The 65,088-nt window shown below is 39.1% G+C and overlaps 2 protein-coding genes across 3 annotated transcripts; one reads left to right on the top strand and one right to left on the bottom strand.

The window, feature by feature from the left end:
• Positions 1–6,317: 6,317 nt before the first annotated feature.
• BPGM (bisphosphoglycerate mutase) lies at positions 6,318–23,216 on the bottom strand. Of its 2 annotated transcripts, none has more exons than XM_026715285.2 (3): positions 23,070–23,216; positions 18,886–19,532; positions 6,318–7,031 (listed from the first exon to the last, which is right to left on the bottom strand). In XM_026715285.2, the coding sequence occupies exons 2-3, from the start codon at positions 19,484–19,486 to the stop codon at positions 6,850–6,852; spliced, it is 783 nt and encodes a 260-aa protein (XP_026571070.1). In that variant the 5' UTR covers positions 19,487–19,532; positions 23,070–23,216; the 3' UTR covers positions 6,318–6,849. The 2 variants fall into 2 exon arrangements, with proteins under 2 accessions (XP_026571070.1, XP_087791244.1); XM_087935118.1 differs by lacking the exon at positions 23,070–23,216 and adding an exon at positions 22,643–22,953.
• A 12,730-nt stretch (positions 23,217–35,946) lies between these two features.
• On the top strand, positions 35,947–55,932 carry LOC113445954 (aldo-keto reductase family 1 member B1-like). Its single transcript, XM_026715397.2, has 10 exons — positions 35,947–36,330; positions 41,234–41,401; positions 42,231–42,347; positions 44,488–44,565; positions 45,604–45,726; positions 47,489–47,595; positions 49,406–49,487; positions 49,947–50,030; positions 53,319–53,401; positions 55,422–55,932. The coding sequence occupies exons 1-10, from the start codon at positions 36,265–36,267 to the stop codon at positions 55,462–55,464; spliced, it is 951 nt and encodes a 316-aa protein (XP_026571182.2). The 5' UTR covers positions 35,947–36,264; the 3' UTR covers positions 55,465–55,932.
• Positions 55,933–65,088: the final 9,156 nt, after the last annotated feature.

The raw sequence follows: 65,088 nt of genomic DNA, 5'->3' as shown, positions 1-65,088 counted from the left end.
TCTGCACCTCTATAACTGTCTGGTTTGGTTCTGCAACCCAACAGGACAGACACATACTTCAGAGGGTAATTAAAACTGCAGAAAAAACAATTGCTTTCAACCTGCCTTCCATTAAGGACCTGTATAATGCTGGAGTCAAAAAGAGGGCTGTGAAAAAATTTAAGGATCCCTCACATCCTGGACCTAAACTGTTTCAACTCCTTCCCTCAAAATGACGCTATAGAACACTGTACACCAGAACAACCAGACACAAGAATAGTTTTTTTCCTGAACACCGTCACTCTGCTAAACAAATAATTCCCTCAACATTGTCAAACTATTTACTAAGCCTGCATTACTATTACTATTCATCTTCTCATCCTTCCTTTTACCCATCTCCTCCCATTTATGACTGTGTGAATGTAACTTTGTTGCTTGTATCCTTTTGATTTTTTTATTGACTGTTTACTAGTGTAATTTGATGTGATTTGATTGCTTATAATTGTTTCCTAGTATGATTTGATTGCTTATTTGTACCTTTTGACTACTATTAAGTGTTGTACCTATGATTCTTGATGAATGTATTTTTTTTCTTTTTATGAACACTGAGAGATTTTGCACCAAAACAAATTCCTTGTGTGTCCAATCACACTTGGCCAATAAAGAATTCTATTCTATTCTATTCTATTCTATTCTATTCTATTCTATTCTATTCTATTAACAAAATATACCTGCCAGTTGCCTCAAAGCCTCCATATCTTTGATATGTAAATGTAACAGAAAATGTAAACAATGAATAAAAACTATGGAATGACCTGGCAAAATATGCACTGCAGACCACAATTTTTCTCAATGCAACTAATTTAACATATATAGACCTACACTGAGTAGTAGAAATTGGCTTTGTTACATATTTTATTTGAAAAGTCACTTTGAAATGAGATGAGTGGCAAATAAATTTAATAAAATGTATATATGATTTGATTTGAGTGCCACCTATCTTGTTCATGTATCAAAACATACTGTAAGTCTGTTGTAAACAATTGTTACAGAATTCAGTCTGGAGAACTAAGTAAAATACAGGCCCAATGATAAGAAACAGGATATCACCATCAGGAATGGTAGTCACTGAGCATTTGGTCCTTCATCTCATCATTTTTGGAAACCATAAAACTCGGTCACCATTGCCACATTTGAGTACTGTGAATTTTATAACTGGACCACCAACTATGTAGAGGCATCTGAGATATCCCAATATTTGATCTGTGTCTCCCCTCTGCTCTCAAAAACAATGTCAGTGACCTTACCAAGTGTTTTGCTTACTGTCAACTTCAGAAACATGATCATAGCTTGTATCTCCTTTTTTTTTTCACATTTCCATAAAGTGCCAACAGGATATCTCTTTCCTCTCTCCAACCCATTATCTCTCCCAGACAAATGGAAATTTACTACAATGCCAGCTGCACAAACAGAAGGCATGATAGATTGCAGAAAGCCACAAACAGACATCTGGAACAAAATTATATTACACCCCTAGGGGATCCCTGTGGCATCCAGGCACTCTGTGCTAAGTAGATTTGGCAAGAATTGCTCCCTTGTGCTGGGTGCTCCATCCCTGGGTATTTTTAAGAAAAGTTTGAATATCTGTTTGTCTGGGATGGTATAAGAACTGCCTTGGACAGCGGGTTGAACTAGAAAACTGTCAAAGTCCCTTCCAGACAGTGGTGGGATTCAAAACTTTTACTTACCGGTTCTGTAGGTGTGGCTTGGTGGATGCGGAGTGACTTGGCGTGGCTTGGTGTGGTGTGGTGTGGCTTAGTGGGCGTGGCTTGGTGGGTGTGACAGGAAGGATACTGCAAAATCCCCATTCCCTCCCCACCCCATTAACCTGCTTTCCAGCTCCATTCTCCTGTGCAGGACAAGAAAAGAAGACCCAGCTGAGACTTGGGAGGGAGAGAATAGATTTGGGACCCGCCAGTCAGAGGTGGGATTTTCCAGTTCTCCGAACTACTCAAAATTTCCACTACCGGTTCTCCAGAAGTGGTCATATCACTTCTGCTTCTAGACCTATGATTCTCTGATCTAGCCTATTTCTATTTTTCAAACAAGTAAAAATAATAGCTTGGTACCCAAGCAAAGTAGCAACTTATAAATGCAAACCAAGGAGCAAGAGCAACAGAAAAAGCCTTAGGATCTTCTGCAGAATCAGTATGTATTACTGAGTTGCTTTTCTTCTGTATGTCTGCATCATTAAATTTTTGTTTTATTTATTAAGATTTTATACCACCTTTATTATTTGTAGGTAACTCAAGGAGGTAAACATACTGTACATAATATTCCTTCTTTCTATTTTCCCCACAACTTCACAGTAAGTTAGGCCAAGAGAGAAGGACTGTCCCTAAATCACCCAAATAGTTTTTATGTGTAAGGCAGGACTAGAACTTAATGTCTCCTCCATCAAACTTGAGAATTGTTTTTATGTGTACATATATTGGGGAATCCATTATTTTTTTTTACAAAGGGATGCTCAGTAAAGAATTAACTCATTCTTTTATTATTCAAACCCTATACTTTTTTGTAGGGTGACAACTGGATGGTGCGTATATTCTCATCCATTTATGTACGGATATGTGTAAGTGTATACATATGTGTACATAAATGGACAAGCTGAGCTTGTCGATCAGAAAGGTCGGCAGTTCAGCGGTTCAAATCTCTAGCACTGCGTAATGGAGTGAGCTCCTATTACTTGTCCCAGCTTCTGCCAACCTAGCAGTTCGAAAGCACGTAAAAAATGCAAGTAGAAAAATAGGGGACACTTTGGTGGGAAGGTAACAGGGTTCCATGCGCCTTCGGCATTTAATCATGCCAGCCACATGACCACAGAGATGTCTTCGGACATCGTTGGCTCTTCGGCTGTATAACGCAGATGAGCACTACACCCTAGAGCTGGAAATAACTAGCACGTATGTGCGAGGGGAACTTTTACCTTTAATGTATACAACATATGTGTAAGTTTATCTCATATACAACTTAAAGTTCTATTTTCATCCTTAAAATGCTTCCCAATATTAGCCGATTGGAGAAAGCAGATATACTTTCTTCTGTATATTCATATCAAGATCTTGATGGGCACAAATCATTATTCATCAATAAATATCTAAGTCATTGGAGACCTGAGTTGCCTCTTGCAAATAAAATCTTAGTGCTCTGGCTCCCTCTGCTGTTCATCTAGATCAATGTTTCTCAATCTTGTCAGTTTGAAGATGGTGGTTTTCAGTTCTCAAAATTTCCCAACCAGCCTCATTGATTGGGGAATTCTGGGAGCTGAAGGCCACACATCAAGTTACCAAGGTTCGGAAACACAAGTGCTTATAACATCTGTCATATGTTCATAAAGTTCCTAAAACAACTGATTGGATCTCTTGCAAAAGAGGTTTTTTACTTATTTGTGTATTTCACCCCTTAATTCAGAACAGAGAAAGTTACCAGAACATTTTTTTTTTGTACCCAGCCGAATTCCAACATTTCACTGTAGCCAGCTTGAAATCTTCTTCCATCACCTCTAGAGATGGGTATTCAGCAGGTTCTGATCAGTTCTGGAGAACCAGTAGCAGAAATTGTAGTTCAGAGAACCGGCAAATACCACTCTGACTGGCCCTGCCCCCATCTATTCTCCGCCTCCTGAGTCCTAGCTGATTGGCTGGGTCTTCTTTGGTTGCCCTGCACAGGAGAATGGAGCTGGAAAGCAGGTTAGTGGGGTTGGGGAGGGAATGGAGATTTTACAGTATCCTTCCCCTGCCACGCCCACCAAGCCACACCCACAGAACCAGAAGTTTGAATCCCACCACTGATCACCGCACTTGTTCAACTGCCTTAATGCTGCTGAACAGGAAAATAGCAAGAGACCTAACTGGTTTGCTGAAGGATGCCAATTATTGAAATAATGCAATTGACTGGATCGGTTGCTGGCTCCATAAAGGGGACATCAACATCACAGATATTGACATATGAGTTGTATGCTGCATTCTAGTTGTGCCAAACAAGAGATTTGCTATAATAGGCCACTGAATTACTTTATATAAGACGCTGTTGGGCACATTCTCTAATGGCAAAAAGTAGACAATGAAGGATGATATTAATAGCACTTAAGACTTATATACCGCTTTGTAGTGCTTTACAGCCCTCTCAAAGCGATTTACAGAGAATCAGCCTATTGCCCCCAGCATTTTGGGTCCTCATTTTACCCACTTCGGTACGATGGAAGGCTGAGTCAACCTTGAACCTGGTGGGATTCGATCTGCCAAATTGCAGTAGGAGTAGCTTGCAGTATTGCACTCTAACTACTGTGCCAGTGAGGCTCTCTGTATGCTGTAACTCAATTTATTAGAGATCACTGTATATTCATATATACTGTAGATCATATACACATGCAAGGATATCCCTGGTTAGTGTAACGTGAGTCAGGTGGTCACTCTTTATCCAAAGATTTGAAAGGTTTACACTGAATTGGCATATTTCTGTTATTTATACAATTTGTTTTTGTAATTCCAACCCATGATTTGAGCCAGTTTCCAATGTCTGGGCCATGGCCTTGAGCCATTCGGAACTGGGCTATGGAAATGGTGGACGAGCCCACTGCTTGCGCAAATTGAGCCTATGCTCAATTACTGCACGTACATGTCTACCCTTCACATGGATTCATTCCCTCTCCCCCTCCCCCCTGCCAGTCTACAAAGGAGGAAAGGTTTAGGAACTCTGATTTAAACAGAGTTGGAAGGGACCTTGTAGATCATCTAGTCCCCCACCAAAGCAGGAGACCCTAGACTATTTCTGATGGATGGCAATCCAGTCTCTTCTCAAAAGCCTCCAGTGTTGAAGCTCCCACAACTTCTGAAGACAACTTCTGTTCCATGGGTTGATTGTTCTCGCTGTCAGAAAATTTCTTATTTCTAGGTTGAATCTCTCCTTGATCACCTGGCCTTCTGGTGCTTTGGAAAATAGCTTGACCCACTCCTCTCTGTGGCAGCCCCTCAAATATTAGAATACTGCTCTCATGTCACCCCTGGTTCTTCTCTTCACTTGATTAGCCATGCCCAATTCCTGCAATCGTTCTTCATATGTTTTAGTCTTTTACCAAACAGCCAGTAATGACTCAGTTCTCCTTAATTATTCAGCTGTAAGGGAGAATTCAGACAACACATTAAATTGAACATGTTACATTGCGGCTTAGTGTAATGTGTGAAGCCTGCCAGTCACTTTCCTCCAGCTTCCCTTTTTATTTGTGCTTTTCTCCTGAGTTTTGGTCTTTATTCACATTTGAATTCACATTTGGGGGGGTGGTATTAAAACCCTTCAATACATAATGTGCACTCAAAAGTAAGATTGCTCTAGCTTTTTCCCTCTCTTGACTATAGAGGCAACATCTGATTGCATTTTATTTAGAGCAGAACATAAGGAAGGAATAGGAGGACGGGGTGGGATTCTACCAGTTCGCACCTATTCGCTAGAACTGATTGTTGACATTCTAAGCAGTTTGGAGAACCGGTTGTTAGAAGAAATTACTGGCCTAATCCTGTAAGGAAGGCAGGAAGGAAACATTCTGGGGTTGCTTCCAGAAACTGCCTCTCAGTTAACTATTACTACATTCCTGGCAGGACTAGACTTCCTATCTCAGGAACTTCTCTGGAGTTTTTTCCCCTCCTTTGCTGATACTTTGCTTGTGTGGAGTGACCATTCAAAGTTACAATGGCACTGAAAAAAGTGACTTATGACCATTTTTCACACTTACGACTGTTGCAGCATCCCCACAGTCATGAGAGGCCAGGCGAGGAGATGGTGCCTCGATGTGAATGATATTGTGTTGGCCGCACCCAGCCAATAACATGACCAAGCCATGCCCACCAACAAAGCCACACCCACAGAACTGGTTGTTAAAAAAATTGAATCCCACTCCTGTAGAAGATATGGCTGGACCAAGGATGGAATTGGGGGGCGGGAGTTGTACCATCTTAGCATGCTTGAAATAAATTTGTAAGTGATGCTGGTATTATATTTAAACTTAAATTTACAAATGATCTCTAAAGCGTAAGCATAAGGATGCTGCAAGAATGACTTGTGCTGATCAGTCATGTCATATGTTTTAGTGTCATTAAACAGTCACTAAACAAATTGTAAGTGAATGACTTACCTCTACAAATTTCTTTTAAATGAAAAGAGAATCTTAAAGTAGAATGTCAACATTTCTCAGGCTTTCTAGAACATCATTTCTTCCTGGCCTTTTCCTTTACATGGTCCTCTCCAACATGGAAAAAAGGCTATTAAGATTCAGGCAAAGCAGATAAGAATAAGGGCTTTATTCAAAATTAATTGAACATAAGTTAAACAATAAAAGTGGGCCCCGACAAATAACTCAACCAATGCAAGAAGCTGTCCAATGATAAAAAGATAAAAGTCCACATTAAGACTGTGAGTGAACATCTTTGGGAAGGTTTACTGTTTGTGATCTTCAGTCCTTAATAATCCTCCTATGGGCCAATCTGACATTCCCTGTTTTATCTCCTTTTATCACAATAGTATTTGCAGAAATCTGGTTCTTGATACAGGGTTCCTCTCAGATGAAAAGTTGAGGATAATATACATAGATGCATTTTATTCTTCTAATTAAAGCCTAATCAGTTCACCTGACATTGGGACTCTCATACCAGGATCTGAAATCGAATCCCCAGAGATAAACTGCTAAAATCTAACAGCTCTTGTCTAACACTTGGTGAGAACCGAAAGCCAAGCAAGTAGGCATAAAACAATTCACAAGGTGCCATATTTTGCTGCACGTCATTAGAGCTACGGGCAAAAGCGTTTGTAAGGTGGCCTTTATTTCTCAGCCATAGGTTTGGCCTTCCCTTGATCTTCCACTTTCTTGATGGCAGCTTGTATGGCTTCTTGGTCACCCAGAAATTGGTGCTGGCCAAGCGGTTGCAGATTTTCATCGAGTTCCAGAAGGACGGGTACGCCAGTGGGAAGAGTCACATTGACTATAGCCTCATCAGAGATGCCTGCAGGGAAGAAGGAACAAATTTACTCTCACTACCTTAGGCCGGTTGTAGGTAAGCTTTTAATACTATCATGAAATATAATATCAGGAAGGTCTTGGATTTGCTAAAAAAAATTGCACTTTTCATTTTCAAATGTTTTTAAATCAAGGGGTCTTCAAACTTGGCAAGTTTAAGACTTGTGGACTTCAACTCCCAGAATTCCTGAGCTAACATGACTGGAGGAAGAATTCTGGGAGTTGAAATCCACATGTCTTAAAACTGTCAAGCTTGAAGACTCCTGTTTTAAATTAAACCATATGAATGTCGATGGAGATCTTCAGTCATCCAGGTCGTGGTTGTCCCAAAGGTGCTTTTTGCCAAAGGCAACTGGATTTTGTTTTTCCTGTAAGATGTTCTGTTTCTCATCCAAGAAGCTTCTTCAGTTCTGACAAGTTCTGAAGCTTCTTGCGTGAGATGTGAAATGTCGTCAGGGAAAAACAAAGTCCAGCTCAGCTGCCTTTGGAAAAAGCACCTTCGGGTAAACCACAGGGGAGTGTTCGGAAATTTTCTTTAAAAAGAAACAAGAACAATCCTGACTGATTGGCAAACACTTGTAAACAAATGAGACTGGGATCAAACATCAAGCTTAGTCGAAAATCAGGGTTTATAAATTACAAATCACTGAGTTCAATGCAACATTCTGAACCAAAAAAGACACACCTCATTATAGATTTACACTGAGTTGAACCAGGGTGTCAGTTCTCTAGTAGTGAGGACAAGTATCACATACCTTTCGGAGGATCCACGCAATATACATAAGGATCCATGCAATATATATAATGCCTGATCTCCAACTCCGTATAACTGACATTTTGACATATGAAGAAACTAAAAACAAACTGAACAAAACCACCATGGATAATCTCTTGACGCAACCAATGTGTTTTCTTTTTGGACATAAGATTCATGTTGGACCACCAGGGTTCCAGTTTTCAAGAGATGCATCCAGATATTTCCAAGAAGTCCACAAAGCAATGACTTTAGAGCGTTGTTGAGGCTACCTGGAGGTTTATCTGTGTCGTCAGTGTCACCTGAATAATGCACATGCGTGTGGAGCCTTTTTTCTTCTTCAGGGGTCCATGATTCTCTTTGACTTTGGCTGCCCTCTTGTAGATATTCCACTACCCAAACTAAGTAACATCATCAGTGCTAGAAGTGGAAGTATGCCTGCAGGCAAATTTTTCCCATTTGCATGCTTTCTGAAATGTTTGATGTTCCACTCTCATTTGCACTACTCAGGTGACCCTGACAACACAGATAAACCTCCAGGTAGCCTCAACGACTCTCTAAAAGAATGTCTACAAGGAGTGTAAATCCTTCTATTCCCCACCACCCACTCAGAGCTGAAGAAGCTTCTTGGATGGGAAGTGAAATGTCTTCAAAGAAAAAACAGAAAGTCCAATTATCTCTTGAAAAAGCATGTTTGGGACAACCATGACCTGGATGACTGAGAATCTCTACAGATATCTTGCCATGGTATTCCCAAATATAGATGCACGTCTCCATAAACACACCAAAGCAACCTGCTTTTGTAACTAATGTTCTACCTAAATTAAACCACCTTCCCTTAAAAGAAAATCAACCATGCTTTTATGCTGTTGAGTTTTCTGAATTATGGAGGCACAACACTCTCCGTGGCCCTTCTCCAATCCTAGACAATGCATCTGGTCTGGCACCCCTGTAGTTCTTCTTGTCCTTAATGCTTGCCTCTTTTTCTTGAAAGAAGGCGGTTTCTCTGCCCAAACATTTCAGGACAGAATCAATGAAGCAGTATCACCACTTTCAACAAGGGTAAGAGTCAGAAGAGTCAGAACTTTGTGAAAAGAGGAAAAAGGAGGAGAGGGGTAATTGTGTTAATCCTGCTTTATCAACAAAAGCTACATACACATTACGGCTGAAAGTTACAAACTTTGCCCCAAATGCTACCAGTTGTTTAATAGACCCAGAACAGCTGAGAAAATCCGTCTTTATTTAACATGCTAAACAGGACAAACAGCAGGAAAACCAGCTGGAAGCTAAGTAGATTGGGAAACTTCTGAGGTGTATGGCTTGGAAAATGAGTTTGCATCAGGAGAGGAGACTGTGGTCAAATTTATTAATTTCTTCAAACTAGTCTGACTTAAGAGCAAAGTCCAGTGAAACAGGAGGGTTGATTGGAGGTTGAAGTAGGAACTGAATACAGGTAGTCCTTGACTTACAATACTTCACTTAGTGACTGTTTAAAGTTACAACAGCACTGAAAAAAGTGACTTGTGGCCCTTTTTCACACTTATGACCGTTGCCACATTCCCCACAGTCACATGATCAAAATTGAGCCGCTTGGCAACCGATTCATATTTATGACAGTTGCAATCTCTCCAGGGAGTCACGCCCCTCTGACAATCAAAATCAATGGGGAAGCCAGATTCACTTAACAACCTTGTGACTAATTTAATAACGGCAGTGGTTCACTTAACTGTGGCAGGAAAGGTCGTAAAATGGGGCAAATCTCACTTAAATGTCCCACTTAGCAACATAAATTTTGGGCTCAATTGTGGTCATAGGTTGAAGACTACCTGTAATAACAAAATAGACCAACCTTTTTTTTGATCCAAGACCACAATGTGCTTAAGCAACCAACTTACCCTATAAAATTGACAATGTTTTTGATGGAGTTATTTTTTTTAAGAGACTTAGTTGGTCTCATCACCAAGCATCCCAAAACTGTGAGAAATAAAATAACCAAATGAATCCAAAATGCAGCTAAAATTGTGTGTCTCTGTATGCAAGTAACAACCTTAATTAAGAGCTCCCTGATCCCAACTGTTTGGAAAGAGCCAATGACAAATCAACTTTCAAACCGGTGCAAAGAAAACAATATGGAAGCATCTCTAAAGTCATCAGGAGTCGAGGTCAATGTGTGCACCTTTTTGTCTTGTGATTTCATCTTAGTTTAGCCAACTCTCATCATGTCACACACCAAAGCTGCATGTGCCAAATGTATATTTATGTTATCACTTGCATGACAAGAAATGCATTTCCTTCCTGTTTCTAAAAGTGACTTTATTATAACTATGAAAAAAATAATGCTCAATACAGCAGTTTTCCAGAAACCAGGATTCCTACTTTCTACTGCTAGGTATTCTGGGAAATGTAGTTTGCACATTGAATTGAATTCTTTATTGTTATTGTACGTATACACACAATATATATACAATATTCACCTAACACCCAGAGACCAGACTCAACATGCACACACACATGACAATTCCCAAACACCTTCCCACCCGCCAAAATTCCCCACCTCCTAAAAACACACAAGCATCCACACAACAGACCAAGAAATACTGTCCAACAGCTCACTGATAGTGGTCCTTAAGTTCATTATTAAGTGTAATTATAGCTCTGGGATAAAAACTATTCAGAAAACGTGTGGTCCAAGCTTTAATTGTTCTGTACCTTCTGCCAGAAGGCAACAGTTCATAAAGATTGTAAGCAGGATGGGAAGAGTCTCTGAGAATGTTGTGCAATTTCCTCAAACAGCAAGATGAGAAGATGTCATCCAGGGCTGGTAGCAGGAGCCCAATGATATTCTGGGCAGTTTTAATGATTCTCTGTAGAGCTTTTTCTCCGCTACAGAGCTGCTCCCATTTAGAGGGCCCTCAGAATGGGAAAGACAGTGTGCATTATAAACCACTGAACAAGAAGTGTTCAAATAGAAAATTACATAATAAGTGGCCACTGGTCAATTAGGAAAAGTAGGAGAGTTGCTGTTGTGAAAAGCAAACTAAAAGGGCATTACAAATTATTCCTGTTGCAATAAGATGCCAAGTACAGCTCCTTAATGATTCCTATTTATATCTTCATTTAGAAGAGGGAGCTACAGCTATATCCTTATCTTTTTAAAATAACACTCCAATACACAAATACAATCTGGAAAAAAAAATCATAGGAGGCTTACATAGGAAATGTTCTCCAATTTGATATGCATCCAGATGTGTCCTTATTACAGCCATATCAAGCCCACCCAGCTTATTCACCAGATATTTGTTGTGTTATAGGCCAACATTTCTGGGAAATATTCATTTGCACAAATGTTTCTTTCGGATCTGTTTAAGAAATAGTGGGAGATTCAAAAGATGAAACGGACTGGAAGATTCTAATTTCCATGAGTGATCACCAGGGATGAAAATCACTGCTTGGTTAGTTCAATATATTAGTGAACTGTTGGTGCAAAACATAAATGTCAACTATACTCAAGTGTCCAATTACTTCAAATACTTGTAACATTAACTAGCTGACCTTCCTACATCCATCTACATTACAAAAAAGGTATTGGGACTTTGGAAAAAGTGCAGACTAAAAGAGCAACTAAGATGAATAAAGGCCTGGAGACTAAAACATATGAAGAACGGTTGCAGGATTTGGGTTTGGCTAGTCTAGAGAAAAGAATGGGGGGCACGATAGCAGTATTCCAGTATTTATCCAGTATCCAATATTTTCCAGTATTTAATAGACTGCCACAAAGAGGAGGGCATAAATTTATTTTCCAAAGCACAGGAGGGCAGGACAAGAAACAATGGATGGAAACTAATCAAGGAGAGAAGCAACCTGGAATTGAGGAGAAACTTTCTAATCGTGAAGACAATTAACCAGTGGAAGAACTTGTCATCAGGAATTGTGGGTGCTCCAACACTGGAGGTTTTTAAGAAGAGACTGGACAGTCACTTGTCTGAAATGGTATACGGTCTCCTGCTTAAGCAGGGGATTGGACTGAAAGACCTCCAAGTTCCTTCAGTTCTATTCTGATTAATTGATCAATCTCTTTGCATTCTACAATAGAATAGAATTAAATTCTTTATTGGCCAAGTGTGATTGGACACACAAGGAATATGTGTGCAAATGCTCTCAGTGTACATAAAAGAAAAGACACACTCATCAAGAGTCAAGAATCATATGGTACAACACTTAATGATAGTCATAGGGTACAATAAGCAATCAAATCATCCTAGGAAAGAGTCAATATGAATCGTAAGGATACAAGCGACAAAGTTACAGTCATACAGTCACAAGTGGGAGGGGATGGGTGATAAGGAGCGATGAGAAAATTAATAGTAATAATACAGATTTTGTAAATGCAGACTTTGACAGTGTTGAGGGAATTATTTGTTTAGCAGAGTGATGGCGTTCGGGGGAAAAACTGTTCTTGTTTCTAGTTGTTCTGGTGTACAGTGTTCTATAGCGTCATTTTGAGGGAAGAAGTAGAAACAGTTTATGTCTGGGATGTGAGGGGTCTGTAAATATTTTCACAGCCCTCTTTTTGACTCGTGTAGAATACAGGTCCACGATTGAAGGCAGGTGGGTAGTAATTGTTTTTTCTGCAGTCCTAATTATCCTCTGAAGTCTGTGTCTGTCCTGTTGGGTTGCAGAACCAAACCAAACAGTTATAGAGGTGCGGATGACAGATTCAATAATTCCTCTGTAGAACTGTAGAACTCAGCACTTATTCAGCTAAACTGGATAAAGCAGGCTCATCAAACTGGCAGCCTGCGGGCCTTATCTGGCCCATGCAGGCTACGCCCACCCAGCTCCACAAAGGCAAAAAACATCACGATACGTCACGATACAGCCTGTGATGCGATCGGGTTTGACACCCCTGGAATAAAGCATTACTAGTCAGATGCAACGAAGAATCATATATAAGTAATCCTTGACTGATAACCACTTCTTTAACAACAACATTCAAAGGCACAACAGCAGTGATAAAAAGGGACTTACGACCAGTTTTCACACATACAACTGTCACAGCATCACCACAAGACTAAAATTTGGACGCTTGTCAACTAGAATGTATTTATGATGGTTGCAGCATCCCAGGGTCACATGATTCGGCTCTGTGATTTCAGGACATCCCATCTGACAATCTTGAATATTTGCTATTTATTGTAATATTTCTGTGGATGTTTTTAATAATCCCAGTTTCAACTGCTCCTCAATTTTTTTATGGATTAAGAAAGCTGTATTCTTTTTATATGTTATATATTCTTTCGCTATGAAAAGCATCACTTTTTAAATCTCAGAGTAAAATTGATACATAGATGGCTGAAACTCCCAATTTATTTATTGATTGAGGACTGATATATTTATTTAGATACATTTCTTCTCCAATACCTTTAAATTACTTTGAGGAAACCAAATATTTGAGAGAAAAAAACTGCACGTCCTTGAATTACGGCCACAGTTGAATCCAAAATTTCCATTGCTAAGTAAGACAGTTAAGTGAATTGTGCCCCATTTTATAACTTTCGCCTAAGTTGTTAAGCAAATCACTGAAGTTGTTCACTGTGAATTATGTGATTCACTATGAAGTGAATCATGCATGTTAAGCGAATCTGGCTTCCCACATTAACTATGGCTTATTGGAAGTTACAAATGGTGATCACATGACCATAAGGCACTGCAATTGTCAAATACATGCCAGCCCCCATCACGTGACCCTGGGGGTGCTTCATCAATCATAAGTGCGAAAAGGGTCATAACTCACTTTTTTTCCAATGGTTTTGTAATTTCAGATGGTCACTAAACAAATGGTTGTAAGTCAAGGATTACCTGTACAGGAAAGACAAAACTCCTAGATCTTGTTTATATAAGTTATTACATGAGTTATTACATCATGATGGAGGAGTTAACTTTCCAGATTCTTGGCTTTGTTATTGGACACATGTTTAATTCAAGGGCTCTATGGAATGAAAGTCATCAAGAAAAAAAAAATCATTGATGGACAGATGCACAAAGTTATGCAAACAGTTTGATCTCATAGCAGGGGTATAAGGGCCAGGCCAGAAATCAGTCTTTTGATTAGAACAATACATAAATAATAATTAAATATAATACAATATTTAGACATAGCTGCAGTATATTTCCTGTATCAAAAGCTGTAAGGCACATTTGGAAGATGCTGGAAAAGACTATCATTTTAAGGAGAGATTCAACCTGGAAATAAGGAGAAATTTTCTTGACAGAGAGAACTATCAACCAATGGAACAGAAGTGGCCTTCGGAAGTTGTGGGAGCTTCATCACTGGAGCCTTTCAAGAAGAGATTGGACTGCCATTTGTCATAAATGGTGTAGGGCAGGAGTGTCACACTTAAGGCCTGGGGGCCGGATTCAGCCTGTGTGGTGCTTAGATCTGGCCCACAGGGCCACCATGGAAATATAGCAAAGGACTGGCCCGCAATACCTCTGCCAGCAAAAACAGAGCTGGGGGGGGGGGCATCCGGGGCCCCTCCCGAGCTGTTTTCATTGACAGAGGGTGGCAGGAGGCCATCTCAGGCGAAAACGGGAGCTCGTGAGGGCCCGTTTTTGCTGGCAGAGTGCTCAGGCCTCCACAGGCGCCTTCCCGACACAAGTGATGTCACGCTGGCCACGCCCATCCGGACCACTCTATCCCACCAAGGTCAAACAAAACTCTGATGCGGCCCGCAATGAAATCGAGTTTGTAGGGTCTCCCTCTTGGGCCGGGGGTTGGACTAGATAACCTACAAGGTCCCTTCCAACTGTTAATCTGTTAACCTTGAACATTTTCATTTACGTGAAAAATTGCATTCCGGAACCATCCCTGTTTCAAAACAGTAGGTAAACCCTACTGGCATAGAGAAATCATGGACAAATAGTAGTATTAATAGTGTCGATCAGCAAAGAGCGGTATTTATTTTAAAGCAATTTTTTTAAAAAACCTTTTTTTTCTAGAATGCCCCTGTTTTCCGTGGGAATTTATCTGCTTCCAGCAGAATTTGGCTGGCAGCATTACCAGATGGACTTTTATTCCTTTTCAAACCACTGTCACCCAAGGCAGGAGACATTAATTAAAAAAGGGAAGAACAGGGTCAGCCTTTGAAGAAAGCACAGAAAGCAACTGCAGCGGCAGAAAAGGGGGAAAAGGGAATGTAAAGGGAATTCCTGGCCAGAAAGAGGAAAGTTACCAAGCAGTACTTATATGTCCTGTTCGAGTCCATCTGCTCTTCCTATCCTGGTAGTCTTGAACCAAATACAGGTAGTCCTCAATTTACAACCACAATCAGGCCCAAAATTTATGTTGCTTAAGCGAGGTATTTCTTAGCTGAGTTTTGCCTCATTTTAGGATCTTTCTTGTCACAGTTGTTCAGTGAATCACTGCAGCCGGTAAGTTAGTAACACGGTTGCTAAGTGAATCTGGCTTCCCCATTGATTTTGCTCGTTAAGGTAAAGGTTCCCCTCACACATACGTGCTAGTCGATTCCAGCTCCAGGGGGCGGTGCTCATTTCCCTTACAAAGCCGAAGGAACCAGCATTATCTAAAGACGTCTCTGTGGTCATGTGGACGGCATGACTAAACACCAAAGGCACACGGAAAGCTGTTCCCTTCCCACCAAAGGTAGTCCTTATCTTTCTATTTGCATTTTTACATGCTTTCGAACTGGCAGAAGCTGGGACAAGTGACGGGAGCTCACTCCGTTATGTGGTGCTAGGAATTCGAACCGCCAAACTGCTGATCTTTCTAATTGACATGCTCAGTGTCTCAGCCATTGAGCCACTGCGTCCCTCCTTTGCTCGTTGGAAGGTCACAAAAGGGGATCGCATGACCCCGGAACTGTGAAACCGTCATAAATATGAATCCGTTGCCAAGCATCTGAATTCTGATCACATGACCTTTCGGATGCTGTAATGGTCATAAGTGGGAGCAGGGGAAATGGCCCCCACTTATGACCATTACAGCAGTCCCCTTGTAACTTTGAACAGTCACTAAACAAACGGTTAAAAGTCAAGGACTACCTGTACTGTAGTAATTGCTAGAAGACAGCCAGATCTAGATTCTCAGCAATTCTTCAACACAACATTTTAAGGAATTTCTTCTGACTTTATTTGTCTTTCCTTTTTAGTTCCTTAAACCCACACTTTATTTGAGGGAACAGAGCAGGAATTGGCACATAGACAATATGCAAGCAATCTGTTCCTAAGCAACCTGTTCTTTGGCTTCTATCTAAGCAACCCATCAGCCACAAGAACAGCACAATCCAGGATTGAGACACTTTATGAAGGGAAGGATTATGGATTTATGGAGGACTTTGAGAGTAAAAGACATGACCTAAATGTGGCAACAGCCCCGTGTTAATTCTTAATCAATCTTCACCTTTACAGCATTCCAAAGACCTGCATATGTTTTGGAGGATTAAGACATGCTTATATAATTAGAATTTAAAATGTTGATCCAATATTGGGAAACAGCACATTTAAGCAACCTTCACTGAAGAAATCACTTTAAAATTAACATTACAACACGAAAAGATATTGTTTTACTTCTCAGGAGGGGAGAAAAAAAACCTTGCCTGAAATAAAAGATGCTACTCGCTCGGAGGAACAAGGATGAACGAAAGCTGGTTTCAGGGATGAATCCTAATCAAATAAAAGCACGCAAGATTTGGGGACAAAACTAGCATTTATTTATTGGTAAATGAATGCTACAGTCTGTCTTACTCAATTTCCAAAAAAATCCCTTACAACAGGAGTCTCCAACTCTGGGTACCAGTCTGCGGCCTGTTAGGAACCAGTTCACACAAATGAATGAAACTTTATCTGCACATGCCCAGGATCTAGGTATTGTGAAACCACCAATCCCAGTCTGTGGAAATATTGTTTTCCACAGAACCCATCCCTGGTGCCCCAAAGGCTCGGAACTGCTCCCTTGGAGGTAGTCCTCGCTTAGTAACCATTCAAAGGTACAATGGAATATTTTTTTAAAGTACCTATAACACGGAACCAAAGTTCCAACAGTCACCCATCCAAACACTCACGACTGAATTTTGGGTGCATGTATACCTGTTTGCAGCATCCCATGGTCACATGATCTCCCTTTACTTTTTTTTTTTTTTTAACCAGAATCTGGCATTTACTTCTAGTTTCCAGCAAAAACACCCATTATGAACAATAAATTCACTTAATAACTGTGGCATTCGCTTAACAACTGCTGCAAAAAAAAATGTCGTAAAATCGGGTCACTGAGGTAATGACTTGCTTAATGACCCGCATGACTTACTACCATAATTTTGGACACAATTATGGTTGTAAGTCGAGGACTACCTATACCTTCTTGATGATAAACCTAATTAATGAAATTCCTTCTGGCTCCTTTGTGAGTTTATTCTTAGTGAAGGGCAAGAGAGTAAATTTAAGGAAGCACTGAAAGGATGGTAATAAACACTCCGGAACATGTATTTTTCTTCTGAGTCCAAAGCAACAGGTGCCGTGGGCTCCCATCCACAGGCTTTGGATTTGAATGCCACATACCTCTAAAGTCAGGTTTTAAGTAACAAGGATGAAATCCCTTACACTTTACAGCCATGGTTCTTAATCTGGGGGTATTTGGGACATATCCTGGTGGTAATGGAGGCACAGTGGTTAGAGTGCAGTACTGCAGGCTATTCTGCTGACTGCTGGCTGCCTGCAATTTAGCAGTTCAAATCTTACCAGGCTCAAGGTTGACTCAGCCTTTCCAAGGTTGGTAAAATGAGAATCCAGATTGTTGGGAGGCAACATGCTGACTCTATAAGCCACTTGGAGAGGGCTGAAAAGCACTGTGAAGCGGTATATAAGTCTAAGTGCTGTTGCTATTTGTAAATTTCTTGTGAATTAAGGATCCAGATTGGGACTGCCACTGCAAAGATATTTCTTTAAGGCTCAGAGATCTTCTTTTGTTGGGATAATGATGTTATTCAAGACCATGAAAAGGAGTAATTGGGTCAAACCGTTTAAAGAACCACTGCTTAAGGAATTGGTCCAGGGCTACTAAGATGAAAAGCAGTAAAAGTGGAAGCTAAATTGGTGATAACAGCTGTTCAAAAATTTTGACAGGTCTTTGCCATCCGTTCTTTTGTACCTTTCTGGGCATGCCATCAGTATCTATTACCAAGGCTACCCAGAGCGACATTATTTGCTGTCCCCACTTCAAATGGCATACAACAGGAATAAACAAGCAGGGCTCCTCTAACTATTTTTACCTACAATTTCACCAACTTTGGCCAACAGATTGATCAGGCAGGTTTCTTACAGTTGGCACTTGCTTATTGTAAACTATTCTTTACAGAAAATAAATCATGTCCAAGATTAGAGTAGTCTGGTGGAGAGAGCAAACCAAGGGTTAGATTTAGCTGAAGCAGGTTATGAACAAAGTTTAGATTCAGGCGTGTTCTTTGCTTTTGGATTAGCATATGAATGCTAATCCAAATACCATTAGCAGTTTGTAAGCCAGGGATCAGCTCTCAACTTTTGCATAAACCAGGCCACCAACTGCTACCAAGGTAAAAACTACAAACTATATTACTAGTTATTTATATATTGGTATCTGAAGATACAACTATGCCATAAACAACACCCTTGAAAGTGCCAAAGGTAAACTGAAAGTCGATTCCCAATTCTCACCTCTAAAAATCCCAAAAACATTTTGGGAACGGGAGGAGAAACCATCATAATTAAGCAAATATAACAACAATAGCACGCATATATACTTTTAACAAGGTTTTCTGGCATTAGAGAGAGCCATAAATGGCAAAATGACACCATGTTCCAGTAAGGCTTCTGAAGAGGCCTCACTAAAGCCTGAGGCACAAAGTCTGCAAATAATGTGAAATCTTCTCCAGTATGAATCTCCATAAGCCCAAAAAACTTAAAAGTATATACAACCAACCTTGACTACAAATATCCCAAGAAAATCTAAAGTATACATTTTTAAATCAATTATTTTTAACGCTCCTGGGGAAAACATCTTAGCAGTAGCAACACTACACTCAAAATGTAACGGTACCTTCCAGATGCTTCAGAAGAGCCCTCGTGCTGTTTCCATGGGCAGAAATTAACACAGTCTTGCCTCTCTTGACTTCTGGTGCTATCCTTTCATTCCAGTATGGAAGAAGTCTACCCAATACTTCTTTTAAACTCTCAGACTTAGGAAGCTTCTCCAACGGTACATCACAGTATTTATATCTGCGATCATTATATATTTCGTGATAGTAAGGGTGGACCTCAGTGATGGGAGGTGGGCTGACATCGTAACTCCGTCTCCATCTTTTCACTTGCTCCTCGCCATGGTTCAAAGCCATCTCTGTCCTGTTGAGGCCAATCAGAGCCCCATAATGCCGTTCGTTCAGCCTCCAGGAAGATTCAGTGGGGACCCACTCCTGCCCCATCTCCTCAAGCACAAGCCAGGCAGTCTGAATAGAGCGGCTAAGAATGGAGGTAAATACCAGGTCGAACTCGAAACCAAGCATTTTGAGGTGCCTCCCACAGGTCTGAGCTTCCTTCACCCCATCAGGGCTCAGTTTCTGGTCAACCCAGCTACAGAAACGATTCTCCTTATTCCAAGCCCCTTCGCCATGTCTCAGCAAGATGAGTCTAAATTTAGCCATCTTGATCGGAGCTCTCTTGAATCTGCAGGATCTACTGAGAAAACATCTACATGGAAATAAAAGAAATAAATCAAACGCTTTGGATCACTAGCAATCAACATCATAAACTCTTGTCTAGAATTTCTTGAGGCCATCATAAGTAGCCCTAGGTAAGTTGTTATTGTGACTGATCTTCTCCTTCAAACATAAAGGTTCTTCTAGGAGAGGACCAGCAGTGGTATTATACCGGTTTGGCCCGGTTCACTCAAACCGGTAGCTCCTAGAATCATCTGTGAGCAAACTGGTTCTCTCCAACAATCAGCTGCTGATCCGGCCCACCTGCCTTAATTGAATAAGATCTTCTCCACAAGAGCACCAAAACTTGGGGGATTCTTCTCATGAGAAGTTCACTGTCCGCTTTTTCTATCAGCTTATTTTTCCCTAGGAGATAATGGGGTCCTGTTTAGAGAAGGGTGAGGAACCTTTTACGACTTGTGGACTTCAAACTCCCAGAATTCTTGAGGGAGCCATGCTGGTCCAGAAATTCTGGGAGTTGACCTCCACAAGTCATAAAAGGGCCATAGTTCCCCACCTCTGGTTTAGAGAAGGAGTTTCTCTTTTCAGTGAAGTGATGTTTAATTATGCTCAAACCACACTCTACCTCTTCTGCCAGTTTTAGGTATCTTAACGGATTAATTGGTTTTTGATGGATATTTTGTTCATCAATATCTTAACATTGTGCGCATTGGGACTTATCCTCCCATATGTATACAATGATCATATTTGCAATTCACTAATAGATACTCATATCGTTCTCAGTATGTGGCAACAGGATGGTGAAGGAGAAGTGGAAGTAGCAGAGATAAGAACAAACACCTCCAGACTTAGTTATTTGATTTGGGGCATCTGATGATTCCAATAAAGTTCCTGAATGGCTGCACAAAAGCAACCAAAATTCTGGAGAAATCACATTTACAGGAACAAGAGAGTTCAGCTGGTTCTACTTAACCATTCCTGCTGGCAAAGGTCATCAAAAAACCTGAAAGTTTAAAAGGTTTTAATAAAGGTAAGTCACTCAATCATTTACAATTATGATATATATTCAATAACTTTAATTTTGAAGACAGTTGTAAAGTCCCTGTTTATTCACATTGTATTCTAATGTTTAACCCTTTTCTTTAGGTTATTTTTTTAAATACCTAATAAAAGCCTATTCGGCAAAATGGGCAGCATGTAAGTTTAATAAATAAATGAAAAATATTTTTAAAAGATGACACATGGTAGAACATGGCAAACCGCACTCAAGAATTTCTATCCCATGTACTACTTTCCAATTTCTTCCCACGTATTGATGAAAATCAAATCACTTGATCTTTTAATACCCCTATATTAACCACACCCTGTAATTTTATATTGACGACCCATCAATTAACAAGAATACATTGAGGGCACTCTGATCAAACTCATTCAACTCTTCCACAAGAAAATGCTGCTAAAAATGTCTGGGCACTTGGAAGATTCCATGATTACATAAGGAGGAGTGTTCCTGTCAATCTGCCTCAAAATGTGTGCTTTGAAAATCAATCTCTTGTCAGAGCCAAAAATCACACCACAAACAGAGATCTTCCACCAGTGCCAAAGGCCTATCTGGTTACAACTGATTTCTGTTGGAAACTGATTATCTGACTATTTCACTTCTATCTTCTCAAAGGACCACAGCAATCACAGAGAAAGAAGGCAGAGGGGAATCTAAAGCAAATGAAAAATGGATCAATGTCAGACCAAATGGATTAGCACAATTGCTCAGTAATTATTACAGCTATGTAGTGCTTTGCATTTAAAGGCCAAATGATGTTTTGAAAAGTATGGGGATATAAATGTAGCCCCTATCTTCAAATCTTTCATGTAGTCACACTATCTCATGATGGTGCAGATCGTAGCTACAAAACAATTGTAGGAAAAATAGGGTTTTGCAAACATATGCACCTAGCATAATCAGACAAAAAAATAGTTCAAGATTCAGCATTTATAAAAAACCTCAGTCAAAAAATACTGTGTGATCTGAATGTGTGTGTGTTTGTGTATATAAACCCAAAGCAATTGTGAATATGTGATCGCCTTGTGAATTTAAAGAGAAGCATTTTTTCTGCCTGAAATGTCTAGTAAAGAATATCAATTTAGCTTTAGCGGTAATAAATACTTCCAGTATTCTTCCAATGATGGTTCTACAAATAGATTATGCACTGGAAAAGTATAAGCTTATTAGAGTAACTTTGTTTCAAAAAGCTGAGAGACTTAGGGTAGGCCAGAGAGATCTAGTGACAGTGACTCATACAGTATATCACAGAAGTGAGTATACCCCCCTCACATTTTGTAAACATTTAAGTATATCTTTTCATGTGACAACACTGAAGAAATGACACTTTTAAATTGGTATGTTACATGACTTTTTGATCAGCATGATGAAGGGAATTTGCCAGGAGCCTTTATGATATATAGATATATCTCCTGGCAAATTCCCTTCATTTTTCTAGTGGCCCCCATCCAGCTACTAGCCACAATCCCACCCTGTTTAGCCTGTGAATTGGCCAGGTGTTGTACCTGTTCAGAGTGGAATGCATAATTGTATTAAAATAAAGTGTTTGCTAGTCTTGATTGTGCTGATCAAACAGCCATGTAACATACCAATTTAAAATATTTTCTGTAGCATGTGATTATGTCCTACGTTTGTTTGCTTCTCAGATGTAGTTTTAGGTTAAAATGAAGGAATGCATATTGATTAGAATATATCAAAAGTCCTGGTTTGTATGCCACCTTTTCCCAATTTGCTCTCCACTGATGCATTCTCTAATTCTGGAGGATGCTGAAAATACAATGTATTTGGAGAATGCCAGGTTGGGAATGCCTTTGAAGCCATGATGTTATATATTTAATTCTGATTTAATATTGTGCAAAGTCAGTCCATGTAGTTTGTAGCTTAGTGGTCTATAAATTAAGAGTTATATATAAATAAATACAAATAAATATCAAGCTTGGGATGAAGGCAAAAAACCCACAGATTTAAAAGCAGAAGCATGGGAGAAGTTGGTAGCTTTAATAACACAGGTATCTCTAATGTGATAGAACCTACATCCAGGAATTCTCAACCATGATCTTAATAACTTAATAAGATCTTACCGCTCTTGAAAGGCGTCTCCCAATTCCATGGAAAACAGCGTGGGAGGAAAAGAAAACCCCTGCGTTTGACTTTTTAAAATAGCAGAACCAAAATTAGAATGATACACACACCAAATTCTCTCCAGGGCAACCAGGTTCAGCCTCCCTAAACTCTAGGGACACCCACGGCTAGCTGGGTAAGGGGATTCCTATCCTTCTATTTTGCATGCAATTCTTAGAGATCTAATTCCGGGGAGCACACACACACAAACACACACACACACAAACAGCAAAAGAAACAGCCGAACCCATTGGACTGAAAAGAAACATGCATTTCAAAGGGAAGCTATTATTGGTGCAATTCTCTCCCTTCCCTGCTGCGGCTTCATTCAAACACGCATATGCAAAAAAGAAATGTTTTTTAAGGAGGGGGAGAAGCAATATTCACCTTTACACCGCACAGCTCGGTCTGCAAAATCCAGCAACCACCATCCCCCTTACAGCTGCAAAGGCTTCGGCTACAAGTTCCTAGCAGCTTCCAGCAGAGTGCTAAAGAAGGGGAAGACTTAGTAACGCCTCCCGGATTCGCCCTCTGATTGAAGCGGTGAGCTGTCACTCATGAGACACCGCGGCCTCTTATGGGGAAGCGCATAACACGGATGAAGGGGCGGGAACTGATGACCTAATAAATCAAACGCTCTCCCGGCAATCTCTGTTGGAAGGTCGGCGCTGATTGGTGGACGGGGAAGCTGCAGCAGCTACCATGCGGTAAAGCCAGTGAACGAATGGATCACTCCAGGACAAGAGATTTTAAGCTTTGTTGTTAAAGGGATTCCCAAAGATACAGATGTAGATAATCAATGTTGGAAGGGACCTTGAAAGGCTTATTTGATGCATGTTTCTCCAACTTTTCAAAATTTGAAAAGCTTGGAAGTAGGATTAAAACACTTAGCAAACTCCACCAAATAAGATAAGGTGCGATTGGTCCTTGGATGGAAGACCATCTTAAAATCACAGGAAAACAGATTTAAGAGTTCAAAATAAACAAAACAAAAGGATGCCCGTAGAAAGCAATGTAAATGATTTCCTTAGTGAGCTGGGGAAAGTACATAGACGTTTCCATGAAATTTTCCAAGAATCAGGATTGACTAGAGGGGCTTGTGGGTTATAGGACAGAGTTAAGCGGAAGAGGCATGAAGGAATCCAGGAAAAATGATTTAATTAAATCCCATGGGTTAGTGTGCCTTGCAAAGTCAAAGTGAAATACCACTTGTGCATCATCACAAAATCCAGAACGTAAAGCCTACAACCTTGAAATTTGGCATGTATGTTCCTCTTGGCTTCTAGGTGCTCACTAGGAAAGGATTTTTCAAAATGACTATTAGTATATCATGTATTATTATTAACAAGCTCAGAGGCTAAGGACTTCTACTCCCCCTCCCCACCTGAAAAGAAATCTGTCCCAAATGCAAAACACAAGCAGAGGAGAGAGGTTTCAGTTTTAGTTTCATAGCAGCAACCAGCTTTAGTACAGAATAGTTGAGCTACGCCACAACCAGGTTCCTTGCTGTCTCCTTGCTCACGCAGCAAATACTGTTTCAGTTTTCAAACAGCCCTGAACTCACACACTGACAGGACGCTAGCCAGATGAATACCAATGGATGTTGGTAGGTAGAAGCTGAATTTTTTTTCCCTTTTTTTCCTCCCCCAAAACTAAGCCCAATCACATAGTTTCGTAACAAAGCACGGGTATCCAGCTAGTCTTTGATAATTGCATAATGGCTAAATCTGACGATATGAGAAAAAGAAGCTTTTCAAACAACCGCATTTGGTATCTGATCAAGTTGTTGCAAAATTAGCAAAAGGATGGGATTGTAAAATACTGTACTGTGGTGGATAAATGGAAGCCTAATGTTATGCATGCTTACAAGAATAGAAGTCTCAAAAGAGTTTAATAAAATTTCAAATTTTACCTCAAGTACGAAGAATTCTAAAAAGAAAAATTTTGCTCCCAGTAAGTCAATTTGGTGTAGTGGTTAAGGCATCAGAGTAAGAAACTAGGAGATCGTGAGTTCTAGTCCTGTTTTAGGGATGATGCCAGCTGGGTGACCTTGAGCCAATCACTCCATCAGCCCTATGAAGGAAGCAAGGACAAACTACTAACAAAACATCTTGCCAAGAAAAGTGTACTAATCAGATTTTATATACTCGTGTGTGTCTATGTGTGTGTGTGTGTACCAGCAAACAATACTAAATTTATTTCACTCAGAAATAGAAAGAACAGCTTTTACACAGAATTGTAAAATTGCCAATGGCCATGTTTTTAAGTACACATTTTAGTTAGTCATAAGGCTATATACCACTGTTATCCAAAGATCATCATTCTAAATCAAATAGTCTTACCCAAAATGAACAACAAGCAGTTCTTCTCTAATATCTAGATGCAAACACACCCACATACAAGTCCATAAGGAAGTAGGAGGAACATTGGATTGGTAATCTCTAGTGGAATTTCTTCCTGTGGTAGACATTGGTCTACAGAACAAGGTGACGTCAATTAAGGAGTGACATGCCAATTAGAGTTGACTTAAGACAACAGGTGGCTTACGGATTTGAGACCTTCTTTGAAGATTGATGGAATTCCTTAATGTGAATGCTGGATGAAAGGCCTAGAACTGAGAAAGAGTTTTAACTTCTGTTGGAAGAAAAATCCAGGTCTAGTTCCAAGCCAGGAGAAAGGCACTAGAAAGAAAATGGAGGCCGGAGGCTGATTGGAAAGAAACGTTCCCTTTATTGATGAAGCAGAACCACCAACCACATGTGATTCTGGGACAGCTGACCAAAATGGAGTTTAGAGATTCCTGTGGGGTCATGTAGGGGTCATGGCTGACTCTATAGGCAAAAGAGGAAATGCAAATCCTAGGTGTTTGAGCTAATTTTGTCAATCTTTGGCTTGATTGTGTTGCTTATAGTATTGCTTATCAGGCAAGTTTCTGCCTGATCCAGTCTTTCTGAATGGATACCAAATCTGCATTTCTATAAGCTCTTCAGTTTCTGCTCAGAGCAGGGAAACTGGGGGTGGTTTCTGCCTCCCTTAAAGTTTTTTTATGTTTTTTCAAACAATTCCAATAAAATTGGAGAAAAAAATATTTTGATGGCTATAATAATAATATTAAAATACATATGGCAAGGGAAAGAAGCTAAGATTAAATTAAAATTGTTACAGGATGCAAGAACCAGAGGAGGGTTTCGGCTACCCAATTGGGAATTATATTATCAGGCCATGGTCTTGATGTGGATGAATGAATGGATTGTGTTAAGGAATACAAGGCTGTTGACACTGGAGTGACATGACTTACAATTGGGCTGGCATGCTTTTTTATGGTATGGGAAGAATAAGATACATGGTTACTTTCAAAGACATTACATAAGAAATGCTTTATTGTCAATATGGGAGAAAATAAGGGAACAACACTATATGAAGATAGCAGTCTGGCTACTGATGATGGAAGTGTTTATATATCCAAATGTTCTTAAAAGGGGAAATATTGTAAAGATTTATTAAAATCTTAAAATATTGTAAATATTATAAAGATGTTTTAAATGAAAGGGGTAAACTCAAAACAAGAACTGAATGAATGCGGGATTGATATGAATTGGTACTCATATATGCAAATACATTCTAGATATGAAAAAGATGTCAAAGCGGAGGGGTTTTAGAATGAATTGACAGAATTAGATAAAATCCTAACAGGAACAGATGAAAAGATGATTAAGAAATTGTATAGTTATTTACTAGGTGTGAAACTAGAAGAAGAACAAGTGAAGGACACAATGAAAGCTTGGGGGAAAAACTTTGGTTATGGGATAGAATTAGATAAATGGCAGAAGCTATGAGACAGAAATTACAAACTAACAATGTCAACAGCATATAAAGAAAATTTGTATAAGATGTTTTATAGATGGCATTTTGCACCAGCAAGATTGGCAAAAATGTTTAAAGATAAATCAACTAAATGCTGGAAATGTCATCAGACACCCGGAACATATTACAGCTAAAAGATATTGGACAAAAATACACACATAGTTGGAAAAGATGATATAACAACACACAGACTTAAAACCTGAGATATTTTTGTTGGGGAGTTTACCTGAAAACTATAGTAAAGAAAACAAACATTTAATTATACATATATTAACAGCAACTAGAATTGTATTTGTTCAAATTGGAAAAATGAAAAGATTCTGATAGAGGAAGAGGTGATTATGAAAATATTGGAATGTGCGGAAATGAATAGATTAACATTGGCAATTAAAGAACAAGAAGAAGTGGAATATTATGTGATATGGGATTTATTTTATAAATGGTTGGAAAATAAAGAAGTTAAATGAATATAAAGTAAAATGCATAAGGTTGAATAATTTTTAATATGAATGTAATCATAGCAAGTAATGTATACTAAATACAAATATTTGCACAAGATTTATGTACCCAACCGACATACTGTACAATTGAAAGATGGATTTGTTGTAAAATATTTTTTAAGTGTTTTTTAAAAAGGTTTTTTTCCATTTCTCCTTTAGGGAAATAGTCTATCTTGCCTTTTCAAAATTCCCCAAAATATTTCATTCTTCTTGGTGGGGGAAGGGAGGGAGTGGATGGTTTCCCATATTTCCAAATAATAAGAAGAGAATGGTGGAGTACCCCCAATTTATAAACCTTCCAAGCTTCAGTACCAGGAAATGCAAGCCAGAAGGCTATCCAAGTAAATAATTCTCAAGAAGAAGAAAAACTCTTTAAAAAGGAAGTGATAGTGATAGAGGATTGGGAAAAAAAATTGGAACAAAAACTATACCTTAATAAAATCCGCCGTTTATAAAGAAAACCAATACAAGGTGTTTTACCGTTGGCATTTAGCCCCAATAAGGCTTGCAAAAATGCATCCAAACTTAAACCCAAACTGTTGGAAATGTAAACAGGTGCAAGGTACCTTCTTCCATGTATGGTGGCTTTGCCCGGAAATTAAAAAATTCTGGATCAAAATATAAAAATGGTTAAATGAAATCACACACTGTCAATTGAAGCCTGAATTATTTCTACTGGGGATTATTAAGGGAAAATATCCAAAAATAAATAAATATTTGATTATACATGTTAGGAATGTAAGTCACCTAACAGCTATTTGGGTTGGAAATATATAAACTAAGATAGACATTTTAATACTATGTCTTTAAGAGAATACTAAATCTGTAATTGGGTGTGGTTTCTAAAATGGCCATAAGATGGAGCCAGAAACCTGGGTTGTTTAGTCTCAGAAGAGAGTCTTAGTGAGGATCTGTTTCCTTCTGTTGGAGAGAGTTGCCATTCCTCCTAATGACTGTTAATGATCGTTGATGTAAGTCTGTTACTGAACTGTTCTTTTTTTGATACTAGACTTCGATATTTGGATTATCCCGAACTGAACACTGACTGCCTTACCTGTGAATGACTTTGGACTGCTTGTTTGGACTTTGCCTAAACGTTTATTGGAAGTAAAAACCTACATTTACTGTACAGTGTATCTGTGTATTGTGTGTGTGTTATTCTTCCTTACTCTCACTACGTCTCCCTGTATGCGCTCATTCTCCTAATGGGGAATTACCTCAACAATACATATTACTACAACATCAACAATTGCACTTGCACAATCTTGGAAAATGGCCACTATACTGACAGATTGCTTAGTAATCCGTAAAATTTTCGACTGTGCAGAAATGGACAAACTCACTATAGAATTAAACAATAAGGAAGACTCAGAATATTATTCAATTTGGGATAACTGGTATCAATGGATAGATAGTGGGAATATGAAATGTATAGATTAGAATAAGATATATATTTTGTATTTGTATATGATTAATTAGAAATGTTTGAAAATGTATGAATATTGCTAAGATTTTTGTATTATCAAAGATTGATGGTGAATTGTACGAACTTTTTCTTTTTATATAGATGTATTTTAATGTTTCAAATTTCAATAAAGGCTTTTTAAAATTAAAAAAAAAAGATCTTATTACGGTAAAAAAAAATCAACTGAATTCTACCAGTCAATAATCTTACCTCCAAGAGATTAAATTAATCAGTATCTACCTTTGATTTAAACATCTTGTACCACTTTAAGAATCTTGCCATTGCAGCCCATACAAACATGTGTTTACACCACAAATCACAAATGTTCTAATCTTACTTGGCATGGTAGAACAGGCCAGTTGATTAGTTCATGGACATGCCAGTAAGTTAAATGATTCAGTGCTTTATTTTTGTCTCTGTGGAGCCTTTTTTTGTTTTTATTTTCATTTACAATAGAAAAACATATACACTCATTCATTGCATATAATCTTTTTCCTGCTCATGGTCTCTGGTATCTGGTTCGATAAACAGACATAAAAAATACAAATACAGATAGTCTTTGACTTATGCACAATTGAGCCCAACATTTCTCTTGTTAAGTGAGTTTTGCCCCATTTTACGAACTTTCTTGCCACAGTTGTTAAGTGAATCATTGCAGTTGATAAGTTAGAAACACGGTTGTTAAGTAAATCTTGCTGGTCAGAAGGTTGCAAAAGGTAACCACATGACCTTGGGACACAGCAATGATCATATCTGAACCAATTGCCAAGCATCAGAATTTTGATCACATGATCGTGGGACTGCTACAAAGGTCGTAAATGTGAAAAATGGTCGTCACTTTTTTCAATGCCGTTGTAATTTGAATGGTCACTAAGTGAACGGTTGTAAGTCGAGGACTACCTGGACTGTTTGTATGAACAACTCAGTTCTGTTTTAGATTGTTCTAGCTATTCTATTTTAACTCTTTACTGAATTATTTTGAATGCACAAAATAATTCCACATGTAATTTTTAAAAATGTATGTACATTGTGAGTCATTTTTGGTCCCTTTATACTGTTTCTGTTTTTAAAATAGCCATATAAAAAAGGAATACATTTTCCAAACCAAATCAAGCCAATAAAAAAGTTGTTTGAAGTCACATTATTAGAAAAAAGTGGATATTTAAAAAAAACTTTTATTTGTGAGAGGTCCTTAGTGCTCTCTGAGTTTGGTGGCTTTCTTGTAGACAATTCATTATCCAAACTATAACATCATTGCTGCACTTATGACATTATCTAGTTTGGGTAATGAAACATCTGCAAGAAAACAACCAAGCTTGGAACAGTGGTGGGATTCAAAAATTTTTACTACTGATTCTGTGGGTGTGGCTTGGTGGGCATGGTTTGGTGGGCGTGGCAGGGGAAGGATACTGCAAAATCCCATTCCCTCCCCACCCCACTAACCTGCTTTCCAGCTCCCTTCTCCTGTGCAAGGAAACAAAGGAAGACCCAGCCAATCAGCTGGGACTCAGGAGGCAGAGAATAGATGGGGGCGGGGCCAGTCAGAGGTGGGATTCTGAACTACTTAAAATTTCTGCTACCGGTTCTCCAGAACTGGTTAGAACCTTCTGAATACCACCCCTGGCTCAGAGAGCACCAAGGACTGCTCATTTCAAACATGAGTACGAATATTCACATTTCTTGGTACTTTTATTTGTGTATATTAACCTTTGATAAATTTAATTTATTCAATGTATGTAAAACATTGTATGTAAAATATTTGCTGAACGAAGACATTTAATGGAACTGCTATGCCTCTTCAGCCACTAGAGGTCAGGTTCTGATCATTCTGAAGTAAAAGGAGACCATCATCTCAGGTTTAATCTGAGTTATGAACCCATTGTAACACTGACACGGAGGCTAGATCAGCAGAACAAAAATACCTATACAAAGTCTTCGAGAGAAACGGAGACCCAGAAAACTTCATCCGGAGATGCCTACATACAAACAATAGAAACACTCAAAGCAATGCAACAACTACATCAGGAACAACAACAACCAGATGAATCACAATCCCCTCCATGCCGAATGTCTCAGAAACGACAGCAAGACTACTGCACCAATATAACCACATAGTAGCCCACAAACCAAGCTCAACTCTCAGACAGACCCTGCCAAAACTGAAAGAGCAAACGGAAACAAACCAAAGTTTAGGCGTCCAGTGTAGCAACCATGAAAAGAACTAGGTTGGACAAAGAGGAAGAAAGCTATCAACCAGACTGTACAAAGACTTCCTGGCTATCAAAAGACATGACCCACTATTCCTCATGTCAGTCCACGAAGATTGAGAAAGTGACAAATTTGATCTAACCAGGACCACAGTTGTAACCCAGGAGAAATCAACGAGACAAAGAGAATTCACTGAAGCCTGGTGTACCACCAATAAGTCAATAAACAGTCACAGTGACATCAACCCAATCTACCAATCACTGAGAATGAAAGAACTGCATCAACCACAATCCCAAAGGTAGCATTTAAAACGAACAGGCACCCTGCTTCGCAGCACCAAAATTATAATCCATCAGCTCACAAGAAATCAGACCACGTCTCAGTAACAACAGCCAGCCACTCAAACTATCAAACAAGCCAAAACCAGACCATGACTCAGAAGCTCCCAGATAAACAATTCTAACCCTAAACTGCATCACACAGTTGGTACTTAAAAACCAAAGACTACAGCCCAGCAACAACAGCCAACCAATCAAACACTCCAAAATCAGACCATGACTCAGATATATCCAAACAAACAACATTCAAACTAATTTGCATGTCATAAAAAGGTATTTAAAGACCAGTCTTCTGACAGACGAGCCCAATTCAAAATGCACTGATGATGTCTCCTTGAATGGTGACAAAACATTTGCAATCAAATTGCCAAGCTCGGAGGTCAAACCAACAGCCTAAAACGAGTTCTCATTGGAAAACCTAAAAGGCTGCCGTGCATAGAACGTCGTGGAGAAAATCTATGTATGTGGTTGCTAAGAGTCAATACTGACTTGATGACACATAATCTATCTCAGGGGTGTCAAACTCAAGGCCCACAGCCTGAATCCAGCCTGCGGGGTGCTTAAATCTGGCCCACGGGGCCAGCCTGGAAATACTGAAGGACTGGCCCACGTTGCCTGTGGCAGCCAAAACAGGGCATGAAGGGGCCACACACAACCCCCCATGCCCCATTTTTGGCCTGGACGGCCTCCTATAGCACTTTGCTGGCCAAAACGGGGCAAGGGGGATGCACGTGGCCCCCCATGCCCCATTATGGCCAGCAGGGTGCTGCAGGAGGCATCTATCCTGCCCCTCCCCCAGCCAGCCAGCAGAGAACTACAATGCTGATTCAGCCCTTGAAGAAATCCAGTTTCACACCCCTGATCTATCTGAATTATATGTTTTTATCTGGCATCTTTTTTTCAGCCAGATGCCTTTCAGGGATTTGGATTCCAACTTCGAATTATCTTGTGCCATTGTGCCAGCTGGGGATCTAAAACACAGACTAGGCTTGCAAATCATCTATGATTTTGTTTATGCTTTGGGGTTTATTCTAATGATGTTTTTTAACATTTGTTTTATTTTAGAAACAAAAGATGCACCACTGATATTGTCAGTTTTGAAGCTCACTTGCTGTTCATCCTTCGAATCTCTGGCCTCAATGCCTGCAGATCAAGGAGTGTGCATGTGTTCTCGACTTACAACTGCTTGCTTAGGTAATGCTCCCTTAATGCACAACCATAATTCCATACTCAAGTAAGTTAAGGACTACCTGTATCTCATAAGAGCTCTGCCTTCAAGTTGGGGTGTGTGTCTGTGACTGTGTCTATGTGTGCATCTGTGTCTATGTAAATCATGCAGCTTAATTACAAAGGGAATCAAGTCCTATTATGGCCAATTATTTTTTAAATTTATTTTTATTTATTAAATGTATATGTTGCCCAACTCTTTGAAAGTATAGTAGAGAATGAAGTGTAGGTAGTACAGATGGAAAAGGTTGGACACCAGAGGGAGCCAACAATTACAATTAAAGGAAAATAACATTTAAATTTGATTTACTAATAGAAAATGGAGCAAAATATTTTAACATTGGATACAGTGGTGCAATTCAACCAGTGTAACAACAGGTTCAGTGAGCGTACAGCATTTAGAAAAGACCATTTTTAGCTATGATATTTATACTTTCTGCTGCAGCCCCAGTGAGTAAAACAGCTGATGCATGGCAAACTGCTCTGCCACATGAATCAGCTGTATCAGAAACAAGGAAATAAAGCACAGGAAAAGGGCAGGGGCAGGTGGATGCGGCCAAATGATCACCAGTTCATCTGAAACAGTCCAAACCGCTAGAATCCCACCCCTGGTTGGATGTATTGAAAAATATTTGTGAACAATGGACCCAGAAGATAAATGTAAGAGTGTCTTTCTTTATAGACAGTGTTTAAAAGATGTTATGGAAGAGAACTTGGATAAGTGTCAGTTCTGCCTCAGGTTGAGCCTTTAAATAAGAACGATCCTTGACTTCATTTAGTGAGAAAGGTATAGTTTAGTAAAGATCAAGGAGAATATAGTAAAGCAAAGCCAGAACTGAAATCTGCATGCCCAAATCCCTAAATTTAACTCCTGCCAATTAGTCACTTGTCACTACTGTTGGTCTCCTATTGTCTAATCTTATTCCAATGAAATGTTTTAGGAACGGTCTCTTCAACTGTGGGCTGGCTGGTATGCAGCTTCATGCCACTCCCAGCTGCCTGATCTTGAAGTTTTGTGCCTCCAGAAGGTACAGTGAGTAGTGAACTTTCCCCGCTCCCATTCAGTCCTCTCCCCAAGTTCATGGCAGACTGGCATCTAGCAAATACAAAGCACATGCCTGAGATGGTAGTTCTGACAATAAGACTGAGACTTGCATGAAAGAGGATTTTAAAATGACAAGGTTCAAGAATGATATGGAAAAAGATGCCGCACGGATTATACCCCAGGGTGAAATGGGCAGCAAACAAATTTAATAAATAATATTAAATAAAAATATAGTTGATGTCTTAAGAATTAAAAGGGGCATATAAATAACAGATTTAAAGAGTCATCAGGATAACTTTCCTATATTGCATTTACAAAAGAGACTTGTTCAAGCTTTGAAATTTTTTGTGAGAAGGAACAATGAACAAATGAACAACTAAATCTATTTGAAGAGATTAAAGACCAGGGTTGTTAGAAATAAAAGGAAGTTGCTTTATTTATCAAGGTTAAAATACTGTAGATATGTTGCTATCTCTTGCAAGCCTTAATGAACTTTTGCCTATCAGGACTGAAATGATAAGGTGTTAAAAATTTCTTTATAAATTACAGATGGGTATGGGAACAAATAATTTTAAGAAAATGTAGCAAGTTACTAAAATTGGTCATACTTTTGAAGCACAGAGTTGATAAAGGAAGAAGTCATTTCTTTATTTCTTTTATTTTTCTTTACTCTTGATTATTCTTTTTTCTTTTCTGCACGTCTTTTTCTTTTTTAGATTGCATTAGTTTTTATCATTTTAATTGTAACATTTAATAAAATTACTCTAAAAAGAGATGCTGTAATGGATTTTATACCAAGCAAGGGGTTAAACTTAGATGATCTCTAAGATCCTTTTCAACTCTATGGCTGTAGTATTGCATTTCCTACAAATAGCAAGGAAGAGGATTGAGGGTGGATGCAGAACAACACTGCTCTTGCTAATTCAAGAGTTATATTTTCAGCCATGAAAGTTCACCTGGGCAACAAAGACATGCTCTCCATATTTAACTTTTTCAAGTTGTACTTAACATTTTGAAAATGGTACTGTAGACTGAAAATAAATGTAGTTGATGTGTCATGCAGGTAATCCTCCATTTGTAACCACAATTGGGATCAGAAGTCCCATTGGTAAGGAAAGCGGTTAAGTGATTCTTGCCCAATTTTACAGTCTTTTTTTTTTTTTGCACAGTTGTTAAGCGAATCATTGTAGTTCAGTAAATTATGCAGTCATTAAGCAAATCTGGCTTCCCCCATCGATTTTGCTTGTCAGAAGCCGGCTTGGAAGGTCGCGAATGGCGATCACCATGGGATGCTGCAATCATTGTAAATATATCCCAATTGCCAAGCACCTAAGCTCTTGTGACTGTAGGGATGCTGTGATTTGCAAGTGAGAGTACCAGTTGTAAGTCACTTTTGCAGTATTGTTGTTGCCTCAGTTGCTAAATAAATGACTGTATGTTGAGGACTATTTGTACTATTTTTCCAAATCATGCACCGGATAGCCTCCAGTTGACTTAGCTTTGAATTTTTAAGAGAAAATAAGAGAATATCCTCCATGGAGCACGAGGAAAAAAAAATGTGATTTTTTTCCCGTGAGAGAACTGTGGTTAAGAGCTCTGCGATCGCTGCTCTATTAACTGCCTTGGCTAAGTGGCAGATGAACCTAGGGATTATTTGTGAATAAATGAGGACTATATTTCATTCTTCAAAGAAAGGAGAGGGAGGGACCTAGAAACCAGGTGACTGTGAGTTCTAATCCTACCTTATGTATGAATGCTGCCTGGGAGACTTTATTGTTATAAATTTAATAAACGAAACGTTGTAAATAGAGGACTACCAACACTATGGAGAATGACTTCCTGGCTGTTTTTAAATCTCAGATGTGTAAAACCATTTGTATGGAGAGTTCAGATGACACAGCAAATCATCTCACTATCCAACCACGATTTTAGCTACAGTACTGATAATCCTCGGTTTACAACCATCCATGTAGTTGTAGTGACTGTTCAAAGTTACAACAGCGGTGAAAAAAAAGTGACTTATGACCAGGTTTCACACTTATGACCATTGCCAACATCCCTAGGGTCCTGTGATCAAGAGTCAGTCACAAAATGTGACAGAGCTTGTAACAAATGCCTTGCTTAGCAACAGAAATTTTGAGCTCAATTGTGGTCATAAATACCGTACAAATCTGGAGCACAGTCATATTGTGTAAGAAAGCCTGTCCCTAAAGTATCTCGGTTTCTAATCTGAAACGGCTTGATTTTGAGAACAGCCCAGAATCCCTTATATGAAATGGGTGGTTAAATAAAATTAAATAAATAAAACAAAGTTTAGAAGAAGAAAACTTGTGAAGCAGAGGTTGCAAAGCGGGTACATCGTGCATAACTTAAGTTTTGTGAAATTCATCCACTTTCCTCAACAGTTGCACCATTTTCCATATTCCTGGCGCCAAACTAAAAGAAAGGGACTGGCTCCCTTTGGGGTTTAGAGCATCATAGTCCCCTAACTCTAGAGAGAAGTGGGGTGGTGGTGCTGCTTGATGCTCTCTGAGGATGGTTGTTTTCTTCCAAACGTTTCATTTCCAAACTAGGTTATCATCAGTGCATCGGTACCGAAGTCTTTCAAAAACTGAGCGGCACATTATAAATGCCCATAAGTGCCATTTCTGTCGCCTCACATATATTTCTGCAGGGATTACATAGCCCATCATTGCCCGCTTCCCTGCCTGCGCTGACTCTCCCCCCCCACTCCCCCAAGATAAGATCTGGCAGCGGGTAACCGTCCCAGGAGGTATTAAAAGATCCCGGTTTGTGGGGGGGAAAACCCCTCCTTTTCACGCCCGCCTGCCGAGGCGGGTCTGGCGCATATAAAAGCGGCTTGCACCGGCTGTTCCTGCCTGTGTCTTTCTCCGCACTTGGGCGCCTCCGGTTTGGGCTTCGCGGGACAGCTGCCATGGCCAAGTATGTGGAGCTGTACACAAAAGCAAAGATGCCCATTTTGGGACTGGGCACGTGGAAGGTAAGCAGTTGCAACCCGGAGGCGCTTTTTGCGACGGCCATCGGTTGGCGCGCCTTCTTTCGTCCCTTATTTGTTCCTTCCCGTTTCGTTCGCGGGCTTTTTGCTCCAAAGGGTACCAAAGCGGAGGATTTGGGGGAAAGGGGTTGGGGTTGGGGGGGTGTTTCTTTCGTTGTGCTTTTTTTTTTTTTTTGCACATGCCTTAACAACATATTGAAAGCTTGCAAAATAAGCCACGCGTCTTGCAGGCTTGCAATTGAATTGGTGGCCTTCCCGTTTCTTTCTCGTAAAACCGTGGGGCGGGCTTGGGTGTTTTTTTTTTTCCCGTTTACGTTTTGCAGAAAGCTTTTGTGGAAGAGATTCCTAGCTCTCCCAAATGGCAAGCGGCGATTAGCTAATATATCCGTTCTGCATCTGGAAGGAGGCCTTTTTAATTCCCGATGTCGAAATAAAATTTCAGGAAACACCCCACCCCAACCTTCTTCCGAGAAAACGGAGACACTGGCCCCACACGGAAATTAAATAAAATGAATTAAAGTTGCTCGGGCTTCGGATTTCATAACGGTTGTCTGGAAAGTGCTCTGCTTGTTTGGGGTACCGGCTTTCCCTTTTTAGATGCTGAAGTCTCCCAGGAGTCTGAGCTAATGTGGCTTATGGCTAAGGATGCTGGGAATTGTAGTTTAGTAATCATGTGAAGGCTTGATGGTTCACTCCTGCATTATATATACTTGCTTCCCTGGGTATCACTTGGGAGGCAGTATTCTTCTCTTACCACTAGCGTTTAATAATAACTTTATAATGCCTTGGTAAGACCACGCTTGGAATACTGCATTTAATTTTGGTCCCCAGGATGTAAAAAAAAAAAAAGATATTGAGACTAGTCTAGAAAGAGTGCAGAGAAGAGCAACAAAGATGATTAGGGGACTGGACAGAGGCTAAAATATATAAAGAACGGTTCCTGGAATTTATATCCAGTTTAATGAAAAGAATGATAGTAGTGTTCCAATATCTCAGGGGCTGCCACGTAAAAGAAGGGGTCAACCTATTCCCCAAAGCACCCAGAGGGCAGGACAAGAAGCAATGGATGGAAACTAGTCCAGGAGAGCAGCAATCTACAACTAAGAAGAAATTTCCTGACAGAACAATTAATCAGTGGAACAACTTGCCTCCAGAAGCTGTGAATGCTCCAACACTGGAAGCTTTTAAGAAGAGATTGGACAACCATTTGTCTGAAATAGTATAGGGTTTCCTGCCTAGGCAGGGGATTGGACTAGAAGACCTCCAAGGTCCCTTCCAACTCTCTTATTCAAATTCTAATTTTTCACAACCAGTCTTAAAGTCGAGGCCTTGAGACTTCTTCTGACTTTGGAGATATTCTTACTTCTGTTGGTAGTAAGTTCTTTTGAGCCAGATAAGGGCCACCATGGTCAAGTAGCTAAAATATAAAGAGTTAAGAATATTTTTCTTCTGGCTTCCAACTTTGCACCCTTAACCTGATATGAGTGAAAATTGTGGTGTTCTGATGTGTATCTTTTTTTTGTCCAGTAGAGGATCCTTTATATTTGCTTGTTGCATAATTTATTCATAAATTAATCTGATTAACATCATTTGGTCCCTTTTGTGAAAATAAATACTAGTCAGTCCAGTTCCTTCATTGACTTTGTTGTATTGTCTTTTAAAAATCCTATGAGATAAGTTTCTATCAATAATTACAACTATTACAGGATTTAGAGGCTCTTTTTATTTTAGTTAAGAAAGTATTTAATCCCCATTCTTTTAAAACAGTGCATTTTTTGCATTAGAAGCTTCCATTGGAGTGCCCTTCCTCTATTTATGTGCCCAAAATGATGGCACCTTGTTGGGGAATTCTGGGAGTTGGAATTTACACATTAAAAAGTTACCAAGATTGAATAAAAGTGCTCTAAATCATGCTGTTTATTCCTGGTTTCTTGACCTCATCTAGGCACTAGAGGTGTTCCCTCAGGGCCTTTCATTTCTCTTGAATAACCTTTCATACAGTTCATGACTATTCATTTAACAAATGTTGAAGTTACAGTAGTGCTGAAAAAAGTGACTTATGACTGGTCCTTGCACTTATGACTGTAGTAACATCCCACTGTCATTTGATCAGAATTTAAGTGCTTGGCAACTGGCATGTATTTATGACAGTTGCAGTGTCTCACGATCATGTAATTGCCCCTTCCCCAGAGGCATTCTAATAAAGTCAGGGGAGGAGCAGAGTTCACTTAATGACTATGGCAAAAGTCATAAAATCAGGCATTTTAACAACTGCATCGTTTAATGATGGAGGTTTCAGTCTCAATTGTACTCTTTTTTAAATATAGTTTTTATTAATTTGTAATATGACATACGAAGAGAGTACAAAAGTAAATATTAGGGACATTAGGGAAGGAAAAGGGGAAGTGGATAGTGGGGGAAAGCAAGCGGGGAAAGGGGGCATTGACTTCTGATTCCTTTGGTGCAGTAAAATAAGGCATTAACATCTATCTTCAACTATTTACTTTTTCATAATAATATAAACTAGCCATTTCTCTAATAACAATTCTATCTAATCTGTAAAACCCAAACTGTAGTCTTAAATTGGGGACTATCTGTAATCTGAAGCCACCATGCAAAGAGAGTTAATAACATTGGTCACATTACTTTCAATAATTAGCAGTGACAGAGTCATTTCAACGGGAGCTTTTGCTATAAAAATTGTCTGTTCCAAACAAGGTTTCCTTTTGTTAATTCTATTTTCTAATAAAACAGCAGCCTGTAGCTTCATCTTTGCAAGAGCCTTGCTACCTAAATCAAATATGCTTATTTGCCCCTAGGAGCAGAAGAATTTGTTCCAGGAACCCTCAGATGCCTCAGATAATTTGCTTTCTTTAATGTCCTTGACATTTTGTTATCTTTACAAGAAAACCACCAGTGCATCACTTGGGAAATGGTTATGGTACATGAAGACCTAATTAAGAAAACTATATATTTTTGTTTCAATTTTTTTTGGAATTGCCAGCTGCACACATACAGAGTGGGAGTTGGGATTCTGGATCATCAGGTGCACACTGGTTTGCCCAGGCTATTAAATTTCTGCCTATAAATAAGCAAATAAATAGCATTGAAGCCTCCCATACTATGTAAGCATATCAGGCAGCAAGGGATCCTCCAATATTTTTGGTTTTGGGTGAATATGTCCTCATTTTCCCATGTGAAATAAATAAATCTTTAGTGTAAATAATATAAACAATTTCTGTTTTAACTAAGGATAAGCAGTGTGTGGTATCCTTTGGGTTACGACTTCTTTTACAGTTGTAGAATTCCTCAGCATGCTGAACACTTTGGAAAATTGCCAAGGTTGAGAAACATTGAAGGTATTACAGCATGCTATGTTTCACCAGTGGTCTGATTTGCACAGAAAAGTAATCAAGTTCTAATTAATTGGGAACAAGCTGCATGCTGTTGAACGTAGCTCTTTTCTACCTCCCACTGCCACAAATGTTGTAAATCAATAATGAGCAACACAGAATCCAGGTGCATTGGACTGATATCACAATAACCCAACCAGAACAGTACATTCACAAAGAACTGATCAACTCAAGGACCATGCACATCATCAGCAAAAGGGTGGTGACATCAAAGTAAGCATTATTTCAGGGTGGTTGTTTTTTTTAGAAGGTCAGAACAGGGGTTGGGAGACAAATTGTTTCCATTTGTACAATCAAAAATCCTTCATCCTGTCAAGAAATAGCCTTGAGTCCACGCATCTGGAAGTTGCCAGGGTTGAGAAATACCCTTTTAGCTAATAACTAATAAATGTATGCAAAAATAAATAAAAGAGATAGTTCGTTCTAGTGGTAAAGGCACCAGTCTAGAAATCAGAAAACTGAGTTCTGGTCTCACCTTAGGCATGAAAATCAGCTTAGTGGCCCAATTCACCTCACAGGGTTGTTGTGGGGAAAATAAGGGGAAGAAGGACTGTTAGGTATGTTAGGTAAAAGTGGGACTAAAACAATTAAAAACGAATAAATGTATTGTATTACATTTCCCATTATCCCCAAACAACAGGGCTATCACATAAGAAGTTCCAGGAACCTTGATGCTTAGCTTTTTTTTCTTGCTCTCTTCTCAAGTTTGCTATTGCAGAGTATTGAATTATATCAGTATTTCTGTCAAAAATTGCAAATAAATTATATCATAAGTGGGACTCAGAAATGACAGTCATTCCTTGTTTACCAAAGGAGAGGTTAAGCATTAACAGCTCTCCCATCCAAGATAGTATATCCAATCAAGAGCTAAAATGCAACACTCTGACTTTGTATTCCTTTGAAAGCTAGCATCCCTTCTAACTTGTTCATTGGCATTCTTGTTTATAATATAGTTTATCACTAACGAAACTTGCAAAGTTGGCCTATGTAGATGTGACGGTTTTCATTTTCCTTGCCTAGAGATATCACAGATTGTGATTAAATGTTGGCTGCAAATCAAGATGGGAAACCATGGTTAGATTAGGAAACCTTATTTTGTATCATGGTCTTCGTTAGCTATGGTTAAGTAAAAAGTACTTTCTATTCTTAATAAACTCTATTTCCAAATTGACAACAGGCAGGGTTGATGTGTGTTTTTGCATTACCTTTGTTAGCATGATAGACAAGCTGATTGCATTAGGTGCAATCACATATCATCCTATACTGTAAAATGATTTTTTTATGGCTTTGCTTTAGGTGCAGGCCAAAGGTTCCATCTTAAGACTTGTATATTGTACCATTTTTGGACCTTGCTCAAAACAACCAACTGTGGTTAAATATTAAACTAATATCATCTTACTTTTCATAGGTAAATTGCTTGCTATGTGATAAATTAGCCAAATAAGATTGTTCACTAGGAGTCTTCTGTTGTCCAGTCTCCACCAGGAAAAGTAAAAGATGCTGTGAAGAAGGCGATTGATGTAGGCTACCGCCATATTGATTGTGCCTATGTATACCAGAACGAAGAAGAAGTTGGCAGCGGTATTCAGGATGCAATCCAGGCTGGGATTGTAAAGCGTGAGGATCTTTTTATTGTCAGCAAGGTATATATATTTATATCTTAAGGGGGTGGAGGGGGAAAACCCTTAATTCTGAATGTTTTTAAACACCCTAGATATTTGTAACCTCCCCAGAGTTTAGGAAGATTCAGCAGCATACAAATTAAATAAATAAATAACTGTTGTAGACATTAAAAATCATTAATGTCAGATCATGCTGATTAGTTCCAGGGATAAAGTTACATAAAAAATGCAAAATTAGAACTAGAATGTCCACAATAGAATGTCCTGCTAGAAAGTGGCAGACCACGACTTCTAGTTCTGACTTAAGCTCAACTCACCTAACAGGGTTGTGGGGAAAATAGGAGAAGGAAGATGTGTTGGATATGTTCACCACCTTGAGTTATTTGTAAAAATAATAAAGGCAGAATACAAATAGATACATAAGATAAAAATTACAAATGGTTGTATAAATCACGCTTAAGAAATTTTCCATCCATCTAGTTAATAACCTTGATGCTTTTTTTTGGACTGGTCACAGTTTTTGAACTACTTTCAAGGCCAGTTTTTTGTAACATGGATTGTGGCAGCAACTACAGCCTCTCTAGACTCCTGCTGGGATTGACTTTAAATTTAGTGCCCCTATCCGATCTATTCTTGAGTTGAAGAATGGACTGATAATTTAAAGACGTTGGTCTTTTTCTTGAAAGTTACTTTCTACCCTCCAGATTTTTCATGTTTCTTACACAAGATCTAGTATGTATTTTAAGTAATTCCTTATAATTCAGGGGAGTTGTTATAGACACATTGACAGCCATGTGTGTAATTCAGGGAACATGGGAACTAACTTCTCCATATGGTGTCTTTCTTACAGCTTTGGTGCACGTTCCATGAGAAGTCTTTGGTCAAGGGTGCCTGTCAGGCAACTCTGAAGGCCTTGAAGTTGAACTATCTTGACCTCTACCTTATCCACTGGCCTATAGGATGTAAGGTACTCCATATTGGTTCCCCTTCCTTTTGGTGGGAGGAAAACTGACGCACGGATACTGTAGGCTTCCCCATCTTTTCAGTATGTTTAGATTACAGCTCTCAGATTTCTGTAGCTGTTCAGCTTTTATCCTGGTCAATCAACTGGGAACAAGAGGTCCACAAGAAGAGCATTGACGTTCCATCCTACACTTTCCCCTTTGCTATCTGATTGGCATCAGAAAGCTGAAGGGGGAACATGCAGTGAAAATCCAACCCTAAGCACCTCCATTCCCACTCATTCAGATGAGTGGGTGTGAAGAAGGCTGAGTATGTAAGAATGTAATAAGAAAAGGCATGTTACAAAACAGGGCAGGAGGAGAAAACCCAGTTCCACAAGTAGCTCTAATCAAACACTTTTTGTGGGGTGGATTTTTCTATTGTTCGAGTGAATCTGCTTGAACAGGTTTCTTGTTTCTCTGATTTAATTCTGGCCATAAATTTGGCATTCGATATTTAGAACATCAAGCTCATAGGATCCAATCAAAAGTACTTTTAATGGAGACTACAACACAATTAACTTTGCAGTCCTTGAGTGATTACGGTTGAAGGATGGTGGATCAAACCTGGGGCTAGCAAGGTAAAAACCTGTGAAACACTTAGATGGCATCTACACAGCCACAATCCATTTTTTTAATTATTAGAAAAATTAAAAACGGCTCCTTTGAGAATTTCAGGATGAAATATTCAAAAGCTAGTAAGGTGTGGTGGTGTTAACTATTGTATATATTTATTTTGGAGTGCCAGTAGAATCTGAAGAGACTACCATGGAATCTGCCTTCTAAAACCTTTTGCTGATGTCCTCTCTGGACTCTATATTTTCAAGTCCATTTTTAACTATATTTAAGCAATTGGCTGAATAGTTTTTTATGAATATAAGAAAGTGCTATTTTTAGTTTGTGAAGGGAATGTACAACAATGTGCTCTTGGAGAACATAGATTGTAATATCTGCTTTGCAATCAGTACATTCCATGTTTAGCCCCCGGTATCTCAAGGTAAAGCTATGAAAAATTACTGCCAGGAATTTAGAGAATCATTATTTAATTAACTGGATACTGCTTTGATTTTTTTTAAAGCATCTTCCCAAATTCAGAACCAAGCACATCCTATTTCAGATAGTCCTTGCTTACCAACTACCTCATTTAGCAATCACTCAAAGTTACAACAATGTTTTTTTAAAAAAGTAGCCAATCCTTACATTCACAGCTATTGCAGTGTCCCACAATCATACAATCACTATTTGGGCAGTTACAACAACACATATTTATGACCAATGCAGAGTTACACAATCACCATTTGTGCTTCCCAACTTGCTACTGACAAGAAGAGTTATAGAGATGTGGAGGTAAAATTGCAAGTCGTAGTCATGTGATGTCTTGCTTAATAACCAAATGGGAAATAATGATGTAAGCCTCTCTTAATCATATGTCTTTCCACTTGCCAGATCTAATTGTAGTCATTAAACGAGGACAGGTTGAGCAGTGTGTGGACCACCTATAGTTCCTTGATACCCTGAGATGAGGCCCTAAAAATGGCCTCTTTCTGACTTTTCCTAAAAGGGTTGAAATAGGAGCAGGAGACTTCTGGGGGATAAGACTCACCTAGACCTCTCAAAGAACCCTAAATTCAGCTGTTTAATTGCTGGGATCCAGTGGGGCAGTTCAGACCATTTCTTGGAAGAGTGAAGGATTTTTGATTGTGCAAATGGAAGCAGTTCAGCCGTGACCTTCAAAAATATGAAATTATGTTTACTTTGATGTCACCACTCTTGGCTGATGATGTGCATGGTCCTCCAGCTGATCAGGGACATAATGTAGGAAAGAAGCAGAGCCTGGGGGCAGAGTTAAGTGAGTAATTAGTCTAGAGTCACAAATGATCAATCACGTCCAGCGCCCCCACCAAATTCTGTAAATTCTTATGTAGCACCAATTCAGAATTCACTGTTAGTTGACTAGATTCTTGTCTATAGGCTGAACAGTAAATCCTTTTGAATTGCAACTTAACATATGGTCCTGATACTTTGTGCCTGTCATGCAACCCTTTCAGCATTGTTTACTGGTAGTTTAGAAGTAAACTGACTTGGGCTCTTGGTATTTATTGACAGGCAGGAGATGATCTGTTTCCTATGGATGATAAAGGCATGTTGATATCCAGTAACACAAGTATTTTAGACACATGGGAGGTATGTTCAATTTCAATTAAAGATGTTTCTTCCCTGTAGGCAGTGGGTTGAATGTGGATATTTTATATCTTGTACTTTTATATTGCATATATTATAACTTGGCATTTGTTGAAATTGTGACATAAATTTTATATCATGGAGATTTTTTTATTTGTGATTTATTTTAATATGACACTTGCTTAATTATGGGTCCCTCTTGATTTTTTTTTTGAGGATATTTACCAAAAATACAAAAATATTTTTGGTTAGAAATGCAGACTAAGATTTCCTTGGCTATTGTAAGCTTTCAAGAGGAAGAGATTAAGGTATTAATTAAGGTATTAATGTACCAAGCATATGAATATACAAAGTAGAAATCAATAAAAGTGCATCTTACAATTAGTTTATTCCTTTTTTGAGACGGAAAGCATCCTGAAAAGTCACATATGTACAATTAAATTTATATTAGCTGCACACCTTCTAGTTTGAAGCATATTTAAATAACAAATAGGATATAATAACTGGAATTGGCTGATGCTTATGCTCTTAACTGCTGGCAGAGTTATAATCCATTCTTCTAACTTTGGAAGTTGGATTGCTTATCTGCCTCATCTATCCCTCTGAAACTCTCTTGTAGCCAGTCCCTAAAATTGAGACATTTATGACAAAATGTGCTTTAGTTTCAAATTATGTTGTATGAACTCAACCAGATTTGACTTATAGAACAATCATGGCTTATAGCAATTATGATCCAGGCGCTCTAAGAGAGGGCTTGGAAAACATCAGTTGTTGTTGTTATTATTAGTATCATTACTATTATTATTATTATTATACAAAAAGAATGAAAACTATCAGCCTGGTATGTTCAGAAGTGTGCATGTTGTAAGTGGTAGAATTACAGAAAGGTTGCAACTAGTGATGTTTTTGAATGTGAACTTCTTTGTAATGCCTCTTCTCTTGCTGACCTTGAGAAGTCCTAAAAAGACTAACATCAGACAGATTTTTGTGTTGATATATGTAACTGCTTAAACTCCTATTTGGTCTTTGGTATGTCCTTAGGCAATGGAGGAACTAGTAGATGTTGGATTGGTGAAGGCAATTGGTGTTTCCAACTTCAACCATGAACAGATAGAGAGAATCTTGAAGAAGCCCAAATTGAAGTACAAACCTGCAAATAACCAGGTAAATTCATAGGAAGTGGTCTGGGGATTATGAAGAGTTATTTATAAAGAGAGAGAAGGATAAAAACAACATACCAATAGAATATGTGTAGCTCAGAGTCGAATTCTGGGGTCCTTGGTGCCCTCTGAACTTGATGATTTCCTTGCAGACATTTCATTACCAAACAAGGTAACATCATCATGAATGTACAATTGTCCTACACCCTCTCTCCCTTTAATCCCCATACTGACAGCTGATCTCTACATTTTAAAGTGGTTTCACATTCTAATTTGAATTTCAGAGCAATCTTGTTGATTGAAATTGCAAATTGAAATTTAGCGTGATATATACTAACCACAAGGTGTGTTTGTTTATTATCATTGAACTTGTAAAAAATTGAATCTACCAGTTTGTATGGCATTAGAAAAATACCCTATCTGACAGACACTGGAATTAGATATTTTTCAGTAATCTAAAAGTTACGTTTACAGCTCGATAAGTTAAAACCATTGGAACAAGAGGAGCTCAAGATGTTTATGTCTTGATCTGCTTTTAAAATGTCTTTGAGAACATAAGGAATCAAAACCGGCTTGAAGGCACGTCATCAACATCTATTGAAATATCAGACTTATCTATATATATGCAATCACAAATTCAAATTGATTAGAAACTAACAGTTGCCTTTTCGCATTTCTGCAGTCTATGATATATTCTGAAAGGAGGTATTGGATGACAGAGAAGGATGCTTTGGAGTAAAATGACATTCTAAATATAGTTGGCCTGTTCTGTCGGATTATGCTTGTGCACCGTCTTCTCCTGTATCTTTTTTGCAAATAAATTTTGAATTTCTAGGCGTTTCTGAAACAAGGTATCTTGCAAACCCCAATCGATCACTACCTCCCGATTAATAATCAGAATTCATACAAGGAATTTTTGAGAAGTTTCAGCGGTGTCTGTTTAATAATCATTTCAGCCAGAAATAAAGTAAACTGTCATGTGACCGTATACAGTACAGTAATAGTTCCCTTTCTGTACACTTGCAAGCAAGTGGAGAACTCACCACATGAAGACTGCAAGAACAATTGCTTTTTTCAGAGACTTGGTGAAAGTGCATGAATGACATAATTTTATCAGTTAAGTTATATATTCTTTTGACTTTTGTGTTAGGATTTCCAAATTTATTTTTCTTTGTGAGACAAAAATCCTCTCTCTACTTGCTATGAATATGATTGTGGAATTTCTCTTGGCCAGAGGATGACTTCATTTAGCATCACATTAACCTGACATTTAATCATGATTTATTGATTAAACAAGACATGGTTGATGTCACACAACCTCCTGAGCTGTAAATCAAACAAACCATGGTGTAACATGGTAGAATTGCCAGACCAACAAATAAAGTTATTGGTTTTTTTTAAGGGAAAGTATTGAGCTACCTGTTTATTTTTTTTAAGCAGCAGTAAGGAAATTCAGCATTAAAATCCTGCTAACCATTAAGTAAGGGCTGCAGTGGGATGCAATTATATAGGGAAGGCTTGTAATTGAAATCTAACATGGATGGCAGTGTAGCTTTTAAAAAGGCAATCGTGTTTTCTGAAGAAACGAGCTGTTTGAAATGGGACATGGTTTTTCTCTTCCCACAGTGAAAAGAAGTTGGCTATGTCCACACTTAAACTTGACCCAAATGCAGAACATTTTTGTTTTTTTTAATGGGAAACATTTTGAATTTCAACCTGTTTCGGGGTAATAAACATACTGACATCTATTTTTGTATATGTTGTAGGTTGAATGCCACCCGTATCTTACTCAGGAAAAGCTGATTGAGTACTGTCAGTCCAAAGGGATCTCCGTCACAGCCTATAGTCCCCTTGGCTCTCCAGATAGACCCTGGTGAGAACATTCGGTCTTTTACTCTTGCACTGAGCAAAAAATGCTGGAGCTGAGAGTTCTTGAACATCTGACTTGCTAATCATTAATCGCACATTGGAATGCATAAATGGGACATGGAAATGACTCGAGCTAATGCACGCTCCTGAAATTATTTTATTTATTTATCAAATTTATTTGCCACACAATATATAACGAGAGCATTAAAAACATTCAGCGTTAAAAATAAAACACTAAAGATTAACAAGAGATAAGATAAAAGGGACAAATAGGTGGACGTAGGATCTTCTAATCTACTAACCACCTCCAATTTGGGATGCCTCCATCAGGCCATCAAACCAGTTGGCAAAGGCGGTGGCACAATGGTTAGAGTGCAGTACTGCAGACTACTTCTGCTGACTGCCGGCTGCAATTTGGCAGTTCGAATCTCACCAGGTTCAAGGTTGACACAGCCTTCCATCCTTCCGAGGTGGATAAAATGAAGACCCGGATTGTTGGGGGCAATAGGCTGACTCTGTAAACTGCTTAGAGAGGGTTGTAAAATGCTGTAAAGCGGTATATAAGTCTTAGTGCTATTGCTATTTTCAGGCCAAGAGGGTGGGAGCAGATCTCACCTCAAGGGGCATGATGTTCCAAAGGGTGAGAGCCACGGTAGAAAAAGTTCTCTGCCAGCCGAAATTTCTTGCTTGTCAGGATCCACAGCATAACATCTTCTGGTCCAGAACAAGTGGGCTAATCCCAAATTATAAAGCAAAATGGAGAAACATCATTCTCCAGGTATTTCTGAATCAAGGCCAAACATTCCCAGCCATCATAATCTGTCAAAAAAAAGATGATGGACACATAGTTGAACAGATGAAAGAAAATGGATTCTCCTCACTACATCTACTTGTGGAAAGCTAGAGGCATTAAGAGAGATATTTTTGCCAGTTATAATGTAGCTATCTTCAGATTAATGGGTTTAATCATTTTTTATTTTCTCTACAAAAATTGTATTTGTGATTAGTAAGAGGAATATGGATACATTAGAAAAAATAATTAGAACGATTATTAATGGTGACCATAATGTAATATAACAGCGAATAACAGAAGCAGTAGTAGTTATTAGGGAAACGTGTAAGATAATGCAAGTAACAGGTTACATGTAAGGTAGTGACAGATTTGATACAGAGAGAAAAGTTAGAAATTTAGATTCATACAACATGTGATACCTAAAATCACATCAAGTGCATTTATTGTGTAAACCTAGTTTAAACCTAAGGAAACTATAATGTGCCTGATGAACCTACCCATAGACTGGATTTATACAAAATACGTGGGACCATAAGCATTTGTTTTTATTTGTTTGTTTGTTAAATTTATTTGCTGCCTATTTTTTTCTAGGCAACTTACTTAGTTTACTTAGCCTGTTATATGAGTTTACCCAATGTGTTTCATAAATTATTTCTGGTTCTTCATTAATTATGCTTTAATTGAATAGCCAAGATTCAGCTAAATATTATGTGTGGGCCAGAAAGCTCTCCAAAGATCACCAGATGCATTCAAGCTAATGAGATGTTAAGCCGTATTTTTATCATCTCATTGAACTAAAAAAAAAAAAATCTTCGTTTTTGCCATTCATACAGGATGAAATAATATATTAGGAAGAAAAGATGATTTGGGAAAATGTTACAAGATACCGTAATGATGTGTAATTTTCCATTCTAGCTAGTTAGCCTTGCAGCTGGATAGCAGTTCTTTTATTCCTGTGAAATGTAAATTTTCTTAGTGTTATTATTAATTATTTGCTACCCTTGGTTTCTTTAAATGCTAGGGCCAAGCCTGAAGATCCTTCAGTCCTGGATGATCCAAAAATTAAAGAGATTGCAGCTAAACATAATAAAACTGCAGCTCAGGTGGGTATGTGTGCAGTTAAGTAGGAAATATCGTATATCAAGTGGTTATTGGAAGGACAGGTTCTCTAAGATAGGGATCCCCAACCCAGTCCATGGACTGGCACTGGGCCACAGCATGCCAGAACTGGGCCACGCAAACAAAGCCCCATCTGTGGGATGCAGGCAGCATACAAAAATCACGCCCTCTGGTCTGTGGAAAACCTCTTTCCATGGAACCAGTCCCTGGTGCCTAAAAGGTTGGGGGCCTAAGGAGTTAAATATAACTCGTAGGTAGACTGTACTAACCAAGATACCAAACAGTGTAGAAAAGAATGATCCATTTTGCTGAGGGGGGCGTGTGAGCTCTTGGAAGAGTTTGCATGTCAGCACGATCATATACATACATGAGTTGAGTGGGGGTAGGATATACATTTTCCAATGAGTAATCCTTACTTGGTTTGGCCTGGTCTTGGCTCTCAGGTCTTGATCCGGTTTCATATCCAGAGAAATACAGTTGTGATTCCCAAGTCCATCACTCCATCGCGGATTGAAGAAAACTTCAAGGTAAAAATAATGCCCGCTTCTGGATTAGTTGATTCCTACATAGCATATTGTGGTTGGTCACACAGTCAGCCAGATGTTTAGATTGGATTTGGCATTTTTATCTATAGGGTGTTTCCCAAGAACCTAGGATAAGGAGATGTTTATTATATATTGTGTTGTGTTGTGTTACGTTACGTTACGTTATGTTATTAGGATGGAAGTTGTGTATTCCTGGAAGTTGTGGACTAATATATGTGATTGGTGTAGTCTGGGTTAGTAGATGGATATTTTTTTACCTCCCAGTGTCTCCAAATCTTAAGGATGATATGATATGATATAAATATAAATATAATACTGCTTTAGACACTAAAAAAAAGGGTTAGTTGCAATTATACTCCTGGCTAAAGATAGTTGTGGGTCACTCTTGTGGTTTAACTAAAGCAAAATTCAGCAAACGCCTGACTTGCTTCCCTGTCTAAGAGATTATTAGAACTTGGGCTTCCTTCTTTTAACACTCTAATTGTTTTATTCTACGCCACCCAGAGTTACTCGACAGTGAAATGGATGGCTTATAAATTTAATAAATAAATACATCATCATGGCTCTCACATGGTCTATGTTATCCATTAAATGGAGATTTTTCTGTTTATTATAAGATTCCAAATTTGATGCTTTAGATCAGGGGCGTCAAACTCGATTTTATTGAAGGCTGCATCAGGGTTGTTTGACTTTGGGGTGGGGGTGGGGGCTGGGTGTGTGTGGCTGGAGTGGGCATGGCCTGCTCAATGTCACTCATGTCGGGGCACCTATGGCAGCCCAAGTGCTCTGCCAGCAAAAACAGGCTCCTGAGCTCTGTTTCCGGCTACAACGGCCTCCTGCAACCCTCTGCCAGCAAATACTGAGCTGTTTTTGCTGGCAGAGGGTTGCAAGAAGCCATTACAGCTGGAAATGGAGCTCGGGAGCCTGTTTTCGCTGGCAGAGGCACTGCGGGCCGGTCCCCCACTGTTTCCAGGGTGGGTCTACAGACCAAATCTATGCACCCTGCGGGGCAGGTCCGGCCCATGGGCCTTGAGTTTGACACACCTGCTTTAGATTCTTCCAACAGATGGAAGAGCATATATTTTATGATGTTTTCTCGTCTGACTCCTGCAGTTTACAGGAAGTCTTTGATTTACAGCTATTCATTTAGTGACCCTTCAAAGTTAGACCAACACTGAAAAAAAATGACTGATGATCAGTTTTCACACTTACAACCATTGCTCAAAATTCAGACGCTTGGCAATTAATTCATATTTATGGCATTTGCAGTATCCTGGGATCATGTGATAGGGAAGCCAAATTCACTTAATAACCATATCACTAATAACTGCAGTGATTCACTTAACAATTATGGCAAGAAAGGTCATAAAACAGGGCAAAATACACTTCACAACTGTCTCACTTAGCAACAGAAATTTTGGGCTCAGTTTTAGTCATCACTCAAGGCCTAACTGTAATAGGATTTAATAGCAGAAGTTGGAAAGACCCCAAGACTCAGAGAAAAAACAACTTCTCATCCAAACAGATGCTTTGGAAGAAGTTTAACATCATAATAAAGCCTGGCTGGGTTCATACTAAGCTGTAATGTGTTTTATTAGATTAATGGTTTAGTAGTACATCAAATGAATCATTATTGAGACTTATTTAATAAACTAGGGAGTGAAAATAAATGAGGCATTAGAATACATGAATGCAATTACTCTCAGCTTTCCTCTTCTGAAGTTAATTTGTCTACACAAGTTGACAAAAAGTGAGAAAATATGAATAAGATTCGGCTTGAAGACCCTCCATTTGTTCCCAAGAACGAAACAGCTCACCCCAATTGTGAGATGATGGATATTACTGAAAGATAGCTTTGAATGAATTATAAGACTCCTGAGCCCTGCTAGCATTGTTTGATACAGTTCCTATTTTTCTTGATCGGCGGCTGGAGTGGATTGAAGTTATAGAAGACATGTCTGAACAGGCAAATGTTTCCCAACTCAGCTGTAGCTGTTTATGATTGCTTTGGGACTCTTTGTGTATCTGGCAGTTATTGCATTTCCCAGTAAAGATCAGGTAGGCTGATAGGCAAAGAATTATCTGCATGGGTGTTCATAGTGATCAGCAAAAAAGAATGTAACCATTACATGTGCACTCAACTATTGGGCATTGTAGGACTTGATGGAAAACGGCTAATGTAGAGATTAATCGCATTCATTTCTCTTTTATCTTTCTTCTGGACTGGTTGGATAACACATCAGTTGCCTATGCCAAAGTTTCTCAACCTTGGTGACTTTAAGATCTGTGGGCTTCAATTCCCAGAATTCTCCAGCCAGCACTGGCTGGAGAAATCTGGGAGTTAGAATCCACAGATCTTAAAGTCACAAGGTTGAGAAACACTGATTTATGCTATCTAAGGGACTACTTAGGGCCATCCCTACATTTTTGTAATCCTCAGGATACCATCAATTTTGGCAGCTCAATTCCCGCTATAAAGGATCTGTTTTGTGAAATGTTATTCTGACAATAGAATAGAATAGAATAGAATAGAATAGAATAGAATAGAATAGAATAGAATAGAATAGAATAGAATAGAAAATTATAATTTCCGTGGCTCACTTGTTCCAAAATTACAGTCTTTGGGGAAGAAGGAACACCAACTTGAGCGGTAACCGGCAAGTGTATAATTATTCTAATTATGCTTTGTGCTTTGAGATCACTATTAAAAAAAACCACAATATATTCTTGTTGCTCAGGTCAAATAATATCAATGGACTCTGCTATGAATGTTCAACAGAGTTGTCAAATAATTGCCCAAAGCAACTATAAACTAACTTTGTAAGTGCTGGGAATGGATTGTGTCTAATGTCATCCTTATTTTTGGTAGCCTGCTTGTTTTGATCAGGGCAAATTGAGAAGTGTTCTGTTTATTTTTAATTTTACTGCTTTCAAGAAGCAGAGGATTATAGACAGATCGATACAAATCTGCGCTGCTGAAATATTTCTGTAGGTAGCAGAACCAGGCACAGAATGGCATTGAACCGTACTTGGCAATGGAGGAAAATCAATTCCTTCATAAATATAAATGAAAAACCGGGAGGTACTTTCTTAGACCTTCAGGAATTTTAGGCAATAATTCTTTGTACTAAACCAGATTCATAAATGCTGTAGTTGAAGATATATAGTATATGACACCCAATGTTAAAGGTTCCTCAAGCATATTCCACAGAATTATGGTTTGGGAGTTCTTAGAATTTCTTACCGTTATTTTTTTTCCCTGCCTGCTAGGTATTTGACTTTGACTTGTCTAAGCAGGACATGGAAACCATCCTCAGTTTCAACAGGAACTGGAGAGCATGTGCAATGACTTCGTAAGTATGATTTGGAGAAAATGTTGGGAGTGTTGTCCAATTCAGTACTAATTAGAGCTATTATGCTTTCTTGGGCAACAGCCTGTAAAAACCCTTGTATGATTTTTATGGGAAGCTGAATTCATAAAGCAAGTAGAACTCAGGTTTTGTATGAATCTTTTTCCTATAAAATTATACATGCTTCAGATATTTAAAGTATCTCAAAACAAAATGAAATGGATTACTGTTTTTGGGATTAGTTTTGCTGGTATTTTTATGATCATTTTTGAAATTTGAATTGATCTAAAGTAATGTAGTTCCACAACATTATTTTTTTAATTGAAGGGGAATTCCAGGTTAACCATGGATCAAACCATAACATGGTACGTGGTAAATGATTAGTTATACTAAATAAACACTTTTCTCACTATAAACAATAGGTTCAACCTAATCCATTTTATTAGAAACAAGGCTTCTTAGCTGGATTCCCATGTTACACTGAGCCACCATGTCATTTCTTTGATTTAACAAATCCAAACAAAGCTAAGCTGTCTGGAGAATTCTGGGGGTTGAAGTCCACAAGTGTTAAAGTTGCCTAGTTTGGGGACCCCGATTTAGAGTTACAACAGCACTGTCAAGTGCCAGGGAAATCAGTTGATCCAGGCAGTTCAAATGGGTATAAAGATTTATTACAAGCTTAACAAGAATCTGAACTAGTAACAGTCAAAGCAAATTGGCTGTAGATAAGGGTTAAGGAATTCAAGGTGGACTGGACTTAGTTCTCTTGTAGGCATGAAGGGACTCATGACTGATGACACGTTTCCAGTAACTCCCCTGCCTTACTGCTGTCTGAGTCTGAAGGCAGCTGATGATGGCCAGCCTGTCCTGGCCCCATCCCTGCCTCCGATGCAGAGACCTCGTCCGAACCCTCCTCAGCCTCCAGGACTGGCCTAGGTGCAGGGGTGGGATCTGACCAGTGTAACTACCAGTTCGGTGATTTTTCGATTTGCGCATGTATGAATCATCGTCAGCTTGCTGCCTGGACAGCTGAGCAGCACTGCGCAGGTGTGCAGCGGTTGAAAAAGCATTTTTTTTTCCTGCTTTTTCAACTACAGCTGTGCCACACAAAGCAGCTGAGGTTGAAAAGGCAGGAAATAAAGGACAGGTAAGAGCCCGGGCGGGCAGATGGGCCAAAACAGCAGCAGACATAGAACTGGTTCTATGTCTGTTGCTCTTCAGAGCTACTGGTTCTACAGAGTCGGACAGAACCGGTAGAATCCCACCCCTGCCCAGGTTCCTCCCCAACCTCCTCACTACTGTCCAACTGTGCCGCCAGCTCTGTCAGACACCGGCAGGCCACAACACCATCTTGCTTAGCAACAGAAGTTCTGGTCCAAGTTGTGGACATAAGTTGAGGGCTTCCTGTACACTCAACTTTACTGCTGTTGTTGTTTTTGCTTGGCTTTATATATGCTTCTGATGATAAAATAACATTTTGTCAACCCTATGTTGTATGCTGGACTAAATCTCTGAATTTCCAGCCGGTATGGCATATGGTCCAAAATATGTGAAGGACACCAGGTTGGGGAAGGGTCAGAGAGATAATTGTAGGGTCGTGTAATGCTTTTAAAGTTGTGAGTGTTCAGTGTTCAACAGACATATTGAGTGTTCGCCAATGGCTTGCCTATGGGTTGACCAGCCTATAATTAATGCTTTCTAAGTCCCAATTTTATTTGCTGAATAGCAATTGCCAACATTAAAATACAAATTTATTATGTTTGATATTAATCCAGCCACGTTTCTAAAACAGAGGATCTGCCTTTGTAGTTTTAAAAAATTAAACATACCAAATGAAGAAACTCTTATGAGTGTTAGACGAGGCTATATATGCTTGATGATCACAATTTGTGCTAATTCATGCTAGATGATATCACGGACTTTTGAAGTTTAGGGTATTAGCATACAATTCTTGCTTGGCCTGCCCTCCCAAGGCAGCCTTAAGTGCCATTTAATTCCAGTGTCCAATTCTCTCTCTCTTCAGGTGTATCAGTCACAAGGAATATCCTTTCAGCATTGAATACTAAAAGTCCTGAAAAAGAAGGGAGTACACAGTGGACTGTTGGTGTTGATTATGTTGCCATTTCTTTTGGGATCAGCCTCTCCATGCAATCTTTATAAACTTTTTTTCTGCCTAAATTGAATATGATACGATTATTTTTATAAGCATATACTACAGTACTTCTCTGATGAGATCACTTTAGAAAAATGACCCGTAATTTAATTTGTGTTATATTTCTTCTGAAACCATTTCAAGTTAATGTCTCCCGTTTGAAAAAGCAGAATATTTTTTTAACATTTGGGCAGGGAGGGGTTTAATAATCTGTGTGTATGCTTGTATTATACTCAATTCTTTCTTTGGTTCCAGACATGATGCATTAAAGCTTTGGTGGAGTTGTATGTTTTTGTAGTTAACTCTATGTAGGATTCTCATTCAAGAATTTGGAATGTATTCTTCTAAGAGTGCTAACCTTTAATAAAATTCTTTGGTTACTTTAGTGGTTCTTCTGTTTCCAGATGATAAAAATCATATTAGCTATGAATAATTTCAAAAACCACATATGTAGAATAGATATATTAAAAGCCTATAATAGGAGCCCTGGTAGTATTGCAGGCTAACTCTGCCCACAGTCTGGAATTCGATCCTGAAGACTCAAGGTTGATTCAGCCTTCTATCATTCCAGGGTTGGTAAAATGAAGGTCCAGATAGTTGGAGCAATATTGTAAACCTCTCAGAGAGTGCTGTAAAAGCACTATAGAGTGATATATAAGTTTTCAGTGCTGTTGTTATTGCTATAATAATAAATACCTTGTGGTTTCCAGATCAGAATGGTTATCAGTAGACCTCGCCCCAAAAGAGATAAAGACTAGATCAGCAGCACACTATATGGATCAACAGCATACTATATGGATATAAAGGGTTGGCAAGCCTTTGGATATAGATTTTGTGTTGGAAACTGTGAGACTTGATATTCAAGTTGCTTTTTGGGAAGACACACAACTCTAGTCAAGGAAGGAAGAACACTTAGGCCTTAAGGGATACTACAAGGAGCAGAATAGAGGAAGGGTCCTTGATTCTAACCTCTTGCTCAATACAGTGGTCCAACTTAAAACATCCCAAATGGATGGCTATCTGCTGGTATACGTCTGATAAAAAGCACCCCACTATCTATCTGGATACTTGGTTCAATAGTCACTACTTTCATTTTTGCAAAAGTTTTTCTAACAGAATGTACTTTACATCCTGCAAGTCACTCTATGGAGTGAGAAAATGTTTCAACGTATCTGAAGAGTCACGGTACCTCCATCTTTTCTGAAAACTAAATGTGCAGAAAACAGCAAGATTTCCCAAGTCAGGCAGGCCATATCCAAGAAAACTAGGAAACAAATCTCTGTTACTGGGTCAGTCAACATTCAGATCAACACAGATTGCATTCAATGGCATAGTTCCTGGGCACCATGTGACAAGGAACTAACAATACTCTGTTCCATTTGCTAGACAACTAGGATAAGGAACTGCAAAGCTGCTTGAAATTATGAAATATATCTCAAATCCATCAACTTTTCTGCCTTGTTTTGTTTTTTAATTTAGAGACTATCCAAGTATATCCGGGAAATTTTACAGGTACAAATAATAAAACCATATGAAAGACATACAGTTAAAAGCAAAATTAAGAATAAAGTGAGAACAAGATTAAAAGACAAGTTAGAAAGGTAGAAGGCGTGTGTCAGCACGGAAGACTCAAAATGGCCTCAGCCATTTTGGTTGCTATGGGCATGTTGGAACCCTGACAGCATGACCTCAAGCCACCAGCCAATTCCTGGATTGTGTGCCATTCTTTGATTAACCATAATGATTAGCAGAGCCAGGTCTTCACACTATATCAGAAAGCCCAAAGAGTAGGGGCCAACCTCATTTCTGGGGGCAAGATATTCCATAGCGTGGGGACAATGGCAGAGGAAGGCTCTTTTCCAGTGGTGGGATTCAAAAAATGTTACTACTGGTTCTATGGCCATGGCTTGGTGGGCGTGGCAGGGGAAGGATACTGTAAAATCTCCATTCCCTCCCCACTCCAGGGGGAAGGTTACTGCAAAATCCCATTCCTTCTGCACCCCATTAACCTGCTTTCCAGCTCCGTTCTCCTGTGTAGGGCAACAAAAGAAGACCCAGCTGATCACCTGGAACTTGGGAGGCAGAGAATAGATGGGGTGGGGCCAGTCAGAGATAGTATTTGCCAGTTCTCCGAACTACTCAAAATTTCCGCTACCAGTTCTCCAGAACTGGTCAGAACCTGCTGAATACCACCTCAGCTCCCAGGGCCTCCCTCACTGCTGAGGTGCTCCATGCTTCACTTCCCACCCCACTGCTTCCCCATAGGCATTAGGTTCCTTTTCCATTTCACTGGGTCCCACACCGCATCCCCTGTCGTGGCTCAGTCACATATTTTGGGGCAGATCTCTTTGGAAAGCAGCCACTCTGATGGATGTCCTTCCAAGATGGAGACTGTGTGACGCCATCAGAAAAGATAATTGGAAGTTCACTTCCTTCTATCCAGGACATGGCATATAAGCGCCGCTTAACCAGGGCCCTTAGTATTGTCAGGGATGCTACACATCGTCTCCATGACCAGTTTTCCTTGTCATCTTCTGGGAGGAGACTTCGTGGCAGCCAAAGCAGAACATCTAGATTCACACAGCTTTGTTCCATAGAGTATCAACCTTGTGAACTCTCAAGTTTTCACTTTCTGCTTTGCATTCAAACAATGATTCATACATACATACATACATACATACATACATACATACATACATACACACATGTGTATGTATGTGTGTATGTATGTATATCTATAGGTATATAGATATATATACACCTAGATATATAGGTGTATATAGGTATGTCTCTGTGTATATGTACGTGTTGTGGTTCACCGGCAACAGGTGCAGATGGCTGAGATCTCGGAGAGTGAGGACTCAGATGAGGGGCCTGCGTGTGATGCAGGGATGGGGCCAGGACTGTCAGAGAGTGGAGTGCTGCCTTCAGAGCTTATTGGAGGCTGGCAGCAGTGATGCAGAGGACCCCAAGGAGCCTGTGCCCAGTGTGCATGCACGCAGGGCTGCTTGAAGAAAAGAGTAGCTGCAGCATCAACAGGTGACTTGGGAGTAAGGCTGCAAGGTGATGGCCCCTCCCTTACAGGATAAAAGCCAGCCTTCAGAGGTGGGATTCAATGGAAGTTCGGACTATCCTGGTTTGTGTTTGGAGACTTTTGGTTTTGAATATTTACTTGCAATTTAATCTAGTGTTCTTGGCAGTCTTGCACAACCTTGATAAGGCTTGTTCTTATCTGGGACAATTAGTTTTAATAACGTTTTTACTGTGAATGAACAGAATTCAAAGAGACACATTTAAAAGGTTTTGCTTTTATCTCTGTTTGGTCTTTGTTTGCTTGGAATGAGGCTTGGGTCAGAAAAGTATGTATGTAGCATGTGTATATGTATGTTATATATGAGTATGGATATGTATGTATGTATATATGTATGTATGTATGTATGTATGTATACTTTTGAGAGCAGGCAACAGAATTTAATGTTTAATGTGTCTCAGTGTGTTTACAATAAAATATGAAAATAAAGGTTATCTCTTATCTCTCTTGTGTACTGTATAGGGATACCAAGGGGTGGAGCAGTCAGCTTTCCTTCCCAAAAGCGATCTCTGGATTGAAGAAGATTGAAAGTGAAAAGCTAGATATTTAAATGATTCTCTCTGTTCAATGGATCTGCCATTAAATAGCCAGATTGATTATCAGAGCTTCTTCTGAAAATGGATAATGTAAATACTTGCCTTTTGTTGTGTCTTTTTCTCCAGATATCTTAACAGGCAATGGTGGGATTCAAAAAATTTTTACTACCCATTCTGTGGGTGTGGTTTGGTGGGCGTGGCAGGGGAAGATTACTGCAAAATCCTATTCCCTTCCCACCCCACTAACCAGCTTTCCATCTCTGTTCTCCTGTGCAGGACAACAAAAGAAGACCCAGCTGATCAGCTGGGACTTGGGAGGCAGAGAATAGATGGGGGCAGGGCCAGTCAGAGGTGGTATTTGGCTGTTCTCCAAACTACTCAAAATTTCCACTATCATTTCTCCAGAACTGGTCAGAACCTGCTGAATACCACCTCTGCTTCCCTCCCAAAAAAGATACACTCAAAAAACCAGACAATACTTGATTTTAAGGCTATTGGACAGAGAACAGAAGGATAAAAAAGCACATGTCCTCCCTTTGCCCAAAAGGCTGGTAATCCTACCATGTCTCTGCTTTTACCTGCCAGGGCTGATTATTTGAATCATTATACTTTTAATGTCTGGTAATATTTAATAAATAAGCACACATTATATTTTTGTATGCTAAATTGAATGGTCTATGTGTTTTGCATTAATCTGGACGGAGAAATGTATTTGACAGTCTGTTGGGTGCAAACTTGTGTGTGTGTGTGCATACACGTGCACATTCACATATGCAAAAAGACCAGAAGTAGAATAAACCTGTAGATAGTAATAGCACTTAGACTTGTATATTGCCTTACAGTGCTTTACAGCCCTCTCTAAGTGGTTTACAGAGTCAGCATATTGCCCCAACAATCTGGGTCCTTGTTTTACCCATCTCGGAAGGATGGAAGGCTGAATCAGTCTTGAGCCTGGTGAGATTTGAACTGCCAAATCGCAGGCAGCTGGTGATCAGCAGAAGTAGCCTGCAGTGTCATTTGCTTACTTTTTTATTCACTGTATTTTTATCCCACCACAATCCAAAAAAGATTCTCAGCTGCTTCTGTAAAATATATAATATGGTTAAAACATCCACAGTTCAAGCAAAGTAAGAAAAATAACAATAAACAGTATTTAGCCAAAACCACAATAATACTATCAAAGTGGAAAATAAAAAATAAAGCTAGGAAAAAAGGACCCTTTTCCAACCAGCAAGACAAAGTCCTTCTGCTATAATAACATTATCTGGGTATATAAATGAACATTGCTACATATCCTACAAGTATTAATTTTCCAGAAACTTCTGTTCCCTAAGCAGAAATGTTATAATGCTTAACTGTCTGATCATATCTTGAACGGCTTTATTGTAAATATGAAAGGAGTTTCTTGGTGGAAACTGTAACAAATACATTTCATTCCTGGCTCCCGTTCAGCATTCCATCAGGCATTAAGCAAATAATATCACTGCAGGCCTATACCTGATTTGGGACTTGTTCCTATCTGCTATACTTCTGCTGCAGTTTGAATTTTTGAATTTAATTTTTCACTGAATATTGAACTGAATTGAATGCTATCACTCTCTTTCCTTCTCCCAAACCCTTCACTACTTCTACATCTGCCCAAATACCTTTTCTCATTTTTGGTAAGCATATATATATAATCCTTTAATTCGGAGTAAAGTGGATGATTGAATGGAGATGAATGTTTACTGGCTGGCTGACACCTTACGGAGTTCGCAGCAGACATTTTTCTCTGCTACCTACCCACCTACCTACCTATCCATCCATCCAACTGTCTGTCTGTCTATCATCTAAGTAGCTAGCTATCATCTAGCTAGCTAGCTATTTTTTTATCTTTCTTGTTTATATATCACCAGATTCAACAAATTGGCTCCTATCAGTTTACACCATAAATACTAACATATTTTTTGGCATTTGCATTCTTGAGTGAGAACCTTTACCTGAAAGGCTCAACTGCCTGTCCTTTGGGAGACATTAATACATACCTGGATATAGAAAAACAATGCTCCTTTGTAAACAGTGAGGGCAAATGGAATGTAGGAGGCACAGTTAGTGACATTGCAAAATTTCAAGGCATAAATGTCCCACGGTGGCCATTCATCACAACATTAATTGGTGATAACAATCTTCCCGTTGAGGAGCCATCAATCTGCTGACGTGGCCTAGTTAAGAAAAGTAGAGAGAGAACCTTCTGGTTTGTATTCTTTTATCTAAATAGTGTTATCTCTGCCCAGTCTGAGTTTTCATTATATTAATGCAGGGCTGGAGAATTATGGGAGTTGAAGTCCACAAGTGTTAAAGTTGTCAAGTTTGGAGACCTCTGTATTAATATATCAGATTGCAAATGCAGGGCTTTTTAGCCAGAGCTTTCTAAGGACACACCGAAACCTACAGCCCAATTCCAGATTTTCAGGTATTAATGCAAATCTATAAAGTTCTAAATAACTTAGGATCTGTGTGCAAAGCTGGAAAGATTCTGTTGGTAGTTTTACTAATGGCTTACTGTACTTTGTGGTGATTATTTAAAATGGTAGCTATTGTTACACTTGATAGTAGTCAATCCTGTAATGCTACTATGCACTATCTCAATGGGATAATGCGTAGTGGCATCATGCCAAATGTGACATCACACAGCTCATTCCCACCTCACCTCCACCTCCAAGTCAGCAGTTTAAAAAGTGATGTGGACTGTAACTGTATAACTGGATAGAATCAGACTGGAAAAAACATATTGCTTTTGAATTATGTCTTATTTATACAGAAAGGTATTTTTCAGCTGCCTTTTCTTCAACGTCAACTACAAAATGCTAAATGCTTCCCTTCTTCAGAGCTTCTGAGCCAAAACAAAAGCAACCAGTTGGGATAATAACTGAAGTGTATAAAGGAACACTGTCCATGTCTGTGGTGCAATGTTGTCCATACAGGAGTTTAAAAACATACCTGTACAGAATGAGAACTCACATCAGCCAGGATGTGATCCCAAAGGTACTTTTCCATGGCTTCAGAAGGAGCTGATTCATAAAATATTAAACTATGGGCAGCGTGGTCTCTTTCAGACATGTTTATTATCCTTAGCTAACCCCTGCTTGCAGAACTTGGGTGGAAGCTGGGATTTCTCAGCTTTTGACATCAGTGGGCACATTTGGCACCTGAGGAAGCCATTGTGGCCACTCTGTTTTTCTTTTGAAGTTTCCCATGTTTTCTTATCCCTCTTTACCAAAGATGCCACCCCAATGAATCGATAGGGACTATTCCTGGTTGTCATGCTGTAACAAAAACTCTTCATTAGGTGTGGAATCACCAATCCCTCTTCAGAATCTGATAAATCAACTCCATATGTTTGAGTTTTGTTCCCCTAAAGATGGGGGGAAATGGGAGTCCCATTTATCAATTAGACATTCTAGTCCCAAACGTGGTTTATTTATTCATTTGTTTCTTTATATCCTGACTGGTTATTTTTACAAATAACTCCAGGTGGCAAACATATCCAACACACCTTCCTCCTCTTGTTTTCCTTATAACAACCCTGTGAAGCAGGTTGGAATGAGAGACAATGACTGGCCCAAAGTCACCCAGCTGACTTTCATGGCTGAGGCAGGATTTGAACTCATGGTCTCACACTTTCTAGCCCTGTGGCCACAATCACTAGACCTATAAGTCAAGGACCACTCATACCAATGCTTAAAGATTCCTTTGTAAGTCCTTTATCAGTCCAGATAGCAATGCCTCATAAGTGCTGTTTAACAATTGTCCTTGCTTCAGATAGTCCAACAATGATTAAGATTGGTGAATGCAAGGCTATATTACCTATCTTCTATATTACCTATATTACCTATCTTCCATCTCACATCTCCAGCTAGATATTTGGTTAATAATAGTGCACAAAATTGGGATGATGACCTCAAATAGAGGCCTCAAATTTTCACAAACCAATGCCCCCACCTGGAATATTGAAAGCATCTCATGGGCATTTGTCATACAGCAACAGGTGTGGCCAATTTCAAAATACCCAGCGATCAAATCCTCTTGCTGCAATCACCCATCATTTTCTTTTGTAAGAATGCCTCTGGGGCCTGGGTAGAGTGAAGGGGATTTATTGAAAGTACAAGGAACACTTGAAGTTGGTACTCTGCTTTGTTGAAAGCTCATTCTCATGAAGATCCTGGCAGTTAGTTCTAAGGCTAGGCTTCTTCTCTGAACTTTTTCTAGAATCTCAACATTTTTTTTATAGTGTGGTGACCAAAACTGGATGCAGTACTCTAGGTGTGGTCTTACTAAGGCTTTATAGAGTGGTATTAGTACCTCCCTTGATCTTGATTGTATCCCTCTGTTAATGCAATTTAGGATTGCATTAACTTTTTTGGTGGCTGCTGCACAATGCTGGCTCATATTTAGCTGGTTGTCCACTAAGACTCCAAGATCCCTCTCACAGTTCCTGCTATTGAGCCTGGTTTCACCCAGTCTATATGTGTGCTTTTGGTTTTTCTTGCCTAAGCGTAGGACTTTACTTTTCTCTACATTGAATTTCATTTTGTTAGATATGGCCCAGTGTTCTAGTCTGTCAAGATCCATCTATCTTCTAGGGTGTTAGCTATTCCTGCCAGCTTAGTATCATCTACAAATTTGGTAAGTTCCTTTTGTATTCCCTCATCTAATTCATTTATGAAGATATTGAAGAGTACTGGGCTTAAGATGGAACTTTGTAGCACCCCACTGCTTACTTCCCTCCATGTAGATTTAGACCCATTAAGGACTACTCATTGAGTATGGTTTGTTTGCCAGTTGTTGATCCATCTGGAGGTGATTCTATCTATCCCACTTTTTTTCTAGCTTTGAAATATCAAATATAGCTTTGAACTATGAGTGGGAACTTGTCAGGCTGATCCTTTTCCTGAGCAAGGGGAAGAAGACAGCCAGGCCATCTTTTGGTTCCTTGTTCAATTGAAAACAAGGTCCTTAAACAAGATGAGCTGGAAGGGATTGACTGAATCAATGCCTCGTTGTCTGGGTTGCATAAACAAAAATTCTCTGCCCAAAGATTCAATTTGAGCTGCAGGACAGAACCCAAACATTTTAGAAAAGCCTTTTAGTAGTTCCTCTTTGCTTACTGGACAAGACAGCAGCTCCTGTCTTTCCAAGCCCACTTGAGTTCAATAAGCAATGCTGTCCTCCTTTGCCCTCATCTTTCTACAAATTTTTCCTCTATAATATAACATTTTCCATGTTTAAGCGGAGATTCATTGATGATTTCTAAAGATGATTTATTTAGTGGCTAAAGAGATACAAAAGAAATATGTGCATACTTGACCATTGTTTGGGGCGGGGGGGCTTAAATGAATTGTGAAGGCTTTTCTAATCTTAGAAGTGCAATTCTGAACAGTGACAGTAGAAAAAATTATAAATATTGCAAAGCAATACTCTGCAGGAGTATTGCAGGACACATGCTCTTCTGAAAGTATTTCCTCTGCAATTGTCCTGCCTTTGTCAATAGACTGGATCAAGGACAGATCTCAGAAGCTGGGTTTCCTTGAAGATAAATTGTGCTTGATTCTTTCATAGCTCTACATGTGGCACCAACTCAGCTGATATGGGTATGCTCAGCATTTCAAACAAAGCCAGGATTTAATATTCTATGCATGGGAATTTGGTGTGAAATACAATGTTTTATCAGTAACAGTCCAACTTCCAAATGCTTCTATTTTCTTTTATTATAAAACTTTTATTCATTAAACATGAAACTCAGTCAACTGAACATTTAAAAATGTATCACAAATATAATTGACTGGCTCTGATGGTTGATACGGGTTGCTGCCAGCATCCTAGGTGTCAACCAAGTACAGTGGTGGTATGCTACCGGTTTGGCCCGGTTTGG

Source organism: Pseudonaja textilis, chromosome 5, assembly GCF_049901715.1.
Source record: "Pseudonaja textilis isolate UNSWEBS1 chromosome 5, rPseTex1.2, whole genome shotgun sequence".
Taxonomy (NCBI): domain Eukaryota; kingdom Metazoa; phylum Chordata; class Lepidosauria; order Squamata; family Elapidae; genus Pseudonaja; species Pseudonaja textilis.
Note: the sequence above shows the minus strand (reverse complement) of the source record. Positions and strands in the feature narration are given on the sequence as shown.

What these genes read in the sequence shown, in the direction of transcription:
- BPGM (XM_087935118.1), bottom strand. Translation starts at nt 22,671, where the DNA reads ATGGAATTGGGAGACGCCTTTCAAGAGCG. An exon ending in GGAGACGCCTTTCAAGAGCG is followed by an intron (nt 19,533 to 22,642) that starts GTAAGATCTTAT and finishes ATTTCCATGTAG; the next exon opens with ATGTTTTCTCAGTAGATCCT. An exon ending in TCTTCTGAAGCATCTGGAAG is followed by an intron (nt 7,032 to 18,885) that starts GTACCGTTACAT and finishes TCTTCCCTGCAG; the next exon opens with GCATCTCTGATGAGGCTATA.
- LOC113445954 (XM_026715397.2), top strand. Translation starts at nt 36,265, where the DNA reads ATGGCCAAGTATGTGGAGCTGTACACAAAAGCAAAGATGCCCATTTTG. An exon ending in ACAAACCTGCAAATAACCAG is followed by an intron (nt 45,727 to 47,488) that starts GTAAATTCATAG and finishes TATATGTTGTAG; the next exon opens with GTTGAATGCCACCCGTATCT. An exon ending in ATAATAAAACTGCAGCTCAG is followed by an intron (nt 49,488 to 49,946) that starts GTGGGTATGTGT and finishes CTTGGCTCTCAG; the next exon opens with GTCTTGATCCGGTTTCATAT.